This window comes from Lactuca sativa, chromosome 1, assembly GCF_002870075.4.
Source record: "Lactuca sativa cultivar Salinas chromosome 1, Lsat_Salinas_v11, whole genome shotgun sequence".
Lineage (NCBI taxonomy): Eukaryota > Viridiplantae > Streptophyta > Magnoliopsida > Asterales > Asteraceae > Lactuca > Lactuca sativa.
Window position 1 is genome coordinate 210778699 of NC_056623.2, and position 72089 is coordinate 210850787.

General features: G+C 38.8%; 1 long non-coding RNA gene across 1 annotated transcript; it reads right to left on the bottom strand.

Annotated features, from left to right (window-relative positions):
- Nucleotides 1–46275: 46275 nt before the first annotated feature.
- On the bottom strand, nucleotides 46276–48432 carry LOC111893614 (uncharacterized). Its single transcript, XR_002850919.3, has 2 exons — nucleotides 47383–48432; nucleotides 46276–47011 (listed from the first exon to the last, which is right to left on the bottom strand). It is a non-coding gene; the product is annotated as an uncharacterized LOC111893614 (long non-coding RNA).
- Between the last annotated feature and the right edge of the window lie 23657 nt (nucleotides 48433–72089).

Genomic DNA, 72089 nt, shown 5'->3' on the forward strand with positions numbered 1-72089 from the left:
TATCATCTCTAGTATTCAGGCTCAGAAATACTTGCGCAAGGAATATCGCGCCTTTCTTGCTCACGTCGTCGACACTAACCAGAAATCGAAAGATCTAAAAGACATTCCTGTAGTATGCGATTTTCCTGACGTCTTTCCGGAGGATCTTCCAGGCCTACCTCCTAAACGACAGATTGAATTCAGAATCGACCTAATCCCAGGAGCTACCCCCGTAGCTAAGTCGCCCTACCGTCTAGCGCCCGCGGAAATGCAAGAACTATCCGGTCAACTCAACGAACTGCTCAGCAAGGGCTTTATAAGACCGAGCTTCTCACCTTGGGGAGCTCCAGTCTTATTCGTGAAGAAAAAGGATGGGTCATTTCGAATGTGCATCGATTATAGGGAACTCAATAAACTCACGATCAAAAATCGCTATCCCCTCCCTCGTATCGACGACCTATTCGACCAACTCCAAGGAGCAAGTTACTTCTCCAAGATTGATCTTAGATCGGGGTATCATCAGTTACGGGTGTTAGAGGAAGATGTTCCTAAGACAGCTTTCCGAACCCGCTACGGGCATTTTGAGTTCGTAGTGATGCCCTTTGGACTGACTAACGCCCCCGCGGTATTCATGGATTTGATGAATAGGGTATGTCGTCCCTATCTAGATCAGTTTTTCATCGTCCTTATTGACGACATACTTGTCTACTCTCGGAGCGAGAAGGAGCACAGAAGCCATTTACGATTAGTCCTGGAAACCCTGCGATCCGAGAAGTTGTATGCGAAGTTCTCTAAGTGCGAGTTTTGGATCCGAAGAGTTGAATTCTTAGGGCACGTGGTCAGCGAAGACGGAATCCACGTGGACCCCTCCAAAATCAAGGCTATTGAGGACTGGCCAGCACCAAAGACGCCTACGGAAATTCGTCAATTTCTAGGCCTCGCTGGCTACTACCGTCGATTCATCCAAAATTTCTCTCGGATTGCGAAACCCCTCACCACGCTAACACAAAAGGGTGTGCCATTCGAATGGGAAGAGAAACAGGAGAAGGCATTCCAGACCCTGAAGCGAGCCCTGTGCACCGCACCAGTATTATCCCTTCCCGAAGGGACAGAAGATTTTGTTGTATACTGTGATGCATCCAATCAGGGGCTCGGTTGTGTCTTGATGCAACGAGGCAAGGTTATCGCCTATGCCTCGAGACAGCTAAAGAACCATGAGGTGAACTACACTACTCACGACCTCGAATTAGGAGCGGTCGTCTTCGCACTAAAAATCTGGAGACACTACTTGTATGGGACGAAGAGCGTGGTGTACAATGATCATAAAAGCCTCCAACATATACTGAACCAGAAAGAACTCAACATGAGACAGCGTCGATGGGTCGAATTACTTAACGATTACGACTGTGAAATTAGATATCATCCGGGGAAAGCCAACGTAGTAGCGGACGCCCTGAGCAGAAAAGAATATTCCGGGCGAAGAACCAAGTCGTTGACAATGACTATACATTCACATCTATCCATGCAGATCAAAGAGGCTCAGTTGGAAGCTTTAAAGCCTGGAAACGTGACGGGTGAATCCCTGCACGGAATGGATAAAAATCTGGAGGTTAAGGGTGACGGAGCCTATTACTTTATGGACCGAATCTGGACTCCACGCCATGGAGGTTTCAGAGATTTGGTTATGAGGGAAGCACACAACACTCGATACTCCGTCCACCCGGGTTCAGATAAGATGTATCTGGATCTCAAAAAGCTATACTGGTGGCCAAACATGAAAGCAGAGATCGCTACCTTTGTAGGTAAGTGCCTTACTTGCGCGAAGGTCAAAGTAGAATGTCAAAAGCCATCAGGACTCCTCCAACAACCAGAAATACCAGAATGGAAGTGGGAGCGAATCACAATGGACTTCATCACCAAGCTGCCCAAGACAGCAGGTGGATTAGATACCATTTGGGTCATCGTGGACAGGTTGACCAAGTCCGCCCATTTCCTACCTATCAAAGAGACGGATAAGATGGAAAAGCTCACTAGGACTTATATAAAAGAAATAGTGCGATTGCATGGCGTCCCTATATCTATTATATCAGACCGAGATAGTAGATTCACCTCTAGATTTTGGCAATCATTGCAAAAGGCACTAGGGACGAGGCTGGACATGAGTACAGCCTACCATCCGCAGACTGACGGACAAAGTGAGAGGACGATCCAAACCTTAGAAGACATGCTACGAGCTTGTGTGGTCGACTTTGGGAAATCGTGGGATGCACACTTGCCTCTCGTGGAGTTTTCCTACAATAATAGTTATCATACGAGCATCAAGGCAGCTCCATTCGAAGCCCTCTATGGCCGGAAGTGCAGATCCCCTTTGTGTTGGGCCGAGGTGGGAGACACTCAGTTAGCTAAAGGACGAGTTCCTGACAGCGCCCTCACTGGTCCAGAGATCATTCGAGAGACGACCGAGAAGATTGTGCAGATACGTGAACAACTAAAAGCCGCTAGGGATCGACAGAAAAGCTACGCCGCCAAACGAAGAAAACCCTTGGAATTCCAGGTGGGAGACCGAGTCCTTCAGAAGGTCTCGCCCTGGAAAGGCACGATACGCTTTGGGAAGCGTGGAAAGTTAAACCCAAGGTACATAGGGCCTTTTGAGATTCTTGCCAGAATCGACCCTGTAGCTTACAAACTAAACTTACCCCACGAGCTAAGTAACATACATCCTACCTTTCACGTCTCAAATTTGAAGAAATGTCTGTCTGATGAGACTCTTGTGATACCCCTCGACGAGATCGAGATCAATGAGAGCCTTAACTTCATGGAAGAACCTGCGGAGGTTTTGGATCGTGAAGTAAAGCGGACGAAACAAAGCCGCATCCCAATTGTGAAGGTTCGGTGGAACGCCAAGCGAGGACCGGAATTCACTTGGGAGCGCGAGGATCAAATGAAACTCAAATATCCTCATCTCTTTGCCTAGTAATATTGTAGTAGCGTACCTATTGTACTCTAAATTTCGGGACGAAATTCCCCTAACGGGGGGATGATGTGACAACCCCAAATCTAATTCCGTTACAAATCCCATTTTCACTAACGGAACATGTCACTATACGTTATTTTATGTAATATTTGGAATCATCAATATCCGAATATCTAAATTTATGCATGGCTTAATATTATCATAAGAAATATAACTCGTTTGTGTTAACCCCGTTTAACCTAATAGAGTTGTTTTACCTTTTCAACCACTTCACCCGGGTAAAAAGTTTTAACCCAGTTAACTTTAAACATCGGGTAGCCGTGTATCGGGTGCGATACCCGAGACATATTCAATGGGTGTGCACAACATTTGAACACCCATTTACTACACACCCACTCTCTCTCTCTCTACTTTCTCTCTCTAGACTCGAAATCGGCCCCGATCCCGCTAATTTCCTACTTCCAAACGTAAGCACTCATCCCCTATCTTATTCTATACATGCTTCATTGAATTTGAGGGCCAAAAACCCTAGGACTCAAGGTTCAAAGAGGAGTTTACGGCCTAAGAAGCCCCTTAGGCCGTAAACCCCCAAATCCAATCCAAAGACCATGTTTTTCCTTCTTGTATGTTAGTATACTAATTAAGGCTTATAACTAGAAGGGTTTGGACCTTAAACACAAGAGAATGATGCTTAAAAAGGAGTTTACGGCCAGAGCATGTGCTTAGGCCGTAAACACCTCAAACACCCCATAAATCCATGTTTTAAGCCCCAAAAACACTTCTAGGATGTTAGGTAAATTAGACATGACTCCAAGGAACACTTAGATGCATCAAACAACTCCATTTGAGGCCAAAATGAGGAGTTTACGGCCTAGCTTAGGCTTGGGCCGTAAACACCCAAGAAATTGTGTCAAACAAGCCCTTAAACCACCCTAATGCATGAAAGGAATTTATCTAGGGCCTTTGGAAGTGTGTTGTACCATTAAACACTTCATCTTGACACCAAATGAAGAGTTTACGGCCAAGGATGTTCTTGGGCCGTAAACTCCCCATAAATATGTGCCAAATTGCTCCAAACTCACTATAGGGCCTTCTAGGATTTTTCTAAGCCATATGGGACCATGTTGTACAAGAAAAGCCATCATCTTAAAGGACTTATAGGAGTTTACGGCCCAAGAACAAGTCTTGGCCGTAAACTCCCCAAAAATATCACAAAATATGATGTTTAATCCTTCCCTCTTGGTCCAAAACACACACCACTAAATCAAGGAAGTGAGATAAGGCCTTAAACACACATTTTGGAGTGTCACAAGAGTTTATGGCCAAGCCTAGGGGGCTTACGGCCGTAAACTCCCAATGGATGACTTTTAGGCCATAAACTCTAAGGAAGTGAACACAAGGACCCTCCCGTAAATCATCCATGGCCTTGTACCACTCCCGGGGACCCTTTCTAGGCCTTAAAACCCCGAAAACGACACTAGAATGTCCAAATTCTATAATGTAAAGCATAAGATGATTAACTTCTTGCAAAATACATATTTCATATGACACTAGGGTCCTAAAAGGTGCTCAAGTGGTTATTTGGTACCAAACGCTCAATCGACACTATTACCCGATTTACCCGATTCACCCGATTTCCGCGATTTCAGGTGAGTTCATACCCCTTAATGAACCTTGCAAATGTTTTATATGTTTTAGGGGGGAGATACAAGTTGCTTACAATGATTTATGTAAAGTTTTACAGAACAAATTCCGCAATACGAGGATTAATCACATGTGATTTACTACCCTTAGTTCAAATCACATGTGATTTGTCCCTATGCTTTAAAAATGAGTTTTACCCTTTTCAAATTATTTTTAAAGCAGTGATTTAAAATTTAAATGTTCTTTTGGGAAAATACTTTTACTTAATCAATTTACTTATAAAATGTAACCACTCTGATATATTTATATAAGTAAGACTTGGAGGACTTAGGACCGATATCTCGCCTTATTTCCTGTTCTTGTTTGATTGTGGGCTTAGGGTAGTAGTTATCCGTCCGACTGTCGTTGATTTCTTAGTTATACATCTGTATATCAGTATGGGGTACAAATGTTACTGCTTTCACTTAACAATAAAGTCACTAACGTGCTAAGAACCATCCCCACTAAGATAACCATAATAGGTATGGTTACGATTGCTACAGTTGCTACTCACTAAAGTCATTACTATCTACACTATAATACCCACTATTACTAGACGATACACTAATAAGAGAATAAACTATGATCAACACTAAAAGAGTACTACACTATAACAATAGAGAAAACACTAAACAAACAATAATATACCAACCCACTACGAGATACTCTATTCGCTATCCACTACGCCCGGAGTTTTCCAGTAGGGAGACGACTCTACGTGTATAGATCTATACGGGGCAGACGCTATTACATCCCGACTGTTAACTCAGTCCGCGCCATACAGGCCGAGGGATGCCACTACTTCACTTCACTACGCATGACCAGGAAGGTCATGGGATCCTCTATTATCCTCACTACTCGTAATATACAAGGAATACACTACAACTACTCTAAAATACTACACTAAAGGCTAAACTACATCCCAAAGTAAGTAAGTATCTATCACTAAAGGGAGCTCGCACCTCTATCATTGATCACGGGCTTAACTTATCCTATCACGTTTGTTATTTGGATATTTGCCAATGTATTTTTATAATATACTGTTTTCAAAGAAACAAAGAATGCATACTTTTCATAGATTGTCACTTACAATGTATTTTCGGGAAAATATGGGATTTTCTAAGTTTCTACTACTTATGAACGTAAATGATACATTTTTTTTAACACTAATGCTTTGTATACTAAAACCCACACTAAACTCTTATGAACTCACCAGCTTTATGCTGATAATTGTTTTCAAAATAACTTGTATCTTCAGGTCAAAGATAGACAGGTACAAACGCGGCATTTTTGGAGAAGGTGGAGCACACAAGACCCATCTCTTATTTTTGAATTACTTTTGAGTGATTGTTAAACATTACAAAACACACTTGTAATTAAAATGCTATGTAAATGCAATGGTTGTATGTTTCTTGCTTTTACTATTATGCAATTGTGATGATACTGTTCACTACGTCATCCACCCCGAAACGTATTCCGCCGTTATCGGTTTTGGGGTGTGACATTATGACATGGCCTTCCTTGACACGCATTTGCGCGTCATCTGAGCCTTTTACGACGCGCAATGAGCGTCATAAAAGGCCTTTTTTCTAGTAGTGGATCCAAAGCTTAAGCTCTTCATAAAACATATAGAGACTCAACTAAGGGAAGTCGTTCGTAACGTGAGAAGCAACAATGGCTTGGAATTCAAGAACAAAGATTTTGAAGATTTTCTTGCTGAGAAGGGAACGACTCATAATTTCTCAGCCCCATACACTCCACATCAGAATGGTATCGTTGAAAGACGAACCTGATCTATGTGTGAAGCAACTCAAACAATGATATGCTTCGCATCCTTGCCTTTGTATTTCTGGGCTGATGCGATTGCTGCTGCTTGCTATACTCAGAACATATCGTATTTGAATAAGCGATTCTCTATTACTCCTTACGAGATTTTAAACAATCGTAAACCGAATGTGAAATTCTTTCATGTGTTCGGTTCAAGATGTTTATCTTCAACTCCAGAGAGAATCGAAATAAGTTTGATGCTAAGGCTGGTGAAGGAATATTCTTAGGTTACTCCCTGAATTCAAATGCGTATAGAGTTCTGAATAAGCGCTCAAAGAAGATTGAAGAAACATACTATGTCACTTTTGACAATAGTTATGTTAAGAAGATGAAATCAATAGAAAGGGCAACGTAAGAAATCTTTCCAAAGAATGGTCAAGTTACTACATCTATTTCAAATCTTTCGAGCAATATTTTCTTCTGTTTGATGAGCCTCAAAAAGCGATTGATTCTGAATCAAAGGCAAAAAACAACAAAGTTGATAATCTAAAACAAATCATCGACGATGCTACTCAAAAGATGACTAATGATAAACCCAAAGAAACCGAAAGACCTGAAACAAGCGAACCCTCAAATGATCTTCCTAATGTCCAAGGGGAGGTTCCATCTCTTCAACATGATCAAGGTTCATCGTTCCAGGGGGAGAATCTATCATCACAATCCTCAAGCTCCACTGAGAATTCTATTGAAGGAGGTGATACCAATCCAGATACTGAAAAGTTGTCATCCTTCGAGGGGGAGAACACCAACGTCAATCATGATGACAATCTGTCATAATTGGAAGAAAAAATCAATTCATAATTGGATCCCTCTTGTGATCCAAATTACCCACCTCTTATCAAATGGACCAAGGATCATCCTCAATGTCAAATTATTGCGGAATCTTCAGAATAGGTGTTAACTCGATCTCTAATCAAAGCGAAACAAGTTGCACTCTTTTCACAAGTAGAGTTTTACATGTTCAACTCCTTTGTTTCCAAAGTTGAACTGAAGACCGTTAATTATGTCCTTGATCATTCAGACTGGGCTCAAGCGATGCAAGATGAGTTAAATGAGTTTGAAAGAAATAAAGTATGGCGACTTATTCCAACTCCAAAAGATGCTTCAGTTGTCAGTTTCAAATGGGTTTCAGAAACAAGATTGATAAGGAGGGGAATGTCATTCGTAACAAAGCTCGGTTGGTTGTCAAAGGTGATGGGTTTGAGCCATAAGAACGTTCCTATGTGCACATACAAACCCTAATGCTTCGATCTAGGTTTCTCTAATTGAACATGCAATGTATCCAAGACTTTGATTGATAGATCTAGTGTAAACATTCAAATCATAACATATGAAATCAGATCTAAAGGAATACCTTGACTTGCTTGCTTGAATCTTCTTGTCCTTGGAGCTTAGAATCACAATTGCCACTTCTCTAATGGCTTACAAACACCAACTAGCAAGAGGATGATAAGAGAGAGATAGAGAGAGAGGAGGGTGAGAAATCGGCCAGGGTTACTCCAATAACAAGGGTGCCAATTTCCTCAACCCTATGGGTCTATTTATACTAGTAAGCTCCTAGGGTTTCACCCTTAAAACCCTAATTAGATAACTTAGGCCCTAAGCAATCCAATGATCCCTATGGACTAGGCCTTGGACGATTTCTAGGTTCTTCGAAAACCTAAAATCGTCCACCCTCTTATCCTTAAGGATTCATAGCCGAAAATATAACTATCACACATTTGACAGTTTATGCCCCTTTATTCAATTAATATCTTTAAGTCACCAAATTAATTCCTAATTAATTTATGACTTATATTAATCAAATTATTATTATTTATATTATTCTCATAATATATTAATAATATTTCTTCTCTAAATGTAAATCATCCTATCAAGTTGCTATGGTGAAGGCAACCCAAAAGGACCATGCACAACCGGGTCAAATACTTCCCTAATATAGTTACAGCCTTAGACACTATTCCAACAGTCTCCCACTTGGATAAGTCTAGTAACTATATATACAAGCATAATCCGATTAGCAATCGTAGCTCTCAAAGACGCTGTTAAACTCTGATCTCATAAGTCCTGTCCTTTAGATAAGGGATCGTATAGTCCTCTGTTAAGATATTATGCGGACAATTCTATGGAACCAATTGTTCAGCAGTTGGTTTCTCAATCTCAGATTTATTCGACATAGAACATAATCGAACACATCAATTTAGTTCTGACCACACCAGGCACCTAAGTCAACTCAAATCATCGAGCGGCCGAGATATCACTTTTACCCTCTTAGGATAAAAGTAACATATAAACTTCGACTTATATGCATTTACTTATTCACAATCAATTATACACAACAATGCGTTTTATAACATCAATTTACTGATGCGGTTTCACATTATCAATATACAACCAATTAACAAATAAGAAACCATATACCTAGGTTTTAAGACCATATAATATTATCGTCTTGCGATCACCCTTTTTATCACATTCCATAAGGTGATTCCAGCAAGCGCGGGTTTGTTTCAATGCTCAAAACTAGTTCATAAGCACTCATGAACGTTGCAGCAAACCTTTTCTATGTCTAATACCATTTAGACAATCTACATACCAATTCATGACAATCTTCATTCATATCTACTTCCAACATATGAATGATTGTGGACCATTCGAATAATTCAATTATTCTTAATAACTCAATTATTCAGGAAGTCAAAACATGCAAAGTGAAACAATAGTTAAACAATTAACATATGACCGTAAATTTACTCATAAATAATACTCCTTTATTTAATTATCAAATGTAAATTACATTTATCTATTACAAGTTTCTAAAACTATCTAATCCAAACTAATATTATCCTTCAGTCCAATACTCCTAGCATGTTGCAAATGCTTAACCCTAATCAGTCCCTTCGTAAGCGGATCTGCTGGGTTATCTTCTGATGATATCCTCTTAACCACGAGGTGTCTTTCTTCTACTCGATGTCTAATAAAGTGATATTTTCTGTCGATATGACAAGATCTACCATGATCCCTTGGTTCCTTAGTCAAGGCAACCGCTCCTTCATTATCACAGAAAATTTCCATAGGCTCCGTTATGGCAGGTACAACTCCAAGATTACCAATGAAGTTCTTCAACCATATTGCCTCCTTCGATGCTTCGCTCTCTGCAATGTACTCTGATTCGCACGTTGAATCAGCCACGGTTTCCTGCTTGGAACTTTTCCAAGTTACTCTTCCTCCATTAAGGGTAAAGACCCAGCCCGACTGCGAATGGTAGTTGTCCCTGTCGGTCTGGAAGCTGGCGTCACTATACCCTTGCGCACCTTTAAGTCATCACTCCCTACGAGGACTAAAAACCATTCCTTGGTCCTCCGAAGGTACTTAAGGATATTCTTGACCGCAATCCAATGGGCTCTGCCAGTGTTCCCTTGATATCTACTAACCATGCTTACAGCAAAGGCTACATCAGGGCGAGTACAAGTCATAACATACATGATTGAGCCAACTGCAGAAGCGTAAGGTACTCGGCTCATCTGTGCTATCTCGGCTTCGGTACTCGGATGAGTCTTACTCAATTTGGCATTACTTTGTATCGGTAATTCTCCCTTCTTCGAATTCTCCATACTAAAACATTTCAGTACTTTATCTAAGTAAGTGTTATGACTAAGTCCTATTAGTCTCTTACTTCGTTCTCTCGCTATCCTTATTCCCAAAATATAGGAAGCCTTTCCGAGGTCCTTTATAGCGAAGCACTTCCCGAGCCAGGACTTACCCTCCTGCAAAGTTGAGACGTCATTTCCTATGAGCAGTATGTCATCGACATACAAAACGAGGAAGCTAACTATAGTCCCATTGGCCTTGACATATACACATGATTCATCTTCACTTCGTACAAATCCAAACTCTTTGACTTTCTCATCCAAGGAGAGATTCCATCTGCGAGACGCTTGCTTAAGTCCATAAATGGACTTTTCAAGCTTTCACACTCTATTGGGATGTTTCGGATCGAAAAAACCTTCTGGCTGAGCCATGTAAACATCCTCAGCCAACTTCCCATTAAGGAAAGCGGTCTTGACATCCATCTGCCATATCTCATAATCATGAAATGCAGCAATGGCTAGCATCACCCTAATAGATTTTATCTTAGAAACTGGTGAGAAGGTGTCATCATAGTCAACTCCGGGAGTTTGAGTAAAGCCCTTCGCCACTAGTCGTGCCTTATACGTGTGCACATTCCCATCCACGTCAGTCATCTTCTTGAAGATCCATTTGCACCCAACCGTCTAACATGTAGGCACATTGTCAACCAAATTCCAAACTTGATTGTCATACATGGAATGAATCTCGCTGTCCATCGCCTCTTTCCATTTTATAGACTCTGGACCTGCCATGGCTTCCTTATAGCTATTAGGTTCATCTAAATTTATTAGTGTACCATCACTAATATACGTGTCCCCTTCGGTAGTAATATGAAAACCATAAAACTGGGGTTGAACTCTAACTCTTTCGGAACATCTAAGAGGTAAGGACTCGTCGATTGGTTCAACCGGAATTTCCTCCTCGGGTTGAGCGCCAGCGGTGGAGGTTCCTTCATCACTCTATTCTTGAATCTCTTCATGCTCGATCTGCCTCCCACTGTCTCCTTGGCTTATGAGTTCTCGCTCTCGGAAAACCCCTCTTCTCGCAAGGAAGACAACATTGTCATTCGGTCTATAGAAGAGATATCCAAAGGATTTCTACGGGTAGCCGATGAAAACACATCGCTTACTACGAGGTTCGAGCTTGTCGTGAGTATCTCGTCTTATGAAAGCCTCGCAACCCCAAACCTTGATATGTGCCAACGAGGGAGCTTTCCCTGTCCACATCTCGTGAGGTGTTTTGGCAACCCTCTTTGTAGGGACTTGGTTAAGGATATGGGCGGCAGTCTCTAAGGCATACCCCCAGAATGAGATATGTAGTGAAGCACGACTCATCATAGAATGAACCATGTCCAACAAGGTTCGATCACGCCTTTCTGCCACACCATTCAACTGCGGTGTCCTAGGTGGCGTCAATTGCGAAACTATTATGCATTCTTTGAGATAGTCGTGGAATTCAAGACTTAGGTACTCTCCTCCTCGATCGGATCGAAGCATCTTGATTTTCCTGCCCAATTGATTCTCCACTTCATGTGTTGAATTCTTTGAAGTTTTCAAACATTTCATACTTGTGCTTGATTAAGTAAATATACCCATATCTACTATAATCATCAGTGAAAGTCACATAAAAGCAGTTCGCATCCTTTGTGGTGGATCTAAAGGGTCCACATACATCGGTATGTATGAGATCCAATAAACCCTCACCCCTCTCACATGTACCAGTGAAGGGTGACTTGGTCATCTTTCCAATAAAACAAGACTCACACGTGTGATCATCCCTATGGTCGAATGACTCCGACACTCAATCCTTTTGGAGTTGGGCTATGCGCTTCTTGTTGACATGTCCAAGACGACAATGCCACAAACATGCTTTATCCATTCTATTGGAAGAATCCATGCATAAAACAACATTTCCTAGGTTATCTACAATCATAACAGTTTCATAAATTCCATTACATGGCATTGCTTCAAAGTATAAGACACCATTTAGATAAACATAAATCGAACCATTCTCATTATTAAAAGAAAATCTAAATCATTTTCTAAACAAACCATGAAATGAAATGATGTTTCTTGCCATATCTAGCGAGTAGCAACAATTATTCAAATCTAAACTTAATCCATTACTAAGCACTAAAGAATACACTCCAATCTTGGTGATAGGCGACGATCTTCTGTTCCCCATGATTAGATTTATTCTTCCATGCTCCACATCCCTATTTCTTCTTAGTCCCTACAATTCAGAACAAATGTGCTAACCACACCCAATATCAAGGACCCTATTTCTTCTTAGTACCTACGAAAGACGGCTTGATCTTTCCTTCCCTGATGGATTGCAGATATTTTGGGCAGCTTCTTTTCCAATGCCCTATTTTGTGGCAATGGTGGCACTCTGCCTCCTTCGGGTTAGGGTTGGGTTTAGCAGGATCAACTTTGGTCCCACTAGAAGAGGAACCATCTCAAGACTTTCCGTTGTGGTGGCTCTTTAACGCAGCCTTCCTCTTCTTGCCCCTTCCGTGCCCAATAGCCAAAACAGGAGCAGCGTGTGGATTGGGAGTGGGTGCAACAGACTTGTCCTTGAGGTTGCTCTTAGAAACCCTTAGGAGGCCTTGGAGTTTGCTTAGGGTGACCTCTTCCTTGTTCATGTGGTAGGTCATCCTAAATTAGTTGTAACATGGAGGCAAGGAATGAAGTACCATGTCGATCGCCAAATCTTCCCCAAAGTCGACATTCAACTTGCGAAGACGATCGACATACCTTTGCATCTTTTGCAAGTGCACGGTTAGAGAATCTCCATGTCCCATTTTAGCAGAGATCATGTTAGTGAAAATCTCATAACGTTCTTGCCTCGCGTTTTGATGGTATCTCTCTAATAAGTCTTGATGCATCTTGTAAGGATACATGTCCTCATAGGACTTTTGGAATTCGGCGTTCATTGTGGCTATCATGATGCAATGAACCTTCGTTCCATCACGTTCATATGTTTCAAAAGCAGTCATTTCAGCCAGAGTAGCGATTTTTGGATTGATCTTCTCGAGCTTCTCATCAAGGACATACTCCTGGTCCTCGTAGCGAACAATCGTGCGAATGTATCTTATCAATTCGCTAAAGCGTTGCTCGCGTTCGACATCTACAAATAGAAAGGACAAAGTTTGATTAGAATTGAATCCCTAATTATCACCCAATATGAAAAATTAGGGCTAGGATCCAACAACATTATTTACACATTAGAAAAGGGATTCCGTAATCCAACATGCAAACAATTTGAAGGTAAGTGAATGACGATTCACTAATTCTCTACCATGAAAACATAACCTTAAGTTCTAAATGTATTGAGAGTTCCTAGGTTTCGATGAGATTCATTGAACTTTTCAATGGCATGTTTAAATCTCGATATGCCCCTCTCGTTTGTGACTGGGATGCCGAGGATCACAAAGTGGGTGTGAATAACCATGCAAATCTACATGGTGCCTTCATTGTTACAATCACCTATTCGATGAGCCGGTAAACCACACACGCTCCATCGAACTATGATAAATAATGAAGAACCCTTTGCCACCTGTGCTTAGAACCAATTAGTGTGCCGGTAAACCACACACGCTCCACTAACTTCTTAGCAAGGGTGCAAAGTGTAATTTCATGGGTTTGTATCAATTCACTTTTCTTAAAGTAACTAGGATTGGGAATTTGAAAAACATGTAGTTACTTTGTATTTTAATATTATACTTTTAATGAGGAGATAGGGCTGCCCTATCCTACCCGTTCGGCTAACGACCCTCCACCGATCAAGCAAGCGGTGGGTGTCAGTGTACACCCATTAAGCGCCACTTTGTAGGTCGCAACCTTATACCCACCTTATAGACCGGCTTCGTGAATAAGGCCTACTAATGGTAAGACTAACATTTTAATTATGCACATATATATATATATATATATATATATATATATATATATATATATATTAGACTTGTAATATTATATTAGTACAGGGTTGAATTTTAAACTTGTAAAATTCTAGGGTTTGAAATTTAATTGTCTAAATTAAACTTTTAATCACAAGACACGAATTTCAAAACTTGAGGATAAGTTTTAAACTTTTAAAAACATAAGGGATCAGATAACAAATAATTTAAATTAACCATTTAATCTCATAATTATCCATATTTGATTTATTTAAATATTTCTTGCAAAACAATTCACCAATTTAATTAAAATAATCAATTAATATCATATAAGAAAATTATTATTCAATTAATTGGTAAATATCTTTTGTTAGGTCAAGGATATACTCACATATATGTTTAAAATCGGATTTTATTGACCCATGAAGATTAACGCAAATTTCCATAAGAAAAACAGCAAGAAATCTCGAAACTAGCTCCTTCTGACGCTCGAATTCGCCGAGTACCACAATGGACTCGCCGAGTACACTGTGGTACTCGCAGAATTCATCAGGCAAAAGGATAAAAAACGATTTTTTCAATCAACAAGCAATCAACCAATGCATCAATTCAATAGAAACCAATCAAGGCTCTGATACCATTGATGGGTTTGAGCCATAAGAACATTCCTATGTGCACATATATACCCTAATATTTGGATCTAGGTTTCTCTAATTGCACATGCAATGTATCCAAGACTTTGATTGATAGATCTAGTGTAAACATTCAAATCATAACATATGAAATCAGATCTAAAGGAATACCTTGACTTGCTTGCTTGAATCTTCTTGTCCTTGGAGCTTAGCGTCATAATTGTCACTCCTCTAATGGCTTACAAACACCAACTAGCAAGAGGATGATAAGAGAGAGAGAGAGAGAGAGAGAGAGGAGGGTGATAAATCGGCCAGGGTTACTCCAATAACAAAGGTGCCGATTTCCTCAACCCTATGGCTCTATTTATACTAGTGAGCTCCTAGGTTTTCACCCTTAAAACCCTAATTGGATAACTTAGGCCCTAAGCAATCCAATGATCCCTATGGACTAGGCCTTGGACGATTTCTAGGTCCTTAAGGATTCATAGCCCAAAATATAACTATCACACATTTGACAGTTTATGCCCCTTTATTCAATTAATATCTTTAAGTCACCAAATTAATTCCTAATTAATTTATGTCTTATCGTAATCAAATTATTATTACTTATATTATTCTCATAATATATTAATAATATTTCTTCTCTCAATGTAAATCATCCTGTCAAGTTACTATGGTGAAGGCAACCAAAAAAGGACCATGCACAACCGGGTCAAATACTTGCCAAATATAGTTACAGCCTTAGACACTATTCCAACAAAAGGCTACTGTCAGGAAGAAGGCATCGATTGTGAAGAGACATTCGCTCCTATTGAAAGATTAGAGTCCGTTCGTATCTTTCTTTCCTATGTTGCACATAAGAACCTTGAAGTCTACTAGATGGACGTCAAATGTGCCTTTCTCAACGGAGAACTTGAAGAGACTGTGTATGTTGAGCAACCGCCAGGATTCGTGAACGAGAAGTATCCAGATCATTGTTATCTCTTTGAAAAATAGGTATATAGACTAAAACAGGCTCCCAAAGCATGGTATGAAACTCTAACTTGATTCTTAAAAATGTCTAAATTCAATCAAGGATTGGTTGACCCAACCTTCTTCCGCAAGAGAGAAGGTAACCACCTTTTGATAGTCCAAATTTATGTTGATGACATCATCTTTGGCTCCACGAATCCCAGCTTAACAGTTGAATTCAGGAAGTTGATGGTAACTAAATTTGAGATCAGCTCAATGGGTCCTATTGACTTTTTTCTTGGCTTAAATATTAGACAGGGACCCGAAGGCATTTTTATTAATCAGGAGCATACACCAAGACACTATTGGCTAAGTTTGGGATAACGGGAGACTCCAAAGTGAAAGTGCCTATGGCCTTTGGGACAAAGCTTACACCCTCATTGGAGAAACTAGCTGCTGATATGACGCTCTATCGTCAAATGATTGGGTATCTGATGTATCTCATAGCTAGTAGACCTAATATCATGTTTTCAGTCTGTTATTGTGCAAGATTCCAAGCTAACCCACGCGAACCTCATCTGCAAGCAGTGAAAAACATATTCTGCTATCTGAAGCGAACCTCCTCTCTCGGTCTGTGGTATCCAGCCAACTCAGGATTCTTTGTTCAAGCATTCTCAGATGCTGACTTAGGTGGTTGTGGATTAGATCGTAAAAGCACCACTGGAGGATGCCAATTTTTAGATGGCAAATTAGTTAGCTGGCAATCGAAGAAACAAACTTGTGTCTCTCTCTCTCTCCACTGCAGAAACTCAGTACATTGTTGCAGCATCCTGCACATCTCAAGTGGTATGGATACAAAGTCAGCTTAGGGATTACGGGCTAAACATGAAGAAAATCCCACTACATTGCGTCTCTGAAAGCGCAATTAGGATTTGTCACAACCCAATACAACACTCAAAGACTAAACATATAGCACTGAGGTACCACTTTATCATGGATCACGTCGAAGATGGTAACGTAGAAATTCACTTCTTCAGAACGACCGATCAGCTGGCAGATATATTCACTAAGGCTTTACCTGAAGCGAGCTTCAACAAGATACTACAAGGCCTAGGAATGATGGAAGCCGAATCCGTACGAAAATCGCCTTCGCTCCAATACAGGTAAGAAGTGAAATAGAGCGAACCGAAATGAACCGAACGTTCGGTCTATTTCGGGTTCGGTGTATTTCAGGTGAAGTTCGACCTTGAAATGAAATGAACTGGACATTCAGTCTATTTCGGTTTCGGTCCATCTGAACTCGTTCACTTCTTCTTCTTATCCAGGCTTTTTGACTGTATTCCTTTGTACACTGTTTTAAATACTTCTTTTTATATTCATAAAATCCAAAAATATTTTTCTCTTTCGTTCAATTGGTCAATTCTCACAAAATACAAAAATATTTTTTTTTCATTTGTTTTAATGTTTTTCTTTGTTTAAGTGTGATTCTCGATGGTGAAGCTAGAATAGGTAAATTTTTATTAGTTAGGTGTCCCTAGAAGCATGCTGTTGTATCTTGACTAAAGCCTCAAAAGATTTTAAGTGAAGCCTTAATAACATGATATATACAAATCATGTTTTCCCAAACTAGGTTGCAATATTCACTCACATCATGAGCTACCTTACTCTACTCACATTGAGTTTAGAGTTTTCTGCTTGGTCCTTTTTCTTTATAGCAGAGGTACATTCTCTTCTTTTACCATCTCCATCATCTTTCTCCATTATACTTCGTTTCACCAATATAACCCTTGAGACTCTCAGACCATACCACTGAGGTTTATGGTTATCCTAAATTTGTGTTAATGATCTTAGTTTCATGCCACTATGAACTAAGTGAAACCCACAATCCAAAACCAATAATGAATTGGCGGTGAATTCTCATATTCAAGATCTTACTTGTTACCTAATGAAATCTCTTTTTATTTTTTAGTGATCTTTTATGAATTTGTCTAAAACCAAGGCTTTTCTTTCCATAAAGATCCAGTTTATTTTATTTTTTTTTGAGATTTCTATAATTTCTATTGTCACTATAAAATATATCCTACCTACCGGTTCAACATATCACATTGATCTCACAGTACTTCATTCAGTTTTGGTCTTATGTCAAGTATCGAAATTATGAATTGAAGCAAAAGCCACCCTTTATTACCTTTAAAAAGATGCCTTTCAATACTTCTTAACAAGTTATTGATCGTTATTTAATGGGAAACCAAGCAAGCACTTTAATGTCTCTCTTGACTTTGAAGGAAGTGATTCGTGCCAAGAATCAATTGTTTTATGTCTCTTTAAGACATCACAAATTATCACAAAAAATTTGCTTTATTTCTTTATCTTTTACACCCTTTGCACGAAAATTTATAATTTTCCAACCTCTGGTTCTTTCAAGGCTGTTCAATAATGCACAACAGGGAATGGCGATTCAAATGAATTTTGGGGTGACGATTGGGATAAATTTTGGGGTGACTCAGCGGTTATCTAATCATTTTGGCAATTTGAAAAAGCGAATTTTATGGAATCGCGTGCAAAAAGGAAACGTCCTTTCTCTTTCTGGCGTCATCATCGGTATGTCAATTGTTCATCCGTCAAGTCAGGCGCTATTTTTGAAATAATCCAAGATCTCAGCTGGATTTTTCTCTCTCCTCCTTGTACGTATAAAGGGAATTGGAACGGTACTCTTTACCCTTTTATCACTTACTAAACTCTCTCAAAGAACAAAGGCGATTTCTCTTACTATTCATCATCTTCTCTAAGTTTCTACAATGGCGGATTCTTTGTCCGTTCATGATACTTCTGTTCGTCAACCCCTTCTCACCATCAAAACTCAACAGAACCTGATCATCGATCTCACTCCGTTTATCTATGAACCCTACATGCTATATGTCGTCGAGTGTCTCAAATACTCATCTCTCGTCCAAGCTTTGACCAAAGTTGAAGTTGTACCAATGTCCTGTCTTTCTCTTGTCTACTCCACTGCTTACTACGACAAGGTTCATGAAAGGATTCACTTTGAAATCCACAATTAGAAGACCTCCATCTCCAAGCACCACTTTTGTGCCCTAATTGGTCTTTCTCAAGAACCAACCCTGGTAAACCCTGAATCCATCACTACTGGTCAACTATTTTCTATGTTTTATCAAATGGGGTATACTGAAATTCTCACCACAATAACCAAGTTCAAGAAGTCCTGTCTTACTCCACAATGGAATGGCCTTTTTACTTTGTTGTTTAAAGGAGTCTCTGAGCGAAGCGCCGGCTCAGATGGGGCGAGCAACTCTTTCATAACTGTGCTATATGGACTGTACCATGGGATAGATTTGGATTACGGTACTATTATCTGGCAGAAACTGGTACAAAGCTTGGTCTCTTCATCCAGACAATCAGAGATTTCTTGTGGGCGATTTTGGTCCATAATCACTAACTGGGAAATGGATCGCCTTCATGTTCCAATCATGGCGGATTCTTTTCTCTCCTCCATTGCTACGTTTCACACAACCAAAATCATAGTCACAGATCCCACCAAGTACTCCTTCATTGGATCTGTTCCTGAAACCATGCTTGCTCGTGTCTCTGCAGCGAGTAATGTTCTTCAACAATACAGGAAGATTTCGTCTTCGGGTCCAAGGGATCTTACGCCATCCATGGTTCGCTCCATTGAAGAGGCTGACAACCCAGCGAAAAGGGGCAAGAAAACTAAAACTCAAAAGGAGGCACAGGTTTTCAAATCAACCAAGGGGTAAACCCCTAAGAAGCGAAAATATGACAAGGCTGCTCCATCACAGCCTCAACCGAAGAAGCAAAAGAAGCCTGCTAGGAAGCTTATACTCCAATCTTTCAGTGATTCAGATTCAGAGTATGTTCCTCCCAAACATAAGTCTGCTCCTCCTTCAGAATCCGAGAGCGAAAGCTCTGATGATGAGGCTTCTAGTCGAGGTTATACTCCGCCTCGCTCCCCTACCCCAGAAATCCCAATTCGCTCCCACCCTCCTTCACCTCCACTTGTAAGCATCCCAGTATCCATCCCTCCAATATTTACTATTCCAATCACTCAACCATCCACTACAATTCCCATCCTTACTCCTATATTTACAGACACTACCACCACCAATACTACAACAAGGGCTCATTCTATAGCTTTGAATCCACCCGTTACAACGGAACCACCAGTAACCACCGAAAGTCCAACCACTTCAAAACCCTTATCTCCTACTCAATTTACTGAAACCACCCTTGTTCTAGGTGGTGAGGACTTGGAATTTGATTCCACGTATTTTAGTCCTTACCGTGTATAGAGTGACGATGATGATGATGAGCCTGTTACAAAGCATCATCTCAAGGCAGTAAATGAAAAACTCGATCAACTGCTCTCATCTTCTTCATCTGGAGCTTACTCTGAAGTTGCTTTAAAGGCCTTGTTCTCATATGTTGTTCAAGAACACAGCGCCTCACTCACTACTGCAGCTAAGGCTATTGAAGCCTCTACTTCTCAGTGTCAGCAAACCTCTCTCGCTGTTGAGTCTTCCACGAAGGAGTGCAAGGATGTGACTGTAAAAGTCGATAAACTAGTTTCTGAAGCTCACCTTTTTCTAGATTCTTTGCAGGTGGCTGCTAAGAAGAATGCTAAAACTATCAACGCCTCAGTGGATAACCTTCAACGTTTGCTTCTATCTGAAAGGTCCAATCTTGAAGCTGCACACCAAGCGATCGAAGCTGCCAACAAAACTCTGGATGCTAATGTTAATGATCGCCTAACTCAACTTGAGGCAGAATTATCTGTAGAGAATCGTATTATGGATGAGCTTGACAGACGAACCTCTCAGTTGAAGATGCAAAATTACAAGTTGCGTACTGCCACTACTGAGCTCAATGACCTGAAGTCAGAAAGGGAGGTTATTAGAAGTTCTGTAGCTGATGTTCACTCCATCCTCCTTCATCTCCTTGAAGCGCATGATCCAATCATCACCATTACTATCAGACGACACTTGGCTAACAAGCTCAGGCCAGCATTGGACATCCTAAGTCGTATTGAGGCTGTTCCGGTGACTGGTGTCTAGCCGAAACAAGGGGGAGAAAAAGGCAACAACTCAACCTCCTCCTGCACCAAAACCATCCAAAGGGTAATGAATCTTCAGTCAGTAATAAGGAGAAGAAGAAGAAGAAGAAGATTGGGGAGGATGACATGGACAATGAAGATGAAGTCTATGATGAGAATCCTGAAAAGCCTTTTTAGAAGGCAAAGTCCTCTGAGAAAGAGCAGGAAGAAAAGTACAAGAAACAAAAGGTTGAGCTTGAGCAAAAGCGAAAGGAGGCGGAGCTCCTAGAAAAGAAGAAGTCCATGTTTCCTGTCTGGACTATAGATGCGCTTCAAAGGTGTGCCATTGATGAGCCTAACATACTTTGGCTTGAGCCCATAATGTCATTTAGACTCAATAACTCCAAGGATGCGCAGTTTGACATGCCGATCACGCGAAAGGCATTCATTTTTCATTGCTTTAATTCAACTGCCGCTATTCCTTCTCCATACCCGAAGGTAGATAGGGATATGTTGGAGTTCTACTTAGAGTTTGCTCAACCCCAGCACTTGACCTGGAGTTCAAAGAAAATTACTACCGTCAAGGGTTTGAAGCCCTACTCAGTGGGAAATTTTATTAATGCAAATTCAAAGTGACTCGAGGAACCGAAGGCTCAGTTCACAACTTCACCCTTGCTGATCTATCGACCCTTAATCCCCACGACTGGATACTCCTTAACAATATTCTATTGTCAAATCCACGGGAGTACCTGCCAATAATTGACCATGTCAAGCGAATGCATGTGTGTTACATTCACGAGGTAGGGAAGATGGACCAAGAGATTGCTTCTGCCATTCACATGCGAACCACGATCAAGAATATGGGCAAAGTAGGCAATGTCAATACAATGGTCAAGGGGAAGATTGATTCGAAATACCACACTTTAATGTTCGTCAGAGGTGAAGGTCAGAAATGTCTGTTCGCTCTCGTTGACAAACACCTCTTCTCAACTTCTTGCTTGGAGCATATTTTGGAGATCATTCAGAGGTGTGATCAGAACAGTACAGCTGGCAAGAAGTTGTTCATTGATATGCTGAGGTGGTATATCTAGTTTCGGCAGACACTTCTTGCAATAATTCCTCGGCTTTTCAAAGTGATAAAGACAGTGAAGCCTACACAGAAGAAATAATCTCTCACCTCATTTGACGCAAAGGGTAGATTGTAGGGATTATTATGTTGCGTCATGGTCTTAGTCCTTAGCCCAGTTTTGATTGTCGGTATTGGGCCTGTCCAACCGTGCATGTTTTGTTCTAGGGTTTAGTATATAAGTAGCATGCATGCAGTGTTTGTAGTTAAGGCTTTAATTATTTTTTTCTCATCAAGTTCTTGTAAAACCCAAGCTCGCCTCTATAGTGGATGTTCTTAGTCGAGCTCTGCTGAGGCTTGACTTTATTGGAATCATAAGCACATATTTGATTCTATTCTCTTTTCATATTCTTATTGTGTTTGTCTTCTTTGATTTTCATATTCATACCTATGAAAGATCTAATCGATCTAGAGTTTTTGTTCTCATCACCAAGCGCTTAGGGCCTCATCACTATATCATCGAGGGGCCCACAAATATCACTTTTATCCCACTTTGGGTAAAAGTAATGGATAAACTTTGACTCAATTACTTGCTTGCACCTACTAATCGAATCATACACAACAATAAGTTTTATAACACCATGTTACTGGTGCGTTTACTTATCATCAATGTGCAACCAGCCAGCAAATAACAGCTCACATGTCTCGGTTTCAAGAATATACAATGTTATCGTCTCACTAATCACCCGTGATAAATCCATGAAGTGATTCAAGTGAGCATGGGTTTAATCCAATACTTTAATCTTATCAAAGCACTCATGAACTCTGCAGTAAACTTGTGTTTTGTCTAAACACTTTAGACAATCTACAGACAGATTCATGACAGTCTTCCTTCATACCTACTTCAGTATGACCGACTGTGGAGGTTCGAATAACCCAGTTATTCTGGAAGTCAAAACATGCAAAATGAAACACAACGATAATACTTAATCCTATATGGCCCCAAAACTTTTATTTAAACACCATATTGACTACTAATTATTCATTATTTAATGTTTCGAATAATCAACTTATTACTAGAGTTACAACAATAGTTGTCCCATGCTCCGAGCTTGCACACTATGTTACCTATGATCCTTACTTTGTGAAATAGATCAATTGAAAAAACTTTTCAATGAAACTCATTTCACAATCCCCAATCCTTATCATTAGTGTAAGAACACAACGTTCTTGACACTAATAGAATATCTTAGATTCTAACATTTTCTGCAATGATCCTTTCGTAATGTCATAGCACAAAAGTCACGAAGACTCGGCTAATAAAATTCCAAGGTATTCTATCGGAAATTGTTACAAGACAATTCCGTAGACACGAAGTCTCACATTCAAAGTACATTCCTTTGAACATCCTTCTTGCATAAAAGTTTCTAATCTAGACATAGACTCTCAATATCAAACTCCCAATATGGAAAGATTTTCATATTTTCCATATGATAACTCATTCTAAATAGAATCTTATTTATTAAAAATAATGTCAACATGGTCCATCCAATACTATACTTCCAACTACTCACAACCAACAAATCTTTAGCGACCCTCAGATCGTCCTCTGACAGTTGTTTAATTATTTTATTCAAACGTGGTTCTAGTCCTTTTACCTCTTAATGCCCCAGGCACGTGGGAAATTAGAACGGTCGAATATTATGGCATATGCAATGTTAGGTGCAATTTGTGCACCTTTTTGCACATCTTTTAGTCCCTTTTCATACATCTATTTAGCATAATTGTTCTTCTTTTGTCTTGCATTTCATCATATTCATGTTAGTCTCTAGAACCACCTTATTTGCACACTTTTATGTCCTTTTCAGGTAAGGTTGGAACGCACTTTGGGAAGTGTCAGGAAGCATTGGTGAAGATTTCGGGATGATCCGGCGAAGAATGAAAAATTTGAAAAAATAAAGTTTGGATTCGGAGTCAGAGGGGTACGCGAGCCATGTTGGATTTACACTACAAAATCAACATGGGCCGTGTTGACCAAAAAGAGGAGTTGTTCACCCTGCTGAACACGGGCTGTGTCAGATTTACTCTATGTCCAACACGGGCCGTGTTCGACCCAGAAACCAACTTTTGGCATTTTTTCCTATGTTTCATATTACGGGTTAACGGCCATTTTTACACACACACACACACAACATATCAGAGCAAATTTTGAGAGGGGATTTCGAAGGTTTTTTCAAGGATTTGATCATTTATCATTTGGAAACATTATTTCTCTTATTTGCAAGTTGTAATTGCACATTATTTCCATCTTTTATTCTTATGATCTTGTTCTAGCCATGTGTGGCTAGAACCCTAGTTTCTCCAATTTCATGTTTTGACTTCTTTGTAGTGACTTCAATCATATGACATGATGTTTGTTCTTAATTTCTATCTAATGAATTTGATTTTGCATCAATCGAATGTTTGATTCTAATTGTGATTCTTATTGGTCATTTGAATTAGGGTTAGGTCACTCAAGTTATCTCTTTTACAAAATCCGTAATTGTTTTGTGAAATTGAAGAAGTAACAAGCATTAAATTGATCTCTATTGAATGAATTTAGTGTAAATCTTATTCATACACTTTTAAACTCTCGGGCTTATGAGGAGTATTGGGTGTTGTTGGGAACATTCACATAAAGTTTCATGCAATCTTATGATCTAATTCTAAGAGCTTGTTTAGATTAGGTTAATAAGATTAGGGTTAATCAAAGAGCTTGTTTTGGTTAATTAATGTGGCTAATGGGAAGTGTTAGAGCTTATTACCACTTTCAAGTACCAACTTAGATAGAACTGAACGAATATTGTGTCATATTTGAGTCGCATTGCTAGGTTGTCATACATGAAGTTGGAGTCCTTACAAAATCTGAATCTAATTCACTCTTTTAGTTGATTACTTGTGTTTTTAAGTGTTTGTTTTAATTATTTTATTCTAACCCCCCCCCCCCCTTTACTTTTGGTGACCACAGTACCTTGCGCAAAGAGGTATAGACTAATTATCTCGTGTCTCTATGGATCGACCCTGCATGCCTTGTACTACCTTTTTAGTGCAATATAGTGGGATTCTTTTGGAGTATTTCATACCCCTTTATTTGTTGGGTTTGACACGCCTAATATGCGATCAATCCTATACCCAAAGCGTATAAAACACGATTGATAATGTCTCACATGAAGACGTGATACTTTACAAGTCTTCTGCTATAATATTTCTAATTGCCATGTTCTCACAATTTTGATGATGAAAAGGGATGCCGTAATCATAACCAAATTTTGAGAATGCAATTATCCTTTCCATATATAGAATTTCCTCATGTTGAACCATTCCAACACAACATTCATATAAATTTGACTAAATTTGATTAAAATTCCACAATCTAAGCCTTTAGATTTGAAATGAAGTATAATATTCTCTCCCTTAATTATAGGAAAACCAATTTTCAACCCCTACAACTTTGCAAAGTGAATCTTTGTTTTCTATAATTAATATTGCTAACTTGCAATACTTAAAATAATAATCATGCTCCCACTAACACAATGATTATTTCCATACAAGCGTAACACTTATGCTCCAACTAGCTTTGAAAATATATTCAGAAAACATCTGAACTTCCAGAAAACAATGCTTATTGAATTCCTTAAGTTCATATTTCTAAATACCTGATGCTTTTATAAGGATTTATCTAAGCTTCTTAGCCTCATACACCTTTGCCTTAGAAAGCTCACATATGTGTCTAAAGAAATTTAAAACATATGTTACTGAGTCCTAAGTGTTCAGACCAATTGCCAAATCTCACAATTCGAACCATGAAAAGGGATGCCGTAATCATAATCGAATTTCAGAATATAATTTTCACAATTGCAATCTTCTTAAAATCTCACTTAGTGAAAGCATTTCATCACAATCATTTTCATGATGGAGAGAAATCTTATGACACTTAGATTTTAAAGTGTATGTGTTCCTATCCATGTGAATTTGTCATAACAACAACCATAAGACAATGTTTGTGACAAATCCAACTAATATGGATTGAACTTGTTCAATCATGATTTCTTGCCTTATGGTAGCATGAATGCCCACCATTCCTTCCAGGTTGTTAAGCAGCTCACCCTTACATTATCAATTTACTTTCCATTGATCAGGGTGCCTTGCCTTTATGCAATCTAATTGAGAACTCATATAACTCATATTGCATAGTTCACTTAATCTGGAATGGCACAGAAACAAAATTATGTCAACACGATAGGTCGCAAACCTCAAGTCGTGTGTTAGTGATTAAATATCGGTTTATTCTTGATTAGTTCTTGAACTTTTCAAGACAATTGAGACTCCCACTGACCTCTTGACATATATGATTCTCTTATCAAGGAACTTTCCTTGACAAAACAAATATTCAAGAGTTAGTGTGAAATCTTATCAAGACTAATACTTCACATAAATGGTCCAAGTTGGTCTTTGTCTTATCCAAGACAACACAACTTATCAATTTCAAATGTGCAAGAATAAGAAAACTTTTCCCAATTCCACATTTTTTGAGTGTTATAAACCAACTAAAGACGTGTCACCCAATGTCGCAATCTTAACTTCAAGACTCGATATTGGAACGAAGTATGATTGGCTTCTTGATTTAACCATTTCCACAATTCTCGATTCCTCTTCTTAGCCATACTAATAGGATCAATTGAGATATGGTTCTTAATCATTAATTCTTATCATAAAACAAAATAAAAGCTACTCTCCCTTCTTATTAGAATGGAGAAACTTTTATCTTTCTGCCTATTTAATTATTCTTATTCGTTCTACCATTTATTGAAACCTTTTTAATCAACTCAGAATTACACTCAATCTTATAAGTATAACCATATTTACAGAACTTTAGTAAATCATGAAGAATATCTTTATCACTCTTGTGGTGGACTTGATCAATGCATAACCTAGTGTACTCGATCTCCTAGTCCTTCACTTGACACTTTGTCAAAGAATTAGTCTAATTTCCAAATATTAAAGTTTTTTCATTCATCATACAATACATGTTGCATGATTCCAAGTTTCTGTCCAATTGAAACTTGGGCGAAGAGAAACTCTCCCTATTTGGTAAATTCTCGACATTTCCACAAATAACCTAATTACGAATCAAATCCATCATTGCTAATAATAGAAATATTCAAACATCAATTTTTCATACACGCCATCGCAAGGATAAATAGATAAGACGTAATCAAAATTTATTTTATTGCAGAAAAATTTGTCCTTACAATGCAAGTCAACTAAAATCTATGCTATTACATATTTCTTAGCAATCTACCCTAACTCTAAAGTAGCAGCTCAAGAATCCAATCTTCAAGCAATGCGATCGAAATCCATTTATTCATGATCAGATTCAGCTGACTCCTTACCTTAAGCTTCCTCTCTTTTCTTTGATCCTACGAAAACATCAAAATGTAATCTTATTACATAATGTATTATGAATCAAAAATAGGAACTTAAAAGAGCTAGATAGTGGATTTCATACCTGAAGGAGAGTCATAACACAAGACTGTCCCATCTCTTAGATCCCTCAGGTAGACATGGCAGCTTCGTCTCCAATGCCCCTTCTCTTGGCAATAAAAGCAAATGGACTCCTTTGGCAAAGCACATGGGACAATCTCATACTTAACCCTTTATGGACTTCCAATGTTGTCAGTGTCCATTGAAGTTTGGGAGTTTGATTCACCAGATAAATTTGCTTGATCAGCACGCCAAATCATTGATGATTCAACAGCTATAAGAAAATAGGTCAAATCAATTAGGGTCATGTCATGGTCCATCATATAGTACTCTCTAACGAACTCACTATATGATTCCAGAACAGACTGAAGAACCCAATCAACAGCCAACTCACCCAAAATTTTGACACCTAATATCCTTAACCTGTCAATGTGTGACTTTATCTCTAAGACGTGTGCACACATAGGTTTCCCATCTTCGTGTTTACTTGCCAAAAGGGCTTGAGTGAACTTGAAATTTTCAAGCCTTCGAACTTCTGGGTCATGGAGAATAATTGGAGGAGGTGGAGGAAGTGAAGCACGATCTCTGGTTTCTCGATCATATCGTGGAATATCATCTTCATTTGGAAAACTTTTTCCATAGGATTTTAGAAGAACATTTTTAGATTCAGGCATCTACAAAACGGGAGAAATTCAAGTTAGTTGATAACAATCCTTGATGTAACACCCAATAAAACATCAACGCTAGGATCCAACACAATACTCTACAACCTAGACGAGGGATGCCGTAATCTAGTTACAGAATATTTGAAGGTAGGTAAATGACGATTTACCAATTTCTACCATGAAAAAACAAAAATGAAGTTTAAGTTTTAAATGAATTGAAACTCCTAGATCTTTTGAGATTCATTGAACTTTTCAATGGCATGTTTAATCTAGATTATGCCCTTCATGTTTGCGACTGGGATGCCGAGGATCAAAAACAAGGTGTGAATAACCATACGAATCTACATGGTGCACTCAATGCTACTATCACCTAATCAATGTGCCGGTTAGCCACACACACTCCATTGATCTATGATAAACATCGATCCACCCTTCGTCACTAATATCAATCCCAAATTACTGTGTCGATTAACCACACACGCTCCACTAATGTTTGACAAGGGTATGAAGTATAATTCCATGGATTAGCATACAATTTTACATTTTTCCTAAAGTAACTAGAATTTGGGAATTTTTAAAAGCATGTAGTTACTTTGTACTTCATTATACTTATAATGGAAGGTTTCTTCTTATCCTACCCATTTGGCTAACGACCCTCTACTAGTCAAGAGTGCGGTGGGTAAAAGTGGATACCCATTCAATCGTCATTTTATAAGCAATTTCCTTAAACACCCCTTATTGACCAGCTTCGTGAATGAGGCCTACTAATGGTAAGACTGACTGTTTACTTATACATATATAATATTAGACTTTTAAGGTCATATATACATAATATAGGGTGTATTTTAAACTTTTAAAATACTAGGTGCTCTAATTTAATTAATTATACTATTAATTTAATTAAATGTAAACCAAAACTTTATGGATTTATTAACTCTCATTTAATTATACACTTTAATTAATTAACAAAACCATAAGGGTGTAATTTGAACTTTTCAAAAAACGAGGGTTTTAAAATTTAACATTTCAAAATTAAACTTTTAATCAACTTTTAAATTCCAAAACTTGAGGGAAAGTTTTGAAACTTTTCAAAACATTTGGGATTAGAATTTAAATATTTCAAAATTAACTTTTAATCAAAAATTTAAATTCCAAAACTTGAGGGCAAGTTTTGAAACTTTTCAAAACACACAAGATCAAATTGCAAATAATTTAAAATTAAACAATTAATTTATGATTATCTAATTTGACCTTTAATTTTATTTTCACGAGATAATTCAAATCTAAATTACAAATAATCAATCTTTATCTAATAAAACAAATGATTATCTAAATTTTGACAACAATTTTCTATTTTGGCAATGATAATCTTCAAATATTGATAAAATTAGGATTTTATTAATAAAAAAACGTTTTAGGTAACTATCCACAGCCAAAACAGGTCAAAATCTCACAAACTCAGCCTTCTGCGCCTTAGACTCGTCGAGTCAGCATTGGACTCGTCGAGTTCCCAGTGGACTCGGTGAGTTTAGTCATGGACTCGGCGAGTCCAGACCCCAGAAAGTATAATTTTTCGGTTTTAAGCGTGAATAATCAACTATACCATCAAATACATCAAACAAACAGCCCAAGGCTCTGATACCATTGATGGTTTTTGAGCATTACATCACTCCTATGGTGTACATGCAAACCCTAATAGCTTTTGGATCTAGTTTATCTAATGAATATGCAATTGAATATCCAAAGTTATAAAACCTAGATCTAACATATTATAATCTGAATTATGGTTTAGAGAATACCTTTGATTGTTATGTAGCAATAACAATCTATTCCTTGGCTTTAGAAAGCTCAGTGCCTTAAGTGTTGCACCTTTAATGGAGTCATAACAATCTATTCCTTGGCTTTAGAAAGCTTAGTGCCTTAAGTGTTGCACCTTTAATGGAGTCATAAACACCACGTTTTTGGTGCCTTAGGGGTCTTTATATACTAGGCTTTTAGGGTTTTGCACTTAGGAAACCCTAATCGGACTGCTTAGGCCCTAAGCAGCCCATGAACTCCTTTAATCATATCCCTTGGACGAATTCCTTATGGGCTTCCCGTAGAATTCGTCCAACCTATATTATTAGGTGATCCATAGCCCAATTGTAATTATCTTATAATTACAATTCCAGTCCCTAAGTTTAATTAACCTCTTTTAGCCACGAAATTAATTCTTAATTAATTCTTGATTAATATTAATTAAACATTATGATTTCTCCTTTAATATATTATTTTTTTAATATATTAATAAATCATAATTAAACCTTTCTCTCCTTAATTCATCCTACATATTGCTATGGTGAAGGCAACCCAAAAGGACCATGCTCATAATCGGGTCAAGTACATATCAAAATAGTTATGGACTTAGACACTAATCCAACACTTATATCCGTACTAACCCAGCCAGATTGCAACGTTTTTCAGGCGTCAGAATGTTAATAACATTTGTCACCCTAGGACTACCGACCTAACTGTAGCTAATAGTCGGGATGTGGGATTGTCAGTTCCAAATAGATCTATACACAAATATCTCGCTCTCCCTACAAGAGACTTGAGTTAAAAGTCTTGAATTTTACCAGTACTTAGATAAGTATACGAAGACATCTCACAAATTGCTTCAACGTTTTTACGAGTAATAACTGAAAACCTTTTTTGTTTATATGATAACATATACTTTGTAAAATAGATCATATGTTCCATAAATCATTTTTATTATAGTTTATAAGTTTGTTTTCCAGTTGGCGTGAAAACCGTTGCGTCTTAACATATTTTGTAAATCATTTGTAAATTCAATAATAATGATATTTTGCATATTCAGAAAATTTCATGTTTAAATGTATATTACGAAAAGAAATATAATAAGGAATTTATATTTTTAAACACAAGATTTTTTGGGCTTTACTTGTATCCCACCCCCCCCCCCCCCCACTAAAACAATTTAAAATTTGTGATAACGTAGGGGTATGAACTCACATTGTGTGTGTGTTTTTAGTTGGGTACAACTTGGTCTCGATGATTTCCTGTGCTAGAATCCGTATTATTCAACCCTATCCTAATTTTTATTAACACAAGATATGTATTTAAATTAGTGACATAATTAGTAAGGTGTTATATTAACAGTAATTAATATAAACACCTACCAAAACTTGTAAGAACAATGGAAGCAAAAATACTTCTTGAAGTTCTTTTAGCTCTAGGAAATGAAAGGAATTTGACAGAGAATGGGTGTAATCTCATTTTACTTGGAGGTGAAAAAGTGGAAGCATATTTTCGAAATGAGACTTATATGTGAAGTAATTTGAGGCGATCATAAGAATAATATCTAGATATTATGTGGTTTTCGAAGTGAAACTCATCCTGAGGAAAGGAGTCTTCGGTCAACAAAGTGGTTTTCGGCGGTTGTTTTCGATCCGAGGAGGGTAAGGTCTGCAAGGGTTTTCGGTCTTAACTGAAATCTCGATTTCAGTTTGAGGCAAGTGGCCAATCTGAGGGTTTTCGATCCTCACAATTTACTCACATTTTTGCAACGCTTATTTAATAAAGGTTCTATACATATTAAATTATTAATCTAACTTTAATGAACTAACAATTCAACAAATATGACTTTTATTTAGCAAGTTTGACTTTTGTAGACCTTATTTGACTTTTGTTGACTTTTACAAACTTGAAATTAGCGGGTTGTCACACCTTCATCATGTAACTTTTGAGAGAAGATGTCACTCTCTGGATTTCTGATTCTCCTAACAATTTAGGTAATCAGTACCTTTCTAATATGCTTCAAATCTAATAGGCGCAGTGCATTGTCTATGCATGGTTTAATGGAAATGCTCCAATGTTAGTGAAGTATGTATAAACTTCCATTCTACAATGTGGAACCTAATGGGTCTAATGGGATGTTTTTTTGGCTTAATGTATGTCTTCAATTAAGCCAAAATAGCTTGATTAATCTATTAAAATACTAATTCTTTTAAACATTCCCCACCCCTCTAAGCTCTTGTTAAACTTCTAGCTAATGAATATTTTTAGCAGTTTTAGCGACGAGTGTGTTTCTTTTATAGTTTTGGTCTGTGAGAAATTTGGTAAGATTGCACCCAAAGTATGAGTAAGTTTCATTGAGAAACAGAAAATCGATACCCAGTATTCATAGTACTCAATTTTACACCAACATGATAGGTAAGACATAAAAGTTCTCTAAGCAGCAATGATATTTTGCAGCTCTAGTTATATGGGAAAATCAGCTACAAGCATGTATTAAAATACCATAAATAAAAAAAAAAGCTTACTATGTGCTTCGTTTTGTTGTTTTAAGTTACATAAATGGTCTCTGCAGTTTCATTGATTCATTTCTATATACAATATATATGCCTTATGGTGCATCGTTTTCACTGTTCTTTTTGGTTTTCGCAAATAGTACAATGCAAATCCAACCCCCGTAAAGCAGGGATACTTCACTAGTTTGAATAACAAATCTCTTCAAACACGTGATCTTTTATGAACAAAACTTACTTATATACTACTCCTGTAGTTTATAGTTAATCTGGTATAAATAAGAGGAAAATAAATCTCGTTACCAATTAATACCTATAAGTTAAAAACTATTGAGTTGTAATGATTAATTACTTTAACTTTGAAATCATAAGTACAAAAAAATTTAGAAAATGTTTAAGTTGTAATGGAAGTTTCAAGTGAATAAGGTTCAAGTATTTTGACATCTATTATAATATATATATATATATATATATATATATATATATATATATATATATATATATATATATATATATAAGATTTATGATTACAAGCATCATTAAAACTAGGTGGGGAACCCCTACGTTGCGGGGATCGGATGTGACAATTTTATTTGTTGTTTGTAAAAAATGGAAGATGTACGAAATGGCAATCTATGTTTGTTATTTGGCAAAGGAATTAAAAGAAATTGAAAAATAAAATAGAAAGAATAACCCCACGTTGCGCAGCAGTATTTGCAAACACCCTCCCAAAATTCGTTGCCATTCCTAAACGACATAATAATACATATAAACTACCGACCACTTGCTTCTAAACAATCTAATAAATACACACCTCAAACACTCCAAAAGAAAGTGATGAACAGAAGGTTGCTAGAGTAATTGAATAAGGTTGGTACACTGATAGAATTATAATATGTGTATGTTTAGAAAAGATTTTTATGAGGAGGTGGATAGATTGTTAATTTCTTATTCATGGAACTTGCATCTTGACAAACAACTTCTATGTGTAGAACTCCAAATATGGATGTCTTGCATTGGATGCATCTGTCAATGTTGTAAGCATTATTCCCCTACAACATCAAAAGGGTAAATTTGGTAATGTATGTAATTAACTAAAGAGAGAATTATTCCATGTATATATGAACCTAAAAAGGTAAAATGAATTGAACAATAAAAAGTGACATTGAAAACGGTTTCCAAGATATAAAATTTCCAGTTTCAGACAATCCATCACCAAAGTTTCTCATCTACTTGTAAACCATTAAATGTCACACCCCAAAACCAAGAACGGCAGAAACGTTCTGGGGCGGAGGACGTCATGTATAATATCAACAACAATGTAAAGTAGTAAACAAGCAACAACATCATCCATTGCATTAATAATATAATTATTATACAAATGTGTTCTGTCAAATTTTCATAAACACTAAAACATAAATCAAAATGAAAGATAAGTCTTGAACAAGCTCCATCTTCCTTTCTCCTTGCATCGGTACCTGTCTATGATTACCTGAAGATACAAGTAATTTTGAAAGCGAGTATCAGCTTCGAAGTTGGTGAGATCATAAGTATTTAGTGTCTTAATTTGTATGTAAGTATTTGTATGTAAGAATTTGTAAGTATATGTATTGTAAGAATTTGTAAGTATATGAATTGTAAGTGTTTGAAAAACCCTAGAATCCCTATGATTCCTACTAGTATATGAAGGTGTCTTCTACTAAGACCTAACTGTTCTGAATGTAGCCTTCTACCAAGGCATCTAGTGTCTGGATGTGTGTCTCGTGTAAGAGTATGTATTTTCCCAAGTATAACTATCATTAACAAAAATATAGTCTCTACATTACCGTGCGTCGTGTGAATGTTCACAAAGTGAATGAAATGGGAAAATGAAATAGTACTATGGTTTAGTGCTATAAGAAATACTGCCGTACTAACTACCTTAAACCAGATTTATATTAAGGAATTTATGTGATAAATTGCACCATACTATAGACTGGTAACAACGACAACATATAGTCAAAAATAAGGTATGACGTTTGGCACCCGCAGACCTGCCGGTCCTGCTGTAGCTAGCAGCAAGGTGTAGGATTGTTAATCCAGTATAGATCTATACGCAAACTCCCGCTCTCCCTTAAAGAGACTCTGGCTACAACCCGGGTCATGACAATTAAGGCATGCTCCCATACACTGGATCACAATTTTATTAGCGTATTAATGTAAGTGTAATGTAACGAACTGTTCTATCTGTAATGTACGTGCTCTCTACCTAGCAAGTATAGTAATGTACTGTAATGTTCTCGAAAGTATTGACTCATGAATGAACTAACTCATTGTATGATATCGTGTTCTAGTAATAGTTCTAGTATCTTCCTAAACTACCCATATGGTAGCTTACTAGTAATCTATCTGGTACGTATGGACCTGGATGTATACCCTTGCTCCTAAGGGCATAGGATGAAATGGAAGGACCTTTTATGACTATATATGTACACATGATATATAACTAATATTTAAACGACTTTCGGACGAGTACCCGATATCCCACTAGACGACATCTCAAGCGCGAAAAGGAAATAGGGTGGATAGCCTTCCTAAGTCTTTTAAACATTTCTCATATAATTATACATATAGAGGCATGCAATTTATAATATAAAAGCATAAATAAGTTTTGTAAGACATTTGAAACATAATTATTATTTTAAGAAAAGATCAACTTGATGTCAATCTATAAAACAATTTGAAGGCATAAGTTTGATAAAACAGTTTAGTATAAGGAAACATTTGATTGAAACACAATTGTAAATAAGTTTGAAATGTAGTATACTGGGTACAAGGTACAGTGTAATAAGGAGTTTAAAACATATAAAATGTTTATAAAAAATCATTTGAAGGAAAACTGTTTGGTAAAACGGCTAACGTGTAGTAAATCATTTGAATGCTGCATATTAATCACATGTGATTGATGTAATAACTAGCATAATTCTACTTATTAATCACATGTGATTGATATAATAACTAGCACGATTCTACTTGTATCCCCCCCCCCATAAAACATTTAAAAATAGTTTAAAATATTAGTTAAGGGGTAGGAACTCACCTGCAGTAAGTGACTGGAATTGAACGGACTGTTATCGTATGGAAGGATCAGAGAAGTGCTTGGTGTCAAGTGAAGACTTAGACACACACAATGATCCTAATTTCATATGAAAGCATATGTATATAAATAATTAGTGATTAAAACACTAATTATACAAGTATAAACATTTAAACGCGAGGAAAACACTTTTGGTCAAGTGCTAGGAGGCTAATGGTTAGCAACAAAGGAGTGCAATGCCCCTAATCGAAGTTTATAGTCTAATGACCATGTTCTTTGGATTTTACGGCCCAGGGGAGTAAACTCCTGGCCGTAAACTCTCAACCAAGTGCCTAAATGGAGCTTAGATATATTACAACTCATGTGGTGAATTGTTTCAAGGCTATAACAAGTGTTTGGGTGCCATATTAACTCCTTTGGGGAGTTTACGGCCCAGAGACCATATTCCCTTGGAGTTTACGGCCGTAAAATCCCTTGGGAGGGTTTTTATGGTGTTATCAAGTCTCTAAATTAACTAGGAACAAATCTAAGGTTTTGTACTTGGCTTTAGAAGAGTTTATGGCACCATTTTATGGAGTTCACGGCCCTAGAACCTTTTGGGCCATAAACTCCCTTACTCTTGGTGTTCTAATTGTGTTAGCAAGTCCAAAACTCATTTAGGTACATGCCCAAATTGGTCTCTTGGCTTAAGGAAGGAGTTAGGGTGTCCTTTGACCCCTTTATAGGTGTTTACGGCCCAAGAACTTGTATTGGCCGTAAACTCCTCAATACTAATGATTTCTTATGTTTTCTAGGTTCTAAACACTTTAGGGTAATTGTGCTAATTGAAGTCTAAGCTTTAGGAGTGATTAGGGAACGTTTAAGCCCTTGAATTTGGTGTTCACGGTTCAAGAAACTCTTGGGCCGTAAACACCTAAAGCTAGGTGTTCTTGATTGTTTTCTAGTCTCAAATGATCGTACATATTATCCTAAGCTAGTTACCTAACAAGGAAATGGGACTAGATGGCCTTTAAGCTTCATTTTTGAGTTTACTCCCCAAGAACGTTCTTAGGCGGTAAACTCCCGGATCTCATATATTTGACATACAATCTAAGTTAATAACCATAAAACAAGCATTATAACACAACTAGAGAAGTGTACTCACGATTTGGGATGAAAACCCGAAGATCCGGGAGAGAGAAAACGGCTTTTCTCTAGTTGGAAATGTGAATAATAAATGAATTTAGTTCAGAAATCTATTTATAGTCCTGAAATATTTTTGGCAGAAAATATTTTTATTCTGGAATTGGACTCTAGCATTATGAAGTTTTGAAATGCTCAAGTTTCACAATCCCTTGAGCATCCACTCTCCTGATATCTCCTTAAACGTAAATCCTAATGTACACAAACTTATTCGGAAAGGTCTGAAATTCATTAAAACTGGACAAGCTTCTATTGGCTTCAATTGGTTGATTCAGAATGGAAATTTCAGGTTGTCACATCATCCCACTGTTGAAGGGAATTTCGTCCCGAAATTAGAGTTTAAGCAAGGAAGTTTGTACGAATGATCGATTCGTGAGGAGGAAACTTCCTAATCGATTGGTTCTGGCGCACTTAAGTGAAATTGGGTTCTCGGTTGGCATTCCAACGAACCTTCACTAACTAGCGACGGCGTTGCTTCGTCCACTTGACCTCTTGGTCGAGGGTCACTATGGTCCTAATACGAAGGCGAGGATCTCGACGAGTGGATTTACTAGAGTCCTAACGGAAGGGAATGGTTTCACGATCGAGATGCGAAGAGTAGAATGTACGTTACTGAGTTCGCGGAGTAGGTCTAGTTTGTGCGAGGCATAGGACCGTTTCTGATGAGAATCTCGGGGGTCTTAACCATATTGGATTTAGCTTTCCATGCGATTCGAAGCGTATTAAGCCATTCCCAGAGTGAGACTTCCTAAAGAACTTGGTCACTCACTTGGAATTCCAAAGGTTCCTTTTCCTGCTTAACTTCCCAGTCAAAGGCCACCCCTTGCTGGGTCAAAGTCGTACGAGTTTCTGTAGCTTGCGAGGAGTTCTGAATGAACTAAGGCGGTAGGTCGGTAAGACCTAGAATTTGGCGAAAGACTATCGGCGTCTCTGGTGTCGATAAATTCTCAACGGTTATGACAAATTGAAAGAGTGCTCAATATTTCTCACATTACTAACAGTGTGTCATAGAAATTTGACTCTTCAATTTCAAAACTCGTGCCTAGAGAACTTCGCCAAAGTTCCTCTGTAGGAAATGTTACCCTGGGTTTTCTTCTTACTACGAGGGTAGATAAGTAAGTCATTACATGGAGAAATGACGAATTGATCCAAGTAAGAAAGACGTAAGCCTATTCATTTAGCTCATGAAAGCTATGGGCGTATTGGTCCTATCCGAAGGGTATCACTACGGACTCAAAGTGTCCGCATCGAGTTTAGGAGATAGTCTTCCGGACATCTTTCCCAAACACTCGGACTGGTGATATTCGGATCTCAGGTCCATTCTTGAAAGTAATACATTCCTTGCGTTTGCTCAACCATTTCATCTATGTGCGGCAGAGATAGCAATTTCTAATGAAAAATCTTGACGGAGTCCTCGAAATCCAAGGCACATACGTTGCAATCCGTCGATCTCTGGGAGAATAAGACTGGGGTTCTCCACGGTGAGAAGCCTAGTCTTCTAATTCTCTTTCTGTGTAGTTCGTTAAGGTGTTTGTACGGTTCTGCTATCTCCGTAGGTGTTTAGACTATAGGGTGATCTGTTTACAAGAGTCGTACTGGGTTCTATGTTTGTTCACATGACGATGTGATTACTTGTAGGCTTAAGCAGTTCTCCGTCCTGAAGTTCATATTAGAATTCATACATGGTTTCACAATCACAACTTCGGGAATACGAGTCATATATAATTAAGGTTGAAAAGGTAGTCGAATAACTGATTCTTCTTTAAGCTGACATCCCATCGAAGAAAAAGAAGTTAAAGTGGAATCATCAATTCTAAACCTATAGAAGCTTGATTATATATCACCCTTACATATACCTTCCTCAGTGGTAGATCAATCGCATGAATCCTTGGATTAAACTTGACGTACTGCACGAGTGGTACTTCGGGGGTTTCTTCGGAAAGAAAAATAACTAAGAGGTACTCCTGGCATGAGTACTTCGGTGTTCTGAGATGACGGCTTCGCTGGAAAAGTGATCTAGAAGAAAGAGATGTATGTATAAGGCTGTTTTTGTGAGGATCAAATTGAATCAAGTCGTATGATAATGTCGGAATCATACTGAAACATAAAGACATTAGATTTGAACATAAGATGTTTACAGACAAAACACAACAGTGCAACCATGAAAAGAGTTACAGTACTTTAGACTTACAACAAGACCATTGCTGCGGAAAAAGGTATACTACAAAAGACAAGTATCCGCAGCACGAGAATCCCTATACTGACAGGATCTCGCAAAAAGTAAGACTCTAGTTGCACAAGTTCTGGATAGTTTATAAGTCTGTTACAACAACACGCCTAAGTTAAAATAACGAGGGTTCCGGAGTAGGCTCTCCTACAGCTGTAATCCTGAGAATCTTCCCGTCTGCGCCAGAGTTCTTTGCTATAGGGCAATCCTTCTTGAAGTGCCCTATCTCACCGCATTGGTGGCATGACTGGCTAGTACCAGCTTTGGTGACGGGATTGCGGTGTTTAGCCAATGATATGTGGACACGACTGCCCTCCTCGTTACTCCACTTTGAAAATTGCTTCTTAAATCGTTCGGCATTATAACTAATCTTGTGTGCAGGGTTAGTCCCGATGAAAGGGACTTGAGTGATGGGTCGCGTCGGTGCTCCACAGTCACGAGCATGGTGCACTATGTTTAGGTAATTGCAACACTGCATCTCATGGCAAGCCCCATGATGATGGAAACTACACCTATCACACTTCGGGAGTTTTCCCTCGTATGGCCTGCTCGGTACGGGAACGGCAGGGGTTTCCACTTGCTGCTGTTGTATAGCCAGCTTTTGGGATCTCTTGCGTTCTTTCCGGGCTTGACGCTTTCGTTTCTTGTTTTCGGTTTTTCGGCTTTGCGAGCCTGTGACTGTTACTGTTTGACGACCTCCTGGATGGATACCACGATTGGAAACTTCATTCCCATCAGGAGCATTGACCGTGTTGTTAGCGCTACGGTGTGCAAGGACCGCGGTTACAGCAGCCACCACGGCAGCTGTAACTGCTATTTGAAAGGTAGCGGCGTCCATAGGAAAAGCGGAGGTTTCGTTGTTCGACTGATTGCTTCCAGATGACGACATGATTCTGTAACATGAAAGATAAGGGTTTGTGAGGGATTCAGGTTGACCCTGATGTACTTAGATTGTTCATGTAAAGAGTACGACTATGTTCTAGAAAGTTTGATCTACATCCCTATGATGCAGTCCTAGTACGGAATGGAAGTATGTTCATAAAGGTTTGACCTACATCCTATGATGCAGTCCTAGTAATGAGTAGAAGTAAGTCCATGAAATGGTCTCAAGACGTTTGTTGTGCAACCCGAGGTATCGTGGGTTGGTGAATAACAAGATCCAACCACTGAAAGAGACTTGGAAATGTCTCCGGATCTAACTTGCTATAGTCCAATGACTTGACTAAATCAGGTTTCAGATAGACTCCAATGAGAGTATGATAAGAGTACTTGAATGAAGAATGACACAAAAGTTAGCTGGCTGTCAATATTTTTGATATTCATGATGTAAAGGTTCAGGAAAATGACCTTGTAAAGGTCTTACATCATATCCACAGAAGATAGTTCCTGATAGTATAAAGACCTAACTAAAGTACTTACGGTACATGATAATTTCATAGAAAATGCCACATCGGGCATAGACAGAAAACGCGATTCCTTTTTATAAGGGCAATAAAGAAATATGGTAAAGCATCTACTACTCGCAACGGTCATCCCTCTGGTGAACTCTTAGTTCAGCCAATTGACGTTCCATGTCAAGTAGGTGTCTTCCGTACACCCTAAGGCGTACTCAGAGCTCCATGACTTTGGCTCGTGATTCGGCTAGTGCTTGCAGCAGGGTTTCATGGTTTCTCTCTGATCTCTCGCGAGCATCTCCTAGACGAATGGTGCGGAGGGTATGCATTCTAGCATAGGCGACACCTTCGGTAATCTGATGTAGGGCTGTCCTGCCTTGAATCTCATTTCCGGCCACTCTGCGGACCAAGATTGGCAAGACTCTATCTGCTGAGCCCCCATTGCTCAAGTCGTCAAAGCTTCGGTCGCCAATAAATGGCATGGGCTGATCTTGTCCTTGGCTCCTTGTTTCCAAGCATTCCACTCACTCCGGGTCGGGCCATGAAAAAGTCAGACGAGGGTTAGGATTTGGAACGGGAGCTGCTTCGGGTAGGTTCTCAACCCCTGGTTCGGAGTTAGCATCGTCCGAAGGGTTTTCATCATGGTGATCATTCCAAGGGATAGGATGATCATTATCTGGTTCTTCTCCAAACCAACCAGCTATGACTTCATTCGGAAGATAATGGTTGCCGAGGGGATGGAGTCCATCTATGTTTTCTATGCAAGAATTTAGGGTAAGAGAATAATTGTTAGACGAACTATCTAGATAATTATTTAGAAAACCTTCATTAGTTACATCGCTATTTGTGAAGTGCATACCAGCTATGTGTAATCTAAACAAGATAGGCCTTCAAATAAGTGATCTTAACTCCAAATTCACACAGAATAGGGGTAAAGTAAAATTTTTCACAGATTCTAAGTCTATAACATCCTAATTACATACAGCCTTAGTGTATCCACTTAGCAACTATCAACTTAGTAATGAAGATCCCATTTTAGTTCTCAAGTATAACGTACTTATAGTAACACCAAATACTCCTATAGTATTTTAATTTTAATGTTATGTTCTATTGTTCTCATTGTGGTAGGGTTGGTAAGATTTTAGCATTGTTGCAACCACACAATTAAACTTAGGCACATGCTAGTCAACCCTCGGATAATATAGGTGATCAGGCTATATCTTCCCAGTTTTGACCATATGTCTCTAAGCCCACTTGTGTTGCCCAACAATCGTAATTCTTTTGTACTGTCCTAGTGACGCTGATTTTAGTATGAATGCAGCACGTATACTTACTTAAATATTTTACTATTTAAAGTATAAACTCTTGGTCAGAGTATTTTTAATCCCTTATGTATTTATAGTTACTATATCTTTTATGGGTTGATATACTTAATTCACTATAAACAATGCTCTGATACCAATCTGTCACACCCCAAAACCAAGAACGGCGGAAACGTTCTGGGGCGGAGGACGTCATGTATAATATCAACAACAATGTAAAGTAGTAAACAAGCAACAACATCATCCATTGCATTAATAATATAATTATTATACAAATGTGTTCTGTCAAATCTTGATAAACACTAAAGCATAAATCAAAATGAAAGATAAGTCTTGAACAAGCTCCATCTTCCTTTCTCCTTGCATCAGTACCTGTCTATCATGACCTGAGGATACAAGTAATTTTGAAAGCGAGTATCAGCTTTGAAGCTAGTGAGATCATAAGTATTTAGTGTCTTAATTTGTATGTAAGTATTTGTATGTAAGAATTTGTAAGTATATGTATTGTAAGATTTTGTAAGTATATGAACTGTCAGTGTTTGAAAAACCCTAGAATCCCTATGATTCCTACTAGTATATGAAGGTGTCTTCTACTAAGACCTAACTGTTCTTAATGTTGCCTTCTACCAAGGCATCTAGTGTCTGGATGTGTGTCTCATGTAAGAGTATGTATTTTCCCAAGTATAACTATCATTAACAAAAATATAGTCTCTACATTACCGTGCGTCGTTTGAATGTTCACGAAGTGAATGAAATAGGAACATGAAATAGTACTATGGTGTAGTGCTATACGAACTACTGCCGTACTAACTACCTTAAACCGGATTTATATTAAGGCATTTATGTGATAAATTGCACCATACTATAGACTAGTAACAACGACAACGTATAGTCGAAAATAAGGTATGACGTTTGGCACCCGTAGACCTGCCAGCCCTGTTGTAGCTAGCAGCAAGGTGTAGGATAGTCAATCCAGTATAGATCTATACGCAAACTCACGCTCTCCCTTCAAGAGACTCTGGCTACAACCCGGGTCATGACAATTAAGGCATGCTCCCATACAGTGGATCACAATCTTATTAGCATATTAATGTAAGTGTAATGTAACAAACTGTTCTATCTGTAATGTACGTGCTCTCTATCTAGAAAGTATAGTAATGTACTGTAATGTTCTAGAAAGTATTGACTCATGAATGAACTGACTCATTGTATGATATCGTGTTCTAGTAATAGTTCTAGTATCTTCCCAAACTACCCATATGGTTGCTTACTAGTAATCTAACTGGTACGTATGGACCTGGATGTATACCCTTGCTCCCAAGGGCATAGGATGAACTGGAAGGACCTTTTATGACTATATATGTACACATGATATATAACTAATATTTAAACGACTTTCGGACGAGTACCCGATATCCCACCAGACCACATCTCAAGCGCGAAAAGGAAATAGGGTGGATAGCCTTCCTAAGTCTTTTAAACATATCTTATATAATTATACATATAGAGGCATGAAATTTATAATATAAAAGCATAAATAAATTTTGTAAGACATTTGAAACATAATTATTATTTTAAGAAAAGATCGACTTGATGTCAATCTATAAAACAATTTGAAGGCATAAGTTTGATAAAACAGTTTAGTATAAGGAAACATTTGATTGAAACACAATTGTAAATAAGTTTGAAATGTAGTATACTGGGTACAAGGTACAGTGTAATAAGGAGTTTAAAACATATAAAATGTTTATAAAAAATCATTTGAAGGAAAACTGTTTGGTAAAACAGCTAACGTGTAGTAAATCATTTGAATGCTGCATATTAATCACATGTGATTGATGTAATAACTAGCATAATTCTACTTATTAATCACATGTGATTGATATAATAACTATCATGATTCTACTTGTATCCCCCCCCATAAAACATTTAAAAATAGTTTAAAATATTAGTTAAGGGGTATGAACTCACCTGTAGTAAGTGACTGGAATTGAACGGACTGTTATCGTATGGAAGGATCGGACAAGTGCTTGGTGTCAAGTGAAGACTTAGACACACACAATGATCCTAATTTCATATGAAAGCATATGTATATAAATAATTAGTGATTAAAACACTAATTATACAAGTATAAACATTTAAACGCGAGGAAAACACTTTTGGTCAAGTGCTAGGAGGCTAATGGGATGCAACAAAGGAGTGCAATGCCCCTAATGGAAGTTTATGGTCTAATAACCATGTTCTTTGGAGTTTACGGCCCAGGGGAGTAAACTCCTGGCCGTAAACTCTCAACCAAGTGCCTAAATGGAGCTTAGAATTATTACAACTCATGTGGTGAATTGTTTCAAGGCTATAACAAGTGTTTGGGTGCCATATTAACTCCTTTGGGGAGTTTACGGCCCAGAGACCATATTCCCTTGGAGTTTACGGCCGTAAACTCCCTTGGGAGGGTTTTTATCATGTTATCAAGTCTCTAAATTAACTAGGAACAAATCTAAGGTTTTGTACTTGGCTTTAGAAGAGTTTATGGCACCATTTGGCACCATTTTATGGAGTTCACGGCCCTAGAACCGTTTGGGCCGTAAACTCCCTTACTCTTGGTGTTCTAATTGTGTTAGCAAGTCTAAAACTCATTTAGGTACATGCCCAAATTGGTCTCTTGGCTTAAGGAAGGAGTTAGGGTGTCCTTTGACCCCTTTATAGGTGTTTACCGCCCAAGAACTTGTCTTGGCCGTAAACTCCTCAATACTAATGATTTCTTATGTTATCTAGGTTCTAAACACTTTAGGGTACTTGTCCTAATTGAAGTCTAAGCTTTAGGAGTGATTAGTGCACATTTAAGCCCTTGAATTTGGTGTTCACGGTCCAAGAAACTCTTGGGCCGTAAACACCTAAAGCTAGGTGTTCTTGATTGTTTTCTAGTCTCAAATGATCATACATATTATCCTAAGCTAGTTACCTAACAAGGAAATGGGACTAGATGGCCTTTAAGCTTCATTTTGGAGTTTACTCCCTAAGAACGTTCTTGGGCAGTAAACTCCCGGATCTCATATATTTGACATACAATCTATGTTAATAAGCATAAAACAAGCATTATAACACAACTAGAGAAGTGTACTCACGATTTGGGATGAAAACCCGAAGATCTATGAGAGAGAAAATGGCTTTTCTCTAGTTGGAAATGTGAATAATGATTGAATTTAGTTCAGAAATCTATTTATAGTCCTGAAATATTTTTGGCAGAAAATATTTTTATTCAGGAATTGGACTCTAACATTATGAAGTTTTGAAATGCTCAAGTTTCACAATCCCATGAGCATGCACTCTCCTGATATCTCCTTAAACATAAACCGTAATGTACACAAACTTATTCGGAAAGGTCTGAAATTCATTGAAACTGGACTTGCTTCTATTGGCTTCAACTGGTTGATTCAGAATGGAAATTCCGGGTTGTCACATTAAAGAATGAAGAGGCACTGCTCTTATCACCCTCAGGGCAAAGCACATCCACACAAATACCCTTTCTCTTGTTGGTTGAAAGCAATCTGATAAACATAACCACACCCCCTTTCCAACAAAAAAAAAACATTAGAAAAAAATATAAGATTATATATTTTTCTTCTCATACGAATTATAAAATAATAACCTTTGGCAGCGGAATAAATAGGGTCAGTTATCATTGGATATAAAGTTAATGCTGAACTCAAATTTATAACCACACCAGGTCTTTTTGCATCTTCCATTATTTTAATCTGTGTATAGTTAAATTGTAAGACCAAAATTAAACAAAAAAATAAAATATAAATATTGGAATTTATAAAATGTAAACATACAGCTCTTTGAGTACAATCAATATGGGCAATCTTCTTTCTAGGACTAAGAGCAGTAATACAGAGTGAAGCTTAATGATGGAGCTGGAGACCAAAATAAATAAGGGTAAACTAGTAAAATGTTAGAAAGCATACCTCAGGTGTCTGTGGTGGTGATGATGTCATGGATGCCCCGAGTGTTGTAGAAGCTTCTTTTTACCAGTGCAAACCCATTTTTAGCACGCCCGAGTATGTAGTTGATGTCTGGTGAAGACAGTGCAAACCCGTTTTTACCTTGTGAAGTTCTTCACGTGTAATTTCTGTTGCTGAAATCGGTTGACATTTTCTCAAAACTGATAAATAGAGAAGATTTCACAGACATGCTTCATGATAGACCAACTAAAACCAAAGATTCCGGTTTGTCACCTCTAAGGTAAGTGGATATTGAAATAGAATTGTGGAAGAAAGCAAGAAACCCTAAGTTTCTTTGTTTCAAATCTTGGTAGGTCCGTTGGAATCAGTTGCCTTTTTGCTCTCGCCTCCTTCTCCGCTGAATCACCAAACGCTGTCATTTGTACAATCTGGATGAAGAACATTAAAGAAACCCTTAAAATCAAAATACATGCGTAATGTGTGTAAATTAAAGAGAAAAATTATACTTGTTCCTTAAGATAGTACCTTGTTGTCTATGGAGGCAATTTCCCATTCGGAAATCATCAATAAATTAGTGAGTGGAATGAAATATAACCATTATTAGATACAAAAAGGCAATGAAATTTACCTTAAAACCATGCAACTGTTATAAAAAATAACAAAGAAGTAAAATGCTATAAGAATAAAAAAATTATTGCAAATATTTAGCGGGATAAATGCAAGAAGAAGCAAAAATACGTCCAATTGTTTTTTTAACAAAAAACAACATGTAGGGGTAGTTTGGTCAAAACTTTTAAAATAATTTTTTTATCCAAAAAAATAGTATGAAGGGGCATTTTTGACAAAAATAATGTTAAAATCACTATTTTTTTACCAAAAAAAAAAAAAAAAAAAAAAAAAAAAAAAAAAAAAAAAAAAACAGTATGTAGTAGCATTTTGGATAAACACTGTTAACCTCAATATTTTTTTACCATAAAACAAAGTATGATTTTTACCATAAAACAAAATATAAAATATTGGGCGTATAAAAAAAATTAAATTGCATAAAACCTAGATGTTATTCAGAAACACACCATAACACCATACCTATTTTGCAAGATTTGTACTTTACGTTTGTTGTTGACAATACCTGAAATTGTTGAACATATTCAAAAGTAGGGGCAATATGGTCATAAAACTGTAAAGAAATTAATTTTATTAATATAAAAGCAGGGGCAATATGGTCCTAAAAATGAATTTTTTTTAATATTAAAAGAGTGGAGGGGCAATATCGCCCTAAAACAATAAATATTGAATTTTATTAATATAAAAACAATGTTCAGGGGCAATATCATCCTCAAACTGTAAAAATGAAACCTTGAAATAGAATTAAACCATCCAATGTGAAGCCCTAAAAAATTTCGATGTATGCGTGATCAATTTCCTCACCTTCCAATCTCTATCCACCGATTTCACACCTGCAGTTCACTTAACCATATCTTCTTACCAATATCATTTAAAAATATATAAGAATCAAACAGTTTTTATATGGCCAAAAAGAATGGTAAACAGGTTCAAGTTGTGACCTTGCGACAATAGCGAACATTCCCACTTACATCCTTCCAGATGCCAAATATGAGATCCAACTGATTTGAGAAAAACCCTACATCAATATACATAACCAAGAAATAGAAGGTCACTGGTAATGGGATTCAAAAACTGAAAAAAAAAAAAAAAAAGTTAAGAAATCATTGATAAATTAATAGTAAACTGCAAAAACACTCATGTGATTTGGTTTTGAGTTGTTGTAATGACCATTTTGCCATTGGAGTTGTTTAATCTTGAGTGTTATACGATTAGAAAGAACAGGTAGAGTAATTTGTTCTAGTAGTATTTACTTTGAACATGGATTATTTGAATAACTAAGTTTTAGGAATTTGAACACCGCCCCAAAACTATTCTACACTAATAATTTCATTTTTTTTCTTTTCTATTTTTATAAATAAGGTTGGGGTAGGGTGGAGGTGTCCAAACCTTCATGGAAAATCTATCCCATCTATGGAAGTTCACACATTGCCACCACCACTATCTAATATGGCCAATACTATTGTACTGCCCTGCTCCGTTTGAGCAACTGTTGCTGTTGTTGTGTTCATTTCTTTGGAGCGGCCTAGCAGCTAGCATCTGTGCTTCATGCCATTTCCTGCAGAAATCCCACAACATAGATGACAAATCTAATTAACAAAGTAAATGACCAAAATGATTTTATAGAAAAGTGAAACCTACAAAGGTATTAGCCAACATAGATGATAAATCTAATTAACAAAGTAACTACAGGGGTGTGTTCCCATTACAGATGAGGTTGAGCATGCTACAATAGGGACGAACTTTCTACGACTTAAATCGATGTATCAACAGATAGGTAATTGATTATAATTATTATTTTCACATAAAGCAAAAGCAATATCAAAATACATGAAAATTGAAGGGCACATTTTTCAACACTAAAATAGAGTAAATGAACCTGATGTACACAGAGGAACAAAATTATACTTCCTTCTGTATATGGAAATTGTAATGCCCATTTTTGGATGTCTGAAAAACTTTTGAGATGCATGATGTTGATTTCTCTTAAAAAGATTCGATTATTTTGTTGGTATTTAATGTTGTTTATGATATTTTCGTTACAATCGAATTCATGGAAAGAAAAGAGTAGAAGATATAGTTAAGATTATTGTTATATCCTCCCAAAATTCTTCCTAAAAGACCACTTATTGGACATTGTGTTTGATTCTGTAAGTGTAATTTTTCTTTGGTTAATGTCTGTAAGCAGGATTTTTAGGAATTGTTAAAACCTATTCGAACGGAATTAAACAAAAAGAACACTAAATAGGGTCGCACTGCTGATAGAACTCTTCTACATCTGTCAAAACTCGAACAAAATCAAAATTAAATGAACAAACTTTAGCAAATTAAATAGGTATAAACAAATGGGAATCAAAATTTGAAAGGAAACTAGAATTTAGTTAATCAAATTCAAGAATTAAGAGAAAGCATTAGAATTGAAGAGATAAGGGAGAAGGTGGAAGGAGGCGGAGCACAGAGCTCGCAAAGAAAAAAGGTAAGGTAAGTAGAGCACAGACCTAGAAATCGTCTTCTTGCCATTGGAGGGTCGATGGTTTCGTGCAGCAAGATGATTATGTGAAGTAGAAGAACCATCGACTTGGTGAGATAATTAAAGGCACTCTCGATCCATTAGTCGCCGACCTACAGATATATCCTTCCATTTTGAGTCAGTGAAGCGCCTGTCTGGTGGGACATTGATTGAACGTCAGAGGCTTTGGACTGCCGACACGGCCGACCAATGGAGGCAGGTAGAGGTTACATATCGGAGAGGAGGTTTGAAGAAGAGGATTAAAATTATTTTTGAGGAGTTTAAAGCACGTGGGGGGAAGGTAAGCAGAACCAGTGGGGGAAGCGGGGGAATGACTCGCTGTCGGGAACAGCCATTAAAAGTATCGGTGGGGGGAGACAGCTCCGATCTTGAAGAAAAGAATGACGATTATCGGTGCAGGAAGTGGAGGCGGTGGATTGGCTGGTTGTGGCGATGAAAAAAACAGAATGTTTTGATAAGGAAGGGTGGAAGGAACTGGAAGATCGATTACCTACGAATGTAGGGATAAAATGACTGGGAAACCGAAACTATTCAAATTCATTCTCTTCTTTAATATATATATATATATATATATATATATATATATATATATATATATATATATATATATATATATATATATATATATATATATAGTATGAAGAGACAGGGTTTTTTTGATTAGTGGTGATGATGGAGTTTACCACTAGTTTATATCTATATATCTAGTATAATCTCATGCATTTGAAACTCAAATGGACTTATAAATTCCATTTATATATATATATATATATATATATATATATATATATATATATATATATATATATATATATATATATATATATATATATATATATATATATATATAGGTTCAGGTTCATTTGAGACCATTCTAATTTTGTGAGACCGTGAGACCAAATCTAAAAATAATTTTAAAATGCAAAATAAATGGAAAAATCCAAAAATTCTTTTTTTAAATATGATTTTTGGAAGTTGAATTAGCTAAAAAAAAATAAAAATAAATAAAAAAATAAAAAATAAATCAAAGAAATTCCATTTGAAAGGAAATTAGAATTTAGTTAATCAAATTCAAGAATTAAGAGAAAGCATTAGAATTGCAGAGATAAGGGAGAAGGTGGAAGGAGGCGGAGCACAGAGCTCGCAAAGAAAAAAGGTAAGGTAAGTAGAGCACAGACCTAGAAATCGTCTTCTTGCCATTGGAGGGTCGATGGTTTCGTGCAGCAAGATGATTATGTGAAGTAGAAGAACCATCGACTTGGTGAGATAATTGAAGGCACTCTCGATCCATTAGTCGCCGACCTACAGATATATCCTTCCATTTTGAGTCAGTGAAGCGCCTGTCTGGTGGGACATTGATTGAACGTCAGAGGCTTTGGACTGCCGACACGGCCGACCAATGGAGGCAGGTAGAGGTTACATATCGGAGAGGAGGTTTGAAGAAGAGGATTAAAACTATTTTTGAGGAGTTTAAAGCACGTGGGGGGAAGGTAAGCAGAACCAGTGGGGGAAGCGGGGGAATGACTCGCTGTCGGGAACAGCCATTAAAAGTATCGGTGGGGGGAGACAGCTCCGATCTTGAAGAAAAGAATGACGATTATCGGTGCAGGAAGTGGAGGCGGTGGATTGGATGGTTGTGGCGATGAAAAAAACAGAATGTTTTGATAAGGAAGGGTGGAAGGAACTGGAAGATCGATTACCTACGAATGTAGGGAACAGCCATTAAAAGTATCGGTGGGGGGAGACAGCTCCGATCTTGAAGAAAAGAATGACGATTATCGGTGCAGGAAGTGGAGGCGGTGGATTGGATGGTTGTGGCGATGAAAAAAACAGAATGTTTTGATAAGGAAGGGTGGAAGGAACTGGAAGATCGATTACCTACGAATGTAGGGATAAAATGACTGGGAAACCGAAACTATTCAAATTCATTCTCTTCTTTAATATATATATATATATATATATATATATATATATATATATATATATATATATAGTATGAAGAGACAGGGTTTTCTTGATTAGTGGTGATGATGGAGTTTACCACTAGTTTATATCTATATATCTAGTATAATCTCGTGCATTTGAAACTCAAATGGTCTTATAAATTCCATTATATATATATATATATATATATATATATATATATATATATATATATATATATATATATATATATATATATATAGGTTCAGGTTCATTTGAGACCATTCTAATTTTGTGAGACCGTGAGACCAAATCTAAAAATAATTTTAAAATGCAAAATAAATGGAAAAATCCAAAAATTCTTTTTTTAAATATGATTTTTGGAAGTTGAATTAGCTAAAAAAAATAAAAAAAAATAAAAAAAATAAAAAATAAATAAAAGAAATTCCGTTTTTTTTTTGAAAAATACATGAAATATTCTAATAGAATATTACACTGACATATTCTAAAAAAATAATTTTAAAATGCAGAATAAATGGAAAAATCTAAAAATTATTTTTTTAAATATTATTTTCGGAACTTGAATTAACTAAAAAAAAAATAAAAATAAAAATAAATTCCATTTTTTTTGAAAAATACGTGAAATATTCTAATAGAATATTACACTGTACATATTCTAAAAAATAATTTTAAAATGAAAAATAAATGGAAAAATCCAAAAATTCTTTTTTTAAATATTATTTTCGGAACTTGAATTAAATAAAAAAAATAAAAAAAAATGCGTCTCACGGTCTCACAAAATTAGGCCGTGTCACATGAACCTAACCCTATATATATATATATATATATATATATATATATATATATATATATATATATATATATATATATATATATATATATATATATATATATATATATATATATATATATATATATATATATATATATATATATATATATATATATATATTAGAAGACCAACTTGACTTTCAAAGATTATACTAGATATATAGATATAAACTAGTGGTAAACTCCATCATCACCACTAATCACGAAAACCCTGTCTCTTTATACTATGTCGCTCTCTTCTTTAGACAACAAAAAAAACCATCGCCTTTAATATGCGTATATAACGGGAGAGTCAAGCAACAGAAAAAGATTGAGAGCTAGGGATGAAATCTATTTCAACCTAAAACACCCTCATAAATTCAAGTTCATTTAATCTGGATTGTCATGGGTTTGATATTTTTGGTTTGATTTAATAAAGAGTTTGTATTCATCTTTTAATTGAATCAATATTTAGATTGATTTTAATAGTCACGGTTTTGATTTAGTTTGAGTTACTTTAAAGGTTCGTTTTTTTTTTTTTTTTTTTTTTTTTTTTTTTTTTTTTTTTTTTTGTGATTTAATAGAAGGTTTAAATCCATCATTTTTCAGGTTTTTATTTTTATTTGGATGAGCGAAATCAAATGCAGTTTATTTACATATTGAAACAAGAGGGTGGCATATTAATTGGAACCTTTCGTTAAAACTATTTACTACCTTTCGTTATTTAATAGTGTTATACCCGCCTCATCGTCAAGTTGACAGATGTCATAATATGTATTCATTTTACTTTTTTATATAATATCCAACTTTCATTTGTCCACGTAAGATCATTATAATATGACAAATATACCAAATTATAGCTATGTCATTCATATAAATTTGTTTTTTTTTTTACATATTGCATTTAGATTTGATGATTTGTTTATCATCCTACTTTTAAATATATTACTATTTTTTCTAGAGTTTTAACTTAATTATAGTATTTGAAAAATATATTTACCAAATAATTGTACTTTTGTACATAAATGCTTAATCAACAAACATAAAACTTTTTTTTTTTGTCATTTTCTACAATGGGAATAATATCAAACTTAATCCCTGTTTTTTTTCTACCATCAATATTATACCAAATTCTTCTATCACTCACAAATAGTCATAAATCTATTTTTGCTAGTCTTACAAAAACAAAATAGGGATTGAAATACAAAATAAAACACTTCCAAATAGTTTTTACATATCAAAATTCTCCTACATTAGAAAATAGGTATTTATTTCAATGCACTAAAATGGGAAAAACTAACTGAGTTTTTTTGTTGCGATAAATAACAAATATTGTCCTTTTTCTCATTTGCAGCCTAATTCAAAAAGGGCAAGTTAATTCTTTGTTTTTTATTCATTAAGGTGAATCTAACTTTGTTTTTTACAAAGTTAGCCATAATGTCTATTCTTGCAAGAAAAGAAACTTTTACAAAGATGAGTCATAGAATGCAAAATAATTTTCAAATTGCGAAAGAGTTGGAAATTGTCAATATACAAACCATTTTTGTAAATTACTATTTTTCTTATTTTGGTTCTACATCAAAAGAAAATTATATTACATATTTATAATATAGACTATTTATTAAGAAAAAATAAACAATTTTATTTCATTCACTCATGTAATTTGTAGACATACGATATGTAAAGACTATTTCTTTTCTAAGCAAACTGAATGCAACCCAACGACCATTTCCTCCTTCAGTTTAGAAGTAATGTTGAGTAGGGATGTAACCGGTTTCGAAACCGGAATAACCAGAAACTGAATAAGGAATGGATTAAGGACCAAAGACCAGACCTGAATTACGCGACTGGCCCGGCTACAGACCAGTTTGTTAGTTATTGGACCGAAAAGACTAACAAAAAATCATGTTCATGTGTAGAACCGATAAAAAGTATTGGTACTGATTTTGCAAAACAAAATTATAAAGAGTGGTTGTTTTTTAAAGTCTGATTAAATTCAAGGTATGTTTTGTAAAATCTAAATGCAATGCATGTATGATTAAGGAAATTAGTAGGCTTCATGAATTTTATAAGTCCTCTTCAAGAATTGTACATGTGAATTTCAATATCCATTTAACCCTAAACAATTATTCTTGAACAATAACTGGTAAGGACATCTACTTTCAAAATATGTAAAAAGTACCCTCGACTATCTGCTTCTCATGTGGGACTAAGCGCTCTGAATCATTATTTCTACTAAGGATGTAGTTCTGCCCATTGTACAATGTTGGTAACTTTTCAAACCATCAACACCCAATCAACTTCAACTTTTTTGATTCAATCATCATCTTCCTCCAACAAAACACAAATTAAAATCATATTTAGTTTCATTTCTTAAAACATACTATTAATTATATACAGAAAAAGTGTGTATTAGTGTCATGTATGTTTGAATAAAACATACATCATCAATGTCGTCCTCATCGCTTCATCATTGACATTACACTTAGATTTGAGAGAATCATCGTCATCATTACCACCTCCATCCTATTTACATCACAACAAACTCCAAGTTAATTAATCAAAAAGTTATAATAATATAATGATAAAATGATGATTTCTAAGTTCTAATAAACATTTTACAAGTTTTTTGTTGTAGGATTCCATATTCTTCTCATTGACATTAGACTTAGATTTGAGAGAATCATCGTCATCATGCTTTATCTTGAAAGTTGTAGTTATAACATGCGACATCTTCATTTTCACAGCCAGAAAAGACAGATTTGTTTATGCTTTATTTAAAGAATCGGAGTACCCTTTTTATTAAAATATTGCGGAATTTGTTCCCTGAAAAACATGATGAATGTGTTATCAAAGCATTTCCGAAAAAATGTATATCATTCCTTTTAAAACATTGGGATGTCATCATCAATACAGAAACATAAGTATAAACAGACCTTACATTCATTTACACTAGTGATCTACACGTCCTTAATCTCTCAGTGTAAAGTAGCATCATATCGACACCTGTGATACAAATAAACTTGAGTGGGTTAGGTTGGGAAACATGGTGATTACGTAGGGTTTTCAACCCACAATAATATAATTATATTTAATCATTAAACAATCAACCCAATTATCCATCCCCATTATCTTCTTTATTTCTTAAGGATCTATCGTAAGAATCATCTATCATCCACTCATTCATTCCTAAGGAATAGGCACGAAGTCCATCGTTTTCCTAAAGACACAGATGTCAATGTTATCTATTAAGTACAGCTGCTAATATTATCATTTAGGCGTATATGCAAGAATTATGACATTCTTTATTAGGCGCAATTGTAGATATTGTCCTTTGAGCACAGTTGCCAAGGTTATGATGTTATCTATTAGGCACAACTGTCGATATTGTCCTTTGAGCGCAGCTGCTAGGATGTTTAGAGTACATCGTAGATCAAAACATCTACAGGATGTGGCATAGCTGTAAAACCTCGTCTATAGGGTACTAAGTCCATTACTGACAATGTTCACGTATAGGGCACTATGTCCATAACTGCCAATGTTCCTCTATATCAGCTTTCATCCATTCTCATTCATCTACCAATGTTTTACCCAATATATTTTGTAGACATTGATGAGTTTAAGAAACTCTTTAATCGTTTCGATCTTATAACAGATAAATCATGAAAGCGAAAAATAGCAATATAAAACACAAGAATGAATCTGAATATGTCGAATGATTCAATTGATTCAATCCTCAGCAGAGCTCGATTAAGAACTTCTGCTGTAGAGGATATTAGGGTTACAAAAGATAAAGATCAAACGCTTGACAAAATAATTTTCAAATCTTACGTTCTAGGATGCATGCAAGCACCTATAAATATAAAACCCTATAAAATAACTCACAGATGGACATGCCCATACCGAAGACTAAATGGATTAAATAGCGAGCCCAAGACGCAACACCTTCTGGACCTAACAATCTCCCCCTTTTCGTCAATTGGAGCGAGACTATCTCTTCGGCTTGCTAGGTCCAGCTGCAGGAAATTTCTTAGTGGTTTCAAACAGACGTGGGATGAGAGCAAGGATGGTCTGTCTGAAGCGAATGTACCACTGGATCATGTCATCGAAGTACTTCTTGTCGTCTGCTGAATTCTACTTGCATCGATGAATGATTCCCAGAACATGTTCCAGGCATCCAGTGGTGTAAAGGTGTTTGTCAGCCAAAGCGAATAGGCATTTTTGGCCTTCGTTCCTTGTAAACATGACAGAATTCCGTTTTGGGTCCATCCTTCCCATCTGCATCATGTTCAAATCACTACCAGAGCCAACAGGAGAAATAGTGGGCTTTTTCTTGAATATGCTAGCGATCTCCTAATCCATCTTGGCAACTTCCATAATGTAGCATACGAGCATCCTCTTGAAGTGATCAATAATCGGACCATACTCAGCTTCATTGGTGAGGAGGATGTTGAGCAAAATAATCTTGTCATGTTGATTCAAGTTGGGAAGATCAGCAAGCGATATGGCATGTTCGGTTTTAGCAGAACCCCTCAGCACTTTGAACCGAACATTCGTGAAGTTCCCCTCACGAAACGACTTGAGGACCCGAACGTTGACTATCTTCTGAGCGCTCCAGGTTTGATACTGTGGTTGAGCAGACTTCAGATATGATTCGACGAGTTCCCTATCAACCTTAAGATGAGGATGAGGGACATCAGCAACGTTATCAAAGGCATGAAAGATGAAGGCTTTTCGGGTCAGTGGCATGTCAAACTGAGAATCGACAGAGTTGATACGATCCAATGAAATTACTGGTTCAAGCCACAGAATGCTAGGAGTTTCAATCGCCTCTTTCAAAAGCTTCTCAAGAGTCCACGGAGGAAAAAGGGTTTTCCTACTCTCAAGAAGGTCATGAGCCCCCTTCATTTTCCTTTTGGTCGCCTCAGCCTCTCTGGAAACACGAGCGCTCATGTCAGCATCTTTATCACGACCTTGTTCTTTAAGAGATCTGCAATCATCTCTTTATCATCGTCATCACTGTCTTCAGCAATTTTCTTTCCTTTATCTTTGACAGCCGAACCTGAGGCTTGACCTGCTGAAGGAGGTTCGGTTGCTTTAGTTGCTATAGAAGTGGGAAACGGTTGAGATACATCTTCTCCCCCTTGTTTCGGAATGGACACGAACTCAAGGAGCCCTTCAAGTTTGCTTAAGAGAGCCAGGGCCAGAGCAAGCTTTTCTGCAAGAGTGCGCCTCACCGAGTAGTTCAGAATCGGATCATGGGCTTCAATGACGATGGAAAGGGCATTGTGGACATCCGAAACACATGAAGAAATAACCTCTCGCTCAGATCGAAGAGATTCAACTTCTTTTTGAGAATCGAAAAGCTGAAGACTCTTGACCTTGAGAGCAGTAGTCTTACGAGCGAGAGCGTCCATTACTGAGTTCTCGGCAGCTAGGTCGGCATGTAGCTTAGTCAGGCGCTCCTCAATAGTCGCCTTAAACGATGTGTTGTCATCACTGAGAGATTGATGAAGACTGGCAAAGGACTCCAGTTCGGAAGCAACTGAGGTAGCCAGCTTGTTGACAAGAGAGTCAAGCCTCTCTACATTGGAGTCAGCAGTTCCCTGTAAAGACTACCAAATAGAAGAAGCGTCAACAAATAGTTTTTCGACTTTTTCGGTCGCAGCAGCACATGCCTTGGTGGAGGTGTCAATAGCAGCAGTGGTAGAGTTGATAGAGGCTTCATGAGCCTTAGTAAAGGTATCAACAATCCCCTGAATAGCAGCTTATGAGATGGTAGACTATGAGGAAGAATAGGAGGAAGCAATGAGAGAATCAATTTTCTCATGAAGCTCCTTTAGATGCTTCTTGGTGACTGGAGCATCATCATCATCATCGCTTTGCATTTGATACAGACTGTAATAGATCGAGTCAAATGTCATGTCCTTTCCTCCAAGAAAAGGTTCTTCAGTTTCTGCTGAGTGAGCAGGAGATGAGGGTGAGGGTGGAGGCTCGGTTGTGGAAGTGGGTTCGAGTGCTGAAGTAGGAGCCTCCGTATCAGATACGTTGGTTCTAACTCCAGCGGTGGTTGTTGTTGTTGCTTCAGTGAAAATGGGAGGGATATAGGCATAGAAGTTGGTGGTATTTGAGTAGTGGAGGTTATGGGGGGAATGGAAATAGAAATGGAGATTGGTGGAGGAGAGACAGGTCTAGTGGAAACATGTACCTCAGGGGTAGGCGAACATGGAGGAGTGTTACCACGTAGGGAATCTTTGGAGTCTGAACTCTCTTCCTCAGATTCACTGGAGGAGGAGGCAAGAATCAGCTTTCGCCTAGGTTGAGTCTTCCTCTTCTTTGGTGGAGGAGATTGAGCTGCTTTGGAGGGTTTGCGTTTCTTCAGAGAAGGACCTTTCGCTCCTTTGACAACCTTCTAGTCTTTTCCCTTGTCATTCTTCTTTCCCCTGGGAGCAGGCCGATTAGCATCATGAATTGATTGAATCATGTTAGGAGTGAGCTCTCTAGGACCAGAGCGACGAAACTCCTTGTAAGTCCTGATGATCCGCCTGTCGCTTGGAACATCCCCATACATTGACTCATGAATTGAGCCAATAAACTGAAACTTAGAGGAATCCGAGACAATTATCTTCGTAGTGTGGAAAGTACCTATCAAAGAAAGTGGAGAATCAGCAACAATTGGAACGTGATACTTGTCCATCACCCACTTTGTGACCAGCGTCCAGAATCTGGCGTAGGAGATCTCTGAATAGCGAGATGTAGATGCGAGACTCTGAATCAGCTGCTGCCATAAAACTGACCCATAATCTAGGTTGATGCCGTGATACAACCCATAAAGAATGGTCATAAAAACACGACTCGCCCTGTCTGAACCAGCACTACATTCTGATAGTCCCTTGAACAAGACAGTGAAGAAACCGTTCCATTGACGAGGTAAGCAAGACTTCTTGAATTTGGTTACCGTCGTCAGAATTTCAGTGTATCCCATGTTATAAAACATGGAAAATAACTGTCCCACCAAGATGGATTCAGGGTTAACCCTAGATTCATCGGGTTCTAACCCTAAAAGCGAACAGAATCGCTGCTTGGAGATGGAGGCCTTGTGATCAAGAAAGTCGAAGAAGATTCGATCGACAGACATGTCATAGTGGGCTGTGGAGAATATATGCGAGAGACACTCCATTGGAACTGTTTCGACCTTGGTGAGAGCGGGAACCAGCGGCGAATACTTGAGACATTCCATGATTGGAAACATGAATGCATCGTAAACTTGAGGAGTGAGGTCGATAATCAAACTTTGTTGAGGACGGATTGGCAGAATGTGAGAAGTAGCATGAACTGAGGATGAGTCCGCCATTGAAGAGAAGAATTTAGGAGAGATGATGAACAGTAGAAGAAACGAAGCTTTTCTTGCTCTCTGAATATTTGGTGCAGTAAAGAGGTAAATTATGGTAGAAATTACCTTTTATACTGTAGTGAGAAGAGAGAGAAAATATGTTCCCAAATCTTCAAGGGAAATACGAAGAGTTTCCTTAGGTGATTGACGCGTGACAATGTAGAGCCCCGATGATTACGCAGGAGAGAGAAGGACTGTCCCGTTTCACACGCCTTCCCATCAGGCGTCGTTTGAAATGTCAAAAACAGTTCCACTTCACACGCCTTCCCGGCAAGCGCCGTTTGAAATATCAAACCGATTGGACTTTCGGCTGAGTCAGCAACTTATCCCTTTAGAGTGAGCTGTCTTCATAAAGCAAAATAACCATGTGTAACATTGTGAGCCACATCTCTTTTATAACCTCAAATTCCATAGCGAAAAATAGCTTGTAAGTAATGAAACCAAAATTATGGAAAATCAAAAAGATTTCCGTGCATAGTGTGTAAAAGAAAAAGAAATAAAGCAACACATATGTGGGAAATTGTGATGTCAGTAAAGCCACGAAACAATGGATCCCGGGCACAAATCTCTTCCTTCAAAGTCAAGAGAGACCTTAAAGTGTTTGTTTGGTTTCCCGTTGAATTACGATCAGACACTTATTGAGAAGTGTTGAAAGGCATCTTTTAATTAGGCTAATTTGGGTGGCTATCGCTTCAGTGCAGAATTCCTGATCTTGACATAAGACAGAAATCGACTGAAGTACTTGTGAGACCAATGTAGTTTGTTGAACAAGTAGGTTTGAAGAGAATTCAAGTGGCAGTTTGAAAATACTTTTAGGGGAAATCTCAAAAAAAAAAAAAATAGAAACTGGATTCCAAGGGAAGAAATGTTATGGGATTTAACAATTTCATAGGAATCACACAAAGAGAAAATTCAGAGATTTCAAGGTACGGCCCCATGGGTGAATTCGTCAATAGTTTACTGAAAGCTAGAGCAAAATTAATTGTTCACCGTCAATGCATAGTAGGTATTGAATTGTGGGTTTCACTTATCACGTAGTGGCACAAAGCTAAGATCATGAACACAGAAATTATGTAACCATAAACCTCAGTGGTAATTTCTGAGAGTCTCAAGGGTTACGTGTATGAGGCGAATAGGATGGAGAAAGTATTGGAGATAGTGTAAAGAAACCAAAGTACCTCTGCTGTTAAAATAAGGACCAAGCAAAAAACTCTTATCTCATGTGAGAATAGAGTAAGGTAGCTCATGATTAGAATAAATATAAAAGCCTAATTGGGAAGACAAGGGTTGTATATACCAAGTCAGTAAGGCTATTATTCAGAATCGGGTGAGGCTTTGGACACATACAACAGCATGCTTCTAGGGACACTTAACTAATAAAAACGTGAGAACTAGAATTTCCCCACAAATATCCACAAATAAAAATTAACGAACAAAAACAAACAAAAAAAAATGTTTTTGGAGTTTTTGAGTTAAAGAGAAAAACAAACAAAAATCTTTTTGGAGTTTTTGTTTTAAAAAAAAACTTTGGAACCGAACCCGAAATAGACCGAACGCTCGGTTCATTTCGGTTAAAAGTAACTTTGAAAAAGAAAGAAAGAAATGTGAAATAAGAGTACAAAAAGTTTACAACCAAAAGAAACTACCTTTAAGTGATAAGCGAAGATAAGAGAATAGGACCGAACCCTAGCGCTCGGCTCATTTCAGCACTCACGTGAACCGAACCCGAACGTTCGGTTCATTTCGCTTCCAACATTTAGTTTTGAGAAGTAGTTTTTGGTACTGACTCCGATTCCATCATACCTAGCCCTTGTAGAATTTTATTGAAACTTGCTTCAGGAAGGGCTTTGGTGAAGATGTCAGCCAGTTGATCAGTAGTTCGAATAAAATAAATCTCTACGTTTCCATCTTCTACATGATCTTTAATGAAGTGATACCTTAATGCAATGTGTTTGGTTTTGGAATGTTGCACTGGGTTATGACAGATCCTAATTGCACTTTTTGAGTCACAATATAGAGGGATCTTTTTCATATTGAGTCCATAATCCCGGAGTTGCCTTTGGATCCAAATCACTTGAGATGTGCAAGAAGCGGCTGCAATATATTCTGCTTCGGCTGTAGACAATGAAACACATGTTTGTTTCTTAGATTGTCAGCTCACCAACTTTCCGTCGAGGAATTGACATCCTCTTGTAGTGCTTTTCCTGTCGAAACCACATCCTCCAAGGTCTGCATCTGAGTAGGCTTAAACAAAGAAACCAGAGTTTGATGGATACCAGAGACCAAGGGAGGCGGTTCGCTTCAGATATCGGAGTATGTTTTTCACTGCTAGCATATGTGGTTCACGAGGATTCACCTGAAACCTAGCACAATAACACACAGAAAAGATTATATCAGGCCTGCTAGCTGTGAGGTACATCAGGGAACCAATCATTTGGCGATATAGCGTAATATCGACTGCCGGTTTTTCCAAGGATGGTGTGAGTTTGGTATCGAACGCCATTGGAACATTGACCTTTGAATCTCCCATCATGCCGAATTTAGCAAGAAGAGTCTTGGTGTATGCTTCCTGGTTGATAAAGATGCCTTCGGGTCCCTGTCTAATGTTTAAACCAAGGAAAAAGTTAATCGGACCCATTGAGCTCATTTCAAATTTAGTCTCCATCAACTTTCTGAATTTAGCTGTTAAGCTAGGATTCGTTGAGCCAAAGATGATATCATCGACATAGATTTGAACTATCATAAAGTGGTTACCTTCCTTCTTTCGAAAGAAGGTTGGGTCAACCGAACCTAGTTTGAATTTAGACATCTTTAAGAACTTAGTTAGCGTTTCATACCATGCCCTAGGCGCTTGTTTCAAACCATAAACTGCCTTGTCTAGAATGTAACAGTGATTTGGATGCTTTTCATTCACAAAACCTGGAGGTTGCTCCACGTAAACCATTTCTTCAAATTCTCCATTCAGAAAGGCGCATTTCACATCCATTTGATAGACCTCGAAGTTCTTGTGTACAGCGTAGGCAAGAAATATTCGAACAGATGCCAGCCTTGCTACCGGAGCAAAAGTTTCTTCGTAATCAATTCCTTCTTCCTGGCAGTATCCTTTCACCACGAGGCGAGCTTTATTTCGAATCACATTACCCTCCTTGTCCATTTTGTTTCTGAATACCCATTTGAGACCAACGACTGAGGCATCTTTAGGTGTTGGAATGAGGCACCATACCTTGTTTCTTTCAAACTCATTGAGTTCATCTTGCATAGCCAGAACCCAATCAGAATGATCAAGAGCAGTATGGACTGTCTTCGGCTCATCTTTGGATACGAAAGAATTATACATGCAGTACTCTACTTTGGAGAATAGGGAGGTTTGCTTTGCCTTCACTTGGGATCGGGTCAGGACCTTTTCAGATACATTACCCACTATCTGAGATATAGGATGATCTCTGGTCCATTTAATAAGGAGAGGATAGTTTCGATCATAGGATGGATCCAATTCGGCGTTGACCATTTCTTCCAATTCAGATTGACTATCGTCATCATAGAACATATCGGAATTCTCCCCCTCGACTAATGATGAATCATTTAGATTTTCAGGTTGGTTCGGACCTTCGGCTGCAACAGAACTCTCATGTGTAACCGGACTGTTGGGTTCTACTGTACTTTCGGGTGTAGCTGGGCTTTTGGGTGCTACAGTACTTTCGGGTGTAGCTGGGCGTTCGGGTGCTACAATACTTTCGGGTGTAGCAAGACTTTCGGGTGCTACAGGAATGGAATTCTCCCCCTGAAAGTGTGAGTTCGGTTGATTTGAAGAAAATAGATTCTCCCCCTCAACTGAAGTGCCGAGCTGAGGAGGTTCTTTTCAAACTTGTTCTGCTTTTCCCATTTGTTTGGCTGCATCTTCGACAATCTGCTTAAGATGATCGATTTTGTTGTCTGCCGCCTTGGCTTCTAAGAGAGTGGCTTTCTCAGGTTCATCGAACAGGTGAACGAACTTATCAAATAGATTCGCAATCGTGGCTGTGACTTGACCTGTTTGAGAGAAAATCTCTCCAATTGCTTCTTCAGTAGTCTTTAGCTTCTTGACGTAGCTGTCATCGAAAGTCACATAATAGGTTTCTTCAATCTTTCTAGAATGCTTATTTAAAACCCGGTATGCTTTTGAAGTAAGAGAATATCCTAGAAAAATTCCTTCTTCAGCTTTAACATCAAATTTGTTACGATGTTCTTTGGAGTTGAAGATGAAGCACCGTGAACCGAACACATGGAAGAATTTTACGTTTGGCTTCCTGTTATTGATGATCTCATAAGGAGTGAGAGAGAAACGCTTGTTGAGATAAGATCTATTCTGCGTAAAACATGTTGCAGCAATAACATCAGCCCAGAAATATAAGGGAAGAGAAGCAAAACTTAGCATAGTTCGGGCCGCCTCACACAAGGATCGGTTTCTCCTTTCGACAATACCATTCTATTGAGGCGTGTAATGTAACGCCCGTAGATCAGGGCTAGTCAATTTAGCGACGATAGGCGTCTAAAATGACTTTTTGATGGAAGATTATCTAGAAGGATTAATCTTAACCAAGTTGTAGTATATGTCACAAGGTTTCCGTGCATATAAAGAACGCCAAAATCCAAGTTATAACGAAGAAGTTATGACCTGTCGAAGTTTCGCGACAGAACCGGCACGACACAGCGCGACGTAAAAAGTAAATTTACGTTAGAGCGATATGTAGCCTTAGCAAGCTAAATGAAAGTTGTAGAATATATTAAACCGTGAGCGTGCATAAAAAGAACGTCCAAATCTTACTTCGTATGAGGAAGTTATGATTTTTCTAAGTTTCGACTTAGCGGTATGCAGCCCGAATACTCAATTTGAGATCGAGCGGTTTATATCCAAAACAATCTAAACGAGGATCAAAGATCTCGTTAATTGTAGTGAAACGATGAAAAGATAGGCGAAAACGGACGTCGGATAAAGAAGTTATGATTTTATAACGGAGTTTTCTTGTCCCAGCCTACTAAAAATAAATAATAAAAATAAATTCAAAATTAGCCGATGGAGTCTAAACAAAAGTTGTAGAGCGTAGTCTCACCTACGCGTGGATATAAAGAACGTCAAAAACAAAGTTCGTATGAAGAAGATATGAATTTTCAAAGTTTATTAATAAATTAATATCTAAATTTAATTATTAAATCTGGCATTATCCGAAGAGGAGTCATCGGACTCATCCGAAGTACGCCCAGCGTACTGGCGTACGCCCCTCGTACAGCGAAGCATGACACGCCTCGCACACGAGTTCTTCGGATACGTAAGCAATGACGATTTCGGAGCCTTACGCCCCGCGTAAGGCAGTATGCCCCGCGTACTCCGAGGCTCCAGCCTCCTATTGTAACACCGTAAATTTTCAAGATAATTTTTCATTTTCAAAATCACATAATGTATCACATCACAAATCAAAATCCATAATCAATTCTGTTTTCAAAAACAAATCCCAAGATCTCTACATATAAAAATCTCCATCAGTGTGTGTGTACGTGTCAAGCCGTCACCTTCCCACGGTCCTCGCTGGTACCTGAGACATCAAACATAACAACTGTAAGCATAAATGCTTAGTGAGTTCCCCAAAATACCACATACTACAAATACGCCACTCGAGGCTAACCCGACCCTTTGGTCAAGATGTCTCAGCGGGACCTTCCAGTCCCGCAGCTCGTCGGACCCTCTGGTCCAGTCATAGCTCATTGGGCCCTCTGGCCCGATCTGAATCGTTGGACCCTCCGGTCCGGTCTATATAGTCATACAGCATACGAATAACACATAGCATACAATCTCATAAATAGCACATAATCTCATACATAGAACATAAGACCCTCTGGTCAACTCATAATACCACTCAAGGTAACGTATAGTGAGAAGACTCACCTCGCGTGTCTCCGTAACTCGTAAAGCTCTCAACCACTAGTGCTCGATTTCCCGAGCTATCGTCCTCCTACAACACAGGTGTATTTTTACTTAATACTACTTGACTCTGGCTGACTAATACCACGAAGTCAAACCAGTCAACGGTCAACCCGACTCGCCGAGTCTGGCGTTGACTCGCCGAGTCCCTACAAGAACCCGATTCCCTCTGAATCTCTTCCAACTCACCGAGTCACTCACCCGACTCGGTTACACAGTCCCTGGTCCGAAGTCTCTGAACAACCCACACCAACTCGTCGAGTCTGGGATTGGACTCGGCGAGTGCACTCCATGCACAACCTCAAACGACCTTCTAAGGTCAGATCCACTTTAGTAACTCATAGATCTAGTCCCCTTAAGCTTATTGACCACGTAAAGTCCGAGTCTTGGTGCTCATTAAGCATCAAATAGCTCATTAATGGAGGTTTAGCCTCAAATACATAGATCCCAATCTAAAACTTCCATGGATGCACATAAAGCTTGGGCAGGGAGGTGCTCAGGACCTCTATGGGTCTAGATTCAGAGCCATAACTCGCCAAGGGACCATGATCATGCTAGATCTAGCCACAAATGGGATCAAAAACCCTAAATCTATATGAACATCACAATAACAAAGAAGGATTCGAATGGTACCTCAGATGTGATGTCCTGGACCTTAGTTCTTCAAGAATCCACCCCTCTCTTGCTTCCTCTTGGCTAGATCTTCTCTTCCCTTGCTAGACAATAACTCCAAGAATCAACAATGGCTCCTTCCCTCACTTGAATCACTCAAATGTTCTAGGGTTTCACTCTGGGGACTAATGAGCGCAAATGACGGTGATAAGGCCCTTTAAATAGGCCACAAACCCGAGAAATTAGGGTTTCATTAAACGACGCAGACTCGCCGAGTCCACTAAGGCGACTCGCCGAGTCCGAGCATCAATCCGGATGAGAACCTGCGTCTTAACTCGGCGAGTCTATGCACCAACTCGCCGAGTCCCTTCTCAAAACTCAAAATAAAAAGATTAATTAATATACTTGAAATCCCGGATGTTACAATTCTCCCTCACTAGAATCTGACTTCGCCCTCGAAGTCTCATTCCTGAAATAACTCTGGATGCTGCTCCCGCATCTCCCGCTCCGGTTCCCAGGTCAACTCGGATCCCTTCCGATGCGGCCACTGAACCTGTACCAGTGGCACTTCCTTGTTCCTCAGAACGTTGATCTTTCGATCCACAATCGCAACTTGTCTCTCTGCGTAGTTCAGGCTCGCATCCACCTGAATATCCTCCAATGGCACCACTGCCGACTCGTCGGCAATACATTTCCTCAACTGCCAGACATGAAAGGTATCATGGATCTGCCCCAACTCAGCAGGTAGGTCCAACCGGTAGGCTACCCTGCCTACCCTAGCAATTACCCTGAAGGGTCCAATGTACCAGGGTCCCAACTTGCCCCTCTTCCTGAATCATATCACTCCTTTCCAAGGAAAGACCTTTAGGAGCACAGAATCAACGAACTGAAACTCGAGCTTGGACCGACGTCTGTCAGCATAACTCTTCTGGCGACTCTGCGCGGTCAACAACCTCTGCCTGACCTGCTAAATCTGCTCGATCGTCTGGAGTACAATCTCCGTGCTACCCATCACCCGCTGCCCCACCTCTCCCCAGCAGATGGGGGTGCGACACCTCCGCCCATACAACAGCTCAAAGGGTGGCATACCAATGCTTGAATGATGGCTGTTGTTATACGAAAACTCTGCTAAAGGTAGGTAGGTGTCCAAGCTCCCTCCAAAATCCAGAACACATGCTCGGAGCATATCCTCAAGCGTCTGAATCGTTCGCTCGCTCTGTCCGTCCGTCTGCGGGTCGTATGCGGTACTGAAATGCAATCTCGTACCCAACTCCTCATGAAACTTCTTCCAAAACCTGGAAGTAAAATGCACATCCTGTTCTGAAACAATCGACATCGGAACCCCATGCCGCGATACCACCTCTCTCACATATAATTCCGCCAATTTCTCCATAGAAGAGCTCTCGTTGATGGCTAGAAAATGAGCGCTCTTCGTCAATCTATCCATGATCACCCAAATCGCATCAACTCCTCTCGCAGTCCTTGGCAATTTGGTGATAAAATCCATGGTAATCTGTTCCCACTTCCACTGGGGAATCTCCAACGGTTGCAGCTTACCATGCGGACGCTGGTGCTCGGCCTTAACTTGGCGACAAGTTAGGCACCTCTCGACGAACCAAGCAACATCCCTCTTCATACAGGGCCACCAATACTCCTTCTTTAGGTCCAAATACATCTTGGTAGCCCCAGGATGGATCGAGAACTTCGATCGATGTGCCTCCTCCATCAAAATGGTACGCGTCCCGCCCACAAACGGTACCCAAATCCGACCCTGAAACGTCATAAGTCCCTGACCATCGGTAACGAATTCCGATACCTGACCAACCACCCGCTCCCTCTTTTGATTTTCTGATCTCGCAGCCTCAGCCTGAGCCCCTCAGATGGTGTCCAAAATCGGAGTCGTCACCGTCAACCTCAAACAGATGTCTAGCAATGGGGCACTCTCTGCCCTACGACTCAGGGCGTCGGCTACCACATTAGCCTTGCCCGGGTGGTACAGGATCTCGCAATCATAATCCTTTACCACATCCAACCATCTCCTCTGCCACATATTCAGATTTGGCTGATCCATCAGGTACTTCAAACTCTTGTGGTCCGTGTATATCGTACACCGAACCCCATACAGATAGTGACGCCAGATCTTGAGGGCGAACACCTCAGCCCCCAACTCCAGATCGTGGGTGGGATATCTCGTCTCATGAGGCTTTAACTGCCTCGATGCATACGCGATCACATGCCCTCTCTGCATCAACACCGCTCCCAACCCCGATATCGATGCATCACAAAACACCACAAAATCCTCCATCCCTTCCGGCAATGCAAGCACGGGAGCTTCGCACAATCTCTGTCGAAGAGTCTCAAATGAGGTCTGCTGCTCCGGACCCCATGAGAAAGTAACACCCTTCCGGGTTAACTTGGTAAGTGTCACATCAATTTTGGAGAAGTCCCTGATATATCTTCGATAGTAGCCTGCCAGCCCCAGGAAACTCCGGATCTCCGCAGGTGACCTCGGCACTTCCCAACTCATCACGGCCTCGATCTTGGCCGGGTCAACCAATATCCCATTCTGGTTAACGAGATGCCCTAAGAACTGGACCTCCCGTAACCAAAAATCACACTTGGAGAATTTGGCGAATAGCCTCTCCAACCTCAGAACCCCGAGGAGCTCCCTCAAATGCTCCTCATGCTGCTCTCTTGTCCTCGAATACACCAGGATGTCATCAATGAATACAATGACTGAATGATCCAACATTGGCCTACACACCCTGTTCATGAGATCCATGAATGCCGCTGGTGCATTGGTGAGCCCGAATGGCATCAGCACGAACTCGTAATGCCCGTAACGAGTCCAAAACGCCGTCTTCTGGATATCCTCATCCTAAACTCTCATGTGGTGATATCCCGATCTCAAGTCAATCTTGGAGAACCAAGACGCCCCCTGCAACTGATCGAATAGATCGTCGATCCTCGGCAACGGATAACGGTTCTTGACCGTCAACTTGTTCAACTCTCGGTAATCAATGCACATCCGGTGTGAACCATCCTTTTTCTTGACAAAAAGGATCGGCGCTCCCCAGGGAGAGCTACTAGGACGGATGAACCCTTTCCCCAACTGCTCTTGCAACTGTGAGGATAACTCCTGCATCTCCGGCGGTGCCAGCTGATATGGCGCCTTAGCGATAGGCGCAGCCCCAGGAATCAAATCGATACGAAACTCCACTTGCCTTTCGAGAGGTACGCCCGACAACTCCTCGGGGAACACGTCCCGGAACTCACGCACTATCGGCACATCATCCACTGAACTTGGCCTCCCAACGGCCTCTCGTACATCCGTCACATAGGCCACGAATCCCTTGCAGCCCTATTGCAAACTCCGCCTCGCCATAAACTGTCAGCACTCCCCCACTAGGATCTCAGATCTTCACCAACTGACGCTCCCAATCTATGACAGCTCCGAAACGGCTCAACCAATCCATGCCCACTATGACACATACATCCCCCATAGCAATCGGGAACTCCACCCCGAAGATCTCCAGCACGCATCCACGTATCACCTCGGTAGCACATACCTCATGCTCATCTGCTATGGAAACCCACACAGGTCGACTCAACACCTCTCTCGGAATACTAATGTGCCGACTAAAAGCTAAAGATATGAAAGACCGACTCGCACCCGAGTCGAATAAAACCAATGAAGGTACATAACTCACATGAAAAGTACCTACGCATAACATATAGCAATTACAATAGCATAAACTCAACATAAAATAGATAAAGATTACATACCCGCCACGACGTCAGGTGCTGCGCGGACCTCCTCCGCAGTGAGCTGGAAGGCTCTCCCCTTAGCCTTCGGTGCTTCGGCCTTCACTGGCCGGGTCTCGGTAGCTCGAACCACAGGTGCAGATCCCTGCGCTGAACTCTGAAGCTGGGGGCACTCGGCCTTCCGATGGCCGGTCTGTTTGCAATGGAAGCAAACCGAGAACCCCTTCAGACAGTCCCTCGCAAAATGTCCTTCCTTCCCGCATTTGTAGCATACCCTAGTCTTGCACGGCCCGTCATGGATCTTGCCGCACTTCCCACAAGTGCGGCCCCTCGAACTGCCTGTCCTCGAATCAGCGGGCTTTGCCCGCTTGGCGGCCGACTGCGACTGTGCTGGTCGCCAATCACCCCTCTGCAAATCAGTCTCCTCCCTCGCCTGTGTCTCAAGCTCGATCTCCCTCTTCCTGGCATTTGCCTGGAGCTCGGCAAACGTCTGATAAGTCGAGTTCACCACGAACTCACGGATGTCCCTCCTCAAGATGCTCAGATAACGGCTCATGCGAGCCTGCTCAGTGGACACCAACTCCGGGCAAAACAGCGCCTGCTCATGAAACATCCTCATAACCACTGTCACCGACTTGGTCCCCTGCTTGAGGGTCAGAAACTCCTAAGCTAAACATTCCCTCTCCACCTGGGGAACATACTCGTCACGAAACATCGCAGTAAACCTCTCCCAGGTCAGTGCAGTCAGCTCAGCTGTAGAATAGCTCGCGGTCACGAATTTACACCAGTCCTTCTCCCCGAAGCGAAGCTGGTTGAGTGCGAATCGCACCCTCAAGTGCGCCGGACACGAGCACGTATATAAACACCTCTCCATGTCTGAGATCCACCTTATAGCGGCGATCGGATCCTGTGTACCATCGAACTCCGGTGGTTTCGTGTTGCTGAACTCTCGGTACAACAACGAATCACCACCCTGGGGTCTCGCAGCAGCAACAGCTGCGGTGGCTGCAGCAACAGCAGCATCAGTCAAAGCAGCGTAACGTTTGTCAAACGTCTTGATCAGTGTGGTCTTAATAGACCCAAACATCTCCGGAATCTCGGCTCTGATGGCAGCGGCCACCTCCTCATGGATGATCCGACGGATCTCCTCATCGCTCACCCCACTGCTCTCGGGGTTATGGCGTGTCCCAACCATGATCAACCTTTGAAATACAACATAAGAAATATCAGGAATACTCTCGAGTATACTCACACTCGATAACGCGAGCATCCTCTCTCCTGGTACCCCCAAGGATTCTTACTTGGACTGCGCACCAATCCGGTGTCTTCGATAGTACGGGCCCAATACTATCGTCCACACCGAATCGATATACTACCCAAGTCCTCCTCCTAGGATCCCAAATCGTAAACACTCTACTCTCGCTATGCACTGGCTACTCTCAATAGCCCTCCCCTGAGCTCCTCACTGCTACCTACTCACTCTCTCAAAGTGTCTCCTAGCAGCAGCGATCTCCTAAGCTAAGCCATCACAAATCAGGCCCACTCTAGTCCTAATAGGAATACCTAGCCTCTCTAACATGCACCACATAATATCTCATAACTCATAACATATAATGTAAAGGTATTTTGGGGATTCACCGTTCGGGTGCTGGCTGACCGTACACACCTTCCACTCTGCTCGTTTCCCAAAACCTCTTTTTCTTTTTAGAAAATTTTAGTTTTATTTGAAAATTTCTCAAATCCTCGGTTTGAGTTCAAATACGCCCGAAGGTGCATCCGAATCCCTCAAACCAAGGCTCTGATACCAACTTGTAACACCGTAAATTTTCAAGATAATTTTTCATTTTCAAAATCACATAATATATCACGTCACAAATCAAAATCCATAATCAATTCTGTTTTCAAAAACAAATCCCAAGATCTCTACATATAAAAATCTCCATCAGTGTGTGTGTACGTGTCAAGCCGTCGCCTTCCCACGGTCCTCGCTGGTACCTGAGACATCAAACATAACAACTATAAGCATAAATGCTTAGTGAGTTCCCCAAAATACCACATACTACAAATACGCCACTCGAGGCTAACCCGACCCTCTGGTCAAGATGTCTCAGCGGGACCTTCTAGTCCCGCAGCTCGTCGGACCCTCTGGTCCAGTCATAGCTCATTGGGCCCTCTGGCCCGATCTGAATCGTTGGACCCTCCGGTCCGGTCTATATAGTCATACAGCATACGAATAACACATAGCATACAATCTCATAAATAGCACATAATCTCATACATAGCACATAAGACCCTCTAGTCAACTCATAATACCACTCAAGGTAACGTATAGTGAGAAGACTCACCTCGCGTGTCTCGGTAACTCGTAAAGCTCTGAACCACTAGTGCTCGATTTCCCGAGCGATCGTCCTCTTACAACACAGGTGTATTTTTACTTAATACTACTTGACTCTGGCTGACTAATACCACGAAGTCAAACCAGTCAATGGTCAACGGTCAACCCGACTCGCCGAGTCTGGCGTGGACTCGCCGAGTCCCTACAGGAACCCGATTCCCTCTGAATTTCTTCCAACTCACCGAGTCACTCACCCGACTCGGTTACATAGTCCCTGGTCCGAAGTCTCTGAACAACCCGCACCAACTCGCCAAATCTGGGATTGGACTCGGCGAGTGCACTCCATGCACAACCTCAAACGACCTTCTAAGGTCAGATCCACTCTAGTAACTCATAGATCCAGTCCCCTTAATCTTATTGACCACATAAAGTCCGAGTCTTGGTGCTCATTAAGCATCAAATAGCTCATTAATGGAGGTTTAGCCTCAAATACATAGATCCCAATCTAAAACCTCCATGGATGCACATAAAGCTTGGGCAGGGAGGTGCTCTGAACCTCTATAGGTCTAGATTCAGAGCCATAACTCGCCAAGGGACCATGATGATGCTAGATCTAGCCACAAATGGGTTCAAAAACCCTAAATCTATATGAACATCACAATAAAAAAGAAGGATTTGAATGGTACCTCAGATGTGATGTCCTGGACCTTAGTTCTTCAAGAATCCACCCCTCTCTTGCTTCCTCTTGGCT